General features: G+C 27.5%; 3 protein-coding genes, 1 long non-coding RNA gene and 3 pseudogenes across 5 annotated transcripts in view; 5 read left to right on the top strand and 2 right to left on the bottom strand.

Moving 5' to 3' along the window:
• Positions 1-4916, top strand: part of LOC107167173 (cathepsin B-like cysteine proteinase 4) — a 7127-nt gene extending 2211 nt beyond the window's left edge. Inside the window, exons 2-6 of the mRNA XM_015516101.2 lie at positions 229-459; positions 538-738; positions 824-971; positions 1058-1168; positions 4528-4916. Coding sequence (XP_015371587.2) covers positions 229-459; positions 538-738; positions 824-971; positions 1058-1168; positions 4528-4739 — 903 coding nt within the window. The 3' untranslated portion in view covers positions 4740-4916. The remainder of the gene's footprint in view (positions 1-228; positions 460-537; positions 739-823; positions 972-1057; positions 1169-4527) is intronic.
• An 18706-nt stretch (positions 4917-23622) lies between these two features.
• On the bottom strand, positions 23623-31741 carry LOC107167166 (cathepsin B-like cysteine proteinase 4). The gene is made up of 6 exons (XM_089219223.1): positions 31521-31741; positions 24922-25152; positions 24653-24853; positions 24301-24448; positions 24120-24230; positions 23623-24010 (listed from the first exon to the last, which is right to left on the bottom strand). Exons 1-6 carry the CDS (start codon positions 31638-31640, stop codon positions 23799-23801), a joined length of 1023 nt encoding a protein of 340 aa, XP_089075349.1. The 5' UTR covers positions 31641-31741; the 3' UTR covers positions 23623-23798.
• Positions 31742-39618: 7877 nt separating this feature from the next.
• On the top strand, positions 39619-41972 carry LOC149059400 (uncharacterized; annotated as a pseudogene).
• On the bottom strand, positions 40059-40784 carry LOC149059401 (uncharacterized). Its single transcript, XR_016189979.1, has 2 exons — positions 40665-40784; positions 40059-40579 (listed from the first exon to the last, which is right to left on the bottom strand). It is a non-coding gene; the product is annotated as an uncharacterized LOC149059401 (long non-coding RNA).
• Positions 41973-45576: 3604 nt separating the features above from the next.
• Positions 45577-47463, top strand: LOC149059399 (uncharacterized; annotated as a pseudogene).
• Positions 47464-47599: 136 nt separating this feature from the next.
• On the top strand, positions 47600-51379 carry LOC149059398 (uncharacterized; annotated as a pseudogene). Its single transcript, XR_016191043.1, has 11 exons — positions 47600-47959; positions 48126-48278; positions 48427-48558; positions 48680-48841; positions 49002-49136; positions 49230-49348; positions 49416-49580; positions 50154-50401; positions 50466-50625; positions 50913-51024; positions 51251-51379. The product of XR_016191043.1 is annotated as an uncharacterized LOC149059398 (transcript).
• A 5000-nt stretch (positions 51380-56379) lies between these two features.
• LOC107167177 (hsp70-binding protein 1) lies at positions 56380-62470 on the top strand. Its single transcript, XM_015516108.2, has 6 exons — positions 56380-57166; positions 58482-58647; positions 58726-58950; positions 59030-59185; positions 59251-59471; positions 62311-62470. Exons 1-6 carry the CDS (start codon positions 56738-56740, stop codon positions 62356-62358), a joined length of 1245 nt encoding a protein of 414 aa, XP_015371594.1. The 5' UTR covers positions 56380-56737; the 3' UTR covers positions 62359-62470.
• Positions 62471-72089: the final 9619 nt, after the last annotated feature.

Below are 72089 nucleotides of genomic sequence, written 5' to 3'. Positions count from 1 at the left end.
TGTACAATTTTAATTGCTATTATCCACTTATTGTATTAGTTTTTATTGATTGAAAAATAATATATTTCTTTTATAATTTTATGATTTTTAATTAGATTTTGAACATATTTATTATTTCAATTTATAATATCAATTTAATAAACTAGAAAATGTAAAATTTCAAGTAGAATTTATATTAATATAAGCAATGATAAATATACTAACCTTAAGATAAAATTATTTAATTAGGCGGGTATGAACTTTGATCCAATAACACCAAAGGAATACATAATTAAACTTTTGGGATCAAAAGGAGTACAAGCCTCACACAATCTAAACCTTAAAATGTACAAGTCAGATGATGAAGCTTATGTGAACCTGTTCGGCAGAATTCCAAAGAAGTTTGACGCGAGGAAAGAGTGGAGACGGTGTATTACGATTGGACTAGTTCGCGACCAAGGAAATTGTGGATCGTGTTGGGTACGTCTGAATGATGTTGATTTTGAGTCGAAACTTTAGCAATACATATTATGTTATATTTACGCACAATTTCATTAGGCGTTTGCCACGAGTTCAGCGTTTTCCGACCGGCTGTGTATAGCTACGAAACAGGAATTCAATGAACTTTTATCTCCTGAAGAGTTAACATTTTGCTGCCACTCGTGTGGTTTTGGATGTCACGGAGGCTACCCAATTAAAGCTTGGAGTTACTTCAGACGACATGGAATCGTGACAGGAGGAGATTATCTATCGAAAGATGTGAGTAAAAATGAGACTATTAAAAAAAAAGTGAACGAACGTGCATTATTAATTTTATTCTTCGAAATTATGTACCTACTAATAGGGTTGTCAACCATATCGAGTCCCACCTTGCATTCGTGACGAATATGGCAATAACTCGTGCAGGGGTAAGCCAATGGAAAAACATCACAGATGCACGAGAATGTGTTATGGAGATCAAGAAATCGATTTTAACGATGATCATAGATTCAGTATGATTTTTTTTTTATATTTGTATAGGTAAACTTACGTTCTAATACGTTTTGAGTTCAAATGTTCAATTAAATTATGATTACAGCGAGAGACTATTACTACCTCATGTATGAAACTATCCAAAAAGATGTTATGAGATATGGACCGGTCGAAGCGTCATTTGAGGTGTACGACGATTTTCCAAGTTACAAATCAGGTAAAAGTGGATGGATATGGACGACTTAAAATTTTATAATTTATTCTTATCAAGTTTTTTTTTGTAAAACGATTCGATGCCGATCATTACTTTCTAAGAAAACAAACCTATATTTTTTCATATAAATGAAAAAAACAAATAGTGTGACGATAACATTAAAAAAATAAAACATTATAATTTGGTATGATGTTTACATATTGAGATCACTAAATATTATATTTAAAATTTCTACTCTAATCTTCTCGTTTGTTTGAAAACGTAAAAAAAACTGGTAGGTAAGTGGCTGTCGCTTTGCTGCACTATAGGTTACAGGATTGTGAGTATAATGGATGGCAATATATTTGAATTCTATGATATTTAATTATATTATAGGAAAAACGATTCTGAGTGGAGATGGTTTGTCAGTCAAGGATATTTTTTTTTTTTGCTTATTAGCAATAAGCAATATACAAGCACAGGTTTTTTATAGTTATTTTAAGTACAAATTTATATGGAATTATATATTAAATAAACAAGAAAAACAATTTTATTTAAATTGTTGTAATTTAAAAATATTACTCTAGGATACTAAAAATGTCTATAGTATACTTTATATTCTAATGTTAATAGTTAATGCAGTTGAACTTTGACTAAATTTGAACTAATGAACTTTCTAAAGTATTTACAAAATTTTCGTAATATAATAATTAATTTAAATTAATCATCTTCGGCACTCCCTAGCTGGTGGAAGATTGTAAATTCCACTGGGGACTGGTAATATATTATCTGAACCTGCAAAATAAACATAAATTTCGTATATATCTTATTATTAATTGACCTATTTCATTTTTAAGTTATAATGACGCACATTTTCTTTTCCGCGTACGTTGCACCAGCACCGCCCATTAACAAATTTTAACTTTTTATTTCACCAATAATTAGCATTTAATTAGTACAAATTTGCATGACTAATTTTACAATATGCACGTCATCAGTGTTTCCGTAATTTCAAAAATCAACGGGCGGTGCTGGGATAACATTTTGCTAGCACCGCCCAGCCTCAAAAAAGGAATTTTAATATTTTTAGATCACCTTCATTTAGCACGCATTGAGCATATGAATTTGCACGACTATCACCGAAATCCGCACAACCGTAACTTCCGTGCAAAATCGACTGCAATAATTTATTTTAATTTGATTTATAAGGATCTATATTTTATTAAAAAAACAAATTTCAATAAAACAAAACCCAGGTAGAATAAAAAATCTATTTTTAATAAAAAATTCTACGATTGTCTATAAAAAAAATTACTCTTTTTTGTTTTAAACATTAGAGTTTCACATGGAACTATTTTACTTTCTTTGGTTGAAATGGGTTTCTTTTACAAATCATCAAATAGTTTCCCAATTTCCAGTACCCCTTTTAGCATATGCATTATTATAATCCAATTGTGTTTCTCAGTATCAATTTTTCAGGATGAAAACTTATAACTCCTCTTTGCTCATTGGTCACTGAGTTATAAATCAAAACTTGTGGAATATCACAGAGGCTCTTTTTCACTTATTCTGTTGTTTCTAAACTTCTATTGTTTGAAATATTTTCTTCCCCTATAAATATTTCTAAGTTTACCAGTATAAGAATAATTTAAGTTAAGTTTGAGTTTCGTCATTTATGAAACAGCACTATTGTTTTGAATTTTTTGTAATATTTACCTTTCCAGAAAAATATGTCAATAAATAAATTTAGTTCAGAAGTATATTTGTAATTATTTCTTTTATTCCTTCACATGTCGTGACAGAAAGCATGTAACCGCCTTTCGACTTTTCTGGTGTGATACAGTTATCTAAAAACTCTTGCAAATGCCATATTTATCCATCCGTCGTTTGTAAGATAAATTAACTTTTGATGTTAGAAATATCGGTGAACAATTGGATGAGCAGCATATTGTTGATAATTTTAATTTCGGAAAATCTTCTAACAATGAATTAATAACGGTACTAATTGTTGCATCACAAGCAGCTAATGTTGTATCGTATTCAATTGGTTTAAGATTCATATGATCAATTATAATATTAACCCATTCGGAATGTGTTGATGCTGTAATCCCGCTTTTCACAATTTTTATAATAAAATTTTAAAAAAACTATTGTGCCGTATGTCATTAATTAGATTTACATATAATTGACTATATCACAATATGCAACCTAGAAAATAAATAATTTAAACATTAAGATGATGTAACACTGTTATGTGATTTAGTCACTGTGTGACCTAAAATATTTTAGGTCCTTCAAGGTATTTTATATTTAACTCAAAAAGGAGTTTTTTTTATAGATAATTGGAGAATTTTTATTAAAAATAGATTTTTTATTCTACCTGGGTTTTGTTTTATTTAAATTTGTTTTTTAATAAAATATAGATTCTTATAAATCAAATCAAAATAAATTTTTGCAGACGAGATTGCACGGATTTACGGTCGTGTGGATTTCGGCGATAGTCGAGCAAATTCATGCTAAATGAAGGTGATCTAAAAATATAAAAAATTCCTTTTTTGAGGCTGGGCGGTGCTAACGAAATGTTTATTTGGTAATGTTCATCTAGCAGTATATTTTTATACATATAGATAGATAATGGCTAAAATATACTTAAAAATAATCTTTCAATGATATTCGATTTAGCATATCATAATGTAATTTTATTCGTTTTATCATGAAAAATCTGACAATTCAAATATTCAACTGAATGATATATTAAACAAAATATATTGATAAAAACAAGAGTCAGGCATTATCAATTTTCCAAAAGCTGACGATGTATCTTGTTCATGATTTTTTGACAATGAATATAACATTTCTTGAACACTTGTAGTGTCTTTTCTAAAATTAAGACAATTTTTACTATACAAATACATTTAGGTATAAATTTAAAATCCACAGACATAATCTAAGGGTTTTTTTCAGGTACATCGATTATTTTATAACTTGGGTCTAAGTACCTGATTGATTAAGTTAATTAAATTTAAATGTGACGTATGTTTTTATATAAATGCTTATGGTAAACTAGGTTCGTCTATCGGATAGACTCTATCCGCTGGAAAACAAGTTCAAACTTGTTACAAGAAAACATTATTCACTATAGAACTCGTTGGTTAAATAATGGTGTTACATTCGCTATTTCTTCTGACATTTTTGCCTATTTCATACAGAATAATAAATAATAATAATACCTACACTGTTATACGAAAAGTATATTCTTAGGAATCTTAAATTAAAATTGGTTTTATCGACCACTATCGAATCTCCTTTAGTAGAATATGGGGAGCACATGTGCGATGAATTGTCATTTTTAAACAGCTTAAATTAAATGTTATGAGTTTCAGGTGTATATGAGAAAACAGAAAATGCTACATATTTAGGAGGACATGCCGTGAAGTTGATCGGTTGGGGAGAAGAATACGGAGTTCCGTATTGGTTGATGGTTAACTCCTGGAGCGAAGATTGGGGAGACAACGGTCTTTTCAAAATCCGACGTGGGTCGAACGAATGTGGAATCGATAATTCGATGACTGGTGGTGTTCCAGTGGTTTACTAAGTGAAACGATTACAACTAATTAATATAGTTTAAAATTGAATTAAAAATTTTTTTATTATTTAAAAAGTGTTATTGTATTGCTCATTGTCAGTTCAAATCATGCTGTAGATTTTATTCTTGTTTTTTTATGAAATTATAATATTTGTACACTCCAATATTTTTGTTGGAAGGAAAATATTTTTTCTGTTTATTATCATAAATTCCACTTTTGAACACAAAAATATTTTGTCCAATAAATACGTTATGGTGGGTTCTGATACGAAACGTCGCGATCGGGTGGAACACTTTTCGGCCAAAATGAACCTTTACTCTTTCAGCCATTCTGTAATGATCGTTTTCGGCCAGCACACTATTTTTGTCACCAATGAAATATTCTCTTAACGTTTTATTTTTGTTAACCTACCAAAACACTACTTTTTTTAATAGACTGTATAAAATAATAATATAATGAAAAAAAAAAATTAATATCTTAATTATTTATACATTAAGATCCAATTATTTTGCATGTCTAAGTACTTTATTCATATATACGGCAGCCGACACAATGATACATATATGTACACGGATAAAAATACACTGAAATATAATTGAACAATGATATCGATCGACCAGATATAGACAAGAATAAGATACCTATAATACAATATAATAAAGATAAAAGTAATAATAATAATAATAATAATGACATCTAAAATTATTGTATACGAGTATGCGTCAACAATTGCCAGTTATTAATTTATAATATATTGAATTAAGTTAAAAAGTATACAAAATTAAAGTATAATATTCAATTGAGAATTTAGAATTTAAAAAATTTAGCTATAGAGTGTTATAAAATTTAAATGTGTGGTATATGTTAAAATAAATTAAATTATATAATTAAGTAATCACTTTTGTTTTTTAAAAAAATAATGCATAAAATGTATCTGCTCAGCTCAGAATCCCCTGAAAAAAGTTTAGTGCCAATGTGCCATGTATTAAAGTTAAGTACAGCATAGTGTAGGAATATTGCAAAAATTTGGATTTGTTTTTTAAATCAATGTATTATTTTGATTATTCTGTTTAATAAACACAAAAAAAATTCACTATAACAATTAATTATTTTATTATGATTGTAGCAAAAGAAAGGTAGGTAATGTATTTAGTGCTGTATATTAAGTATGTTTTCTAGCAAACTGTTTAATATAATAAATAAATAAATTTATTGTAGAAATAGTAAAAAATATAAAGGAGAGAATACATTTCCAATTTGTTCAGCACATGAGCCATTAGAGCTCTATATTTTAAAGCAATTATAATATTAATATAATAATATGCCTTATTATACCATTTATTTTGTATTTAGTGGGTATATTGATAACCATTAGTTATAATTGATAAGTGGTAGATAGGTTTTTAGATATTTTAAAGGCGAATAAAAAGGATTTTAGTATTTGTATGTTGGCAAAATTGGTCAGGTAAGAAAAAGCAATATCTCATGCGGGAATTTTATTTTTCCAAGGTTCTCCCGAAATTTGATTTTGATGATATCACAGATTATATAATTATAATATTATGTTATCTGTGATGATATCTTGCTGTTATCAAAATCGGGAAATCTGTACCAGCCTCACAATTCAGAATGGACGTTTTTAATTTCATTTGATTAGAGCGGCCACACAACATTTATTTTGTAAAAAATAATTTACCAGTAAAAAAAAATTGATAAAATTTACGATAAATTTAACACGTAGGTATAATTTATTATTATTTTTATTTGAAAAAGTGTAAATATCTCTAATATTTATTAATACATCGCATTTTAAGGTAGTACTTATATCAATGGTCAATATTATAATAATATGAATGTATTTGTGTTTAATTTATTAATTTAAGGCAAGAATTATATAACATCATACTTTTAATGAATAAAAGAACGGAAAACAAAATATTAAAATTAATTTTTATTTTAATAATTATTTTCTTCGAAATTTGTTTTAGACATTTTTATTTAATAGGTATGTTTTAATTGTGTATGAATATAATGAATATATAAAATTGTTAATAAATGTCAATGACTAATAGTAATCATATCTAATATTCGATCACTACAATAGACATTGTAAATGATGAGTAATCAATTATTTAATAATTCTGAAAAATTAATATGTATTTATGAATGATGATTATTAAAGTGTTAAGAATAACTTTATGAACAAATAATGGGCTTCCAAGTAAAGTATGATATTTATTATACCTATAACATGATTCTAACTATGTAAAAATACACTTCTTAGGTATATAAAACGTATTTAAGTACCTAGCTGTAATATAAAAATAAATAAAAGTAATTTAAATTTAAGATAGTAAATCGAAAATCAGCTCTTGTAACCTATCAAGACATTTAATTTAAATTTTATCTTATTTTAGCGAAAACACTTCAAACAAACCAGATAAGGCTATAAGTGTATGACAAAAATTGTTTAATTTATTTAACATAAATTAGAATGTAGGGATCTTTTCATACAAATTTCAGAGAAACGATTACTTATATATTGTTGATTTTAAAATTCGAGTGTTCAAACGTACCTATATAAAGGGCATCTAAACATGTAGTCCATAACCTGCTGTAGTCCATGCAGCAACAGTGAGATTTTAATTAAATTTTGTTGAATAAGAAATTTATTGCGACAAATTTGCAACCATGGCTATGGTTTTTATGTTATGGTCTGTGATATTCGTCAGCGTTTATGTGATGGAACAAGCATACTTTTTGCAAAACGATTACATTGAAAATATTAATAAAAAAGCGACTACCAACATGGAAGATTAGTCATTCATTATACATGTTGGGTACAAAAATGTCATGTAAAATAAAATGTTAATTCTATGAGATGAATTTAAATCGCTCAAAAACTGGCAATGCATAATTTATATTGATATATTTTCATACAAAGCATACTAGCCGATCCCCGTTCTCTTCGTTGCCTGTTAATAAAACCTACTCTATACTCTATCTCACGAAAGCACGGGACCTTGTCTCAACCAAAATCGGTCATTCTTGAGCATCCCCACGACGCACCGCACCGCAGATCTGCAATGACGATGACGGTCGTCGCTGGTGGTCGCCGCGGTCGGGTGAGAAGTAAACGGTATAGCTCATCCAACATTCGCGAAACGGTCCCATTCTTTCGTGAGACAGACTGATTCAAAACTTGTGTTCAATTTGTCATTTAATACCCTGTGTAATTGTAACCGCACAAACCACAGTAAAACGTCTTTTCTCAAAGCCAACATTGAATTCACTCTAAGTTTTGAACTAACAGAACTACACGTGTTTTGCTGACCGTAAAATTTGCTATGTTACGCTCTTATATGACGGAGACATTGGAGACAACACATGTGGGTAGGTATCACGTTCTTTTAATACTATTTTATCACCAACTTTTAGTTCTTTAAATAGTTTTTCACTATTTTATGTCATTGTTTGAAGTTTGAAGGTATATATTGTAAACATTATTATGTTCTGAATTTTCTTGTAATATATTTTCAAGGTCTTCTTCATTTGATAATTTTTGAATAATTTCGGTGGATAGGTTTGAAGAACTACGACCTAATTTTGGTTCAGTGTCAAAAAGGCTCGACATGGTGAATGACCATTTCTACCCCCCCCCCTCACTAGTAGCTATCTCATCGTTTCTGTTTCCTTATCAAGTTTTTTCAATCTTTCCTCCGATTTTTTCTGTACCCGTCCACTCTCATTTCTATCAGGATCAGGCAACTCCTATATGAACTTACTCTTTTAGAGTTTATAGTTGAATTTCTTTGAGTGCCCGGCCACTCTGGCATAAAAGGTAATGAAATAACGGACTCCATTGCAAAATCTACCTCCTCATGCTGCTGTACTTCTCTAACTCTAATTCCCTAGACTGATTTTTGTCCCTTATTAAAATACCATACTTCTAATTTATAGCTCAACCAATTGAACAAACTAGCCCTTAAATATGCATCTTTGTGCGGGACGTGAGCGTATAATTATAATACGCGCGCCCGATCACCGAAATACTTCGTGCGGTAATGTACTCACACACCGACCGACCTATGTTGCAGTGTGTATATGTGTATGGCACTATAGCGACTCAAAAGGAGGGGACGGGGTCGCCGAGCAAAACTTAAGAGTGCTAGTGTGCGGTGAGTGTGTAAGTGTGTGCGTAATTGTTGGTGTTTGGACTTAAGACTAATATAAATGGTAACACGTTTGATGAATAATAAGTTGATGTATAATACACAAATTAATAAATACAAATATTATAAATTTAAAATTTAAAATTTAAATTATTATAAATACATAAATTTTGATTGAAGTGTAGCTTTAATATAAGATAATGTATTTAAACTTACTGAGCTACAAGAAATAAATTGTGTATGCAAATTTGAATATGCCAAACAAAACTAATTACTAATTAGTAATTATCCATATTTATTAGAAAGGTATGTAATTTATTTTAATTTTTAAAAACATAATCTACTTTGGTAGTGTAATTAAGTTATTTTTAAAATATTATTAAATTCTTACAGGCTTAAATTATATAATATTATATATTTTGTTAGTTGAATAAAGGTAGAATAGTCAATTAGAAAAAATTTAGTAAAACAATATAGGTAATATTATAGTGTTCATACATCCAGTAACTGAATTTTCATGGAATACATTTTATTTGTTTATTAATTGTAACTTTATAATAACACATATTTTTGTGTGATAAACTATTCTATTCATTTATATATTTAATAGATATCAAACGTTAAAATATTTTTTTCTATATTAATAACTAACAATGCAATTAAGCAAAGTAATTGCTTATACGTTTAAAGTTTTTTAAGTATTTCGTAAACAATTATTTTTTGAGACAAGTAATTTAGTAAATAATTTGTATAATATAAATTTAATTATATTATAAACTAAACTTGTAATAGGTATTATTTATATTATATCAAAATGGTAGTTAACTAAGGAAATCCGAATTTTTTTGAGAATAAACAATTTACTACCAAGCCAGGTATTTATTTCGAAAATATATCCCCACTACACATAGCTATTTTTCAATGGAATTTTTTGACGTTTTATAATATTTCGAATTATGAAAATAGTTATGAGTTCATAAATATATATTTTAACAGATTTAAACTAATTTGCCAAAATTTTGAAAATAAATCAACAGAAATTAATGATATATGTATAAAATTAAAAATGTAGCGCAGTACTATTAGAAAAAATTAACGAGGAAAGAGACGTTCTACAACAATGTTTAAATATGGATAAAAAATATAATGTAAACCCTAAGGACTATAGAACGAAACGAAGCTCATTTTTCGGGGGTATTGGAAAATTACAACGAGTCCTATTTGGAGTTTTGACTAAGAAAGAGAGTGATGAATACCAAAATAAAATTAGACTTTTGGAAGAAAAACAATTAAAAACACCTTTAATTCAAAAATATCAAATTAAAATTTTAGATTCTGATCGAAGTGATGAATGTATTGATTTTACAGTGATATGTGTTTTTGTGTCTGTTTACAGCATAACTAGTCGAAATAATGCTTCAATTTCAAACTATGGAGGTGGTTTCCGATGTAATTGTGAATATCCTTGGTGCATTATAGAGGTCAAAAGTAAACATTTTCCAACAGTTTTCAAAAAAATCGAGATAAACAAAAAAAAAATGACAGAAAAACGGGTATTTTTACGCAAAATCAGTTTTCGGCCAAATCGAATTTTTTTTATGGTTGTAATTCAAAAACTAATCACTGTAAATACTTGAAATTTTCACCAAATGTTAATATTAGTAATATCTATATACAGTTCAATTTTAAAAAATTTCGACTTTTTTTGAGTTATTTATAGACCACTGAAATTTTCGATTTTTTTTTCGAAATGTCGGTAAAAAAATGTTGGACAACCACAAAACATGAACATTTAATACAAGGTTTCTTATGAGTGGTTCTAATTGTAGCTAAAAAAAATTAAAAATCGTTGGTCACAATTTTTTTTTATAAGCGTTTATTGTTCAAATTTTTACGAAATCTGTCGAAAATGCGAATATTTGCAAGTAATTTTGAAGTTGAAAAATCATAAAAAATTTTGTGTTAATAACTAAGAATTAAAAATACAACACTAAGTTTTCCTTCAAGTAGCTATAGAGAAAACTCGAAGCATCATTATAGGAAAAATTTTAAGTGCGTTTGAATTTTAAATTTTTACGAAATAGCGTAACGATAACGATTTATCCTCAAACGATTTTAAATATTTGTTATTATTCAAAAAGTATAAGTCGTAGATACTTGAAAATTTTAGCAGTTATTTAGATTGTCATTTTATTTACATGATTTAATTTTCAAAATATTTTGACTTTTTTTGAGGTATTTATAAACAACTCAAATTTTCAATTTTTCTGAAAATTTTTTTTTGAAGTGTCGATAGCATTTTTTTAGCCCTATCAAAATACTTGAAAATTTAATACAAAGTTCCTCATAAGTTATCCTTATCTTCTTCTTCTTCAGATTTTACTGTCCTTGGAGGACTTTCGCTGCCTCTACTACTTTTGTCCAACTATCTCTGTCAACACTATCCTCTAAAGTCAATCCCTGGGCGCACTTGTCTATATCCTCCTTAACCCTGTCTATCCAGCGCTGTCAGGGGCGACCCCTAGGTCTTTTTCCATTGATTTTTCCTTCCAGAGCTTTCTTTCGGATACCATTTGACCTCCATACATGTCCTGCCCACTCAATTCGTTTGCTCATAAGGTACGCGTTGATACCAGGTTTTTGATAAATTTGTTGTACTTCCCTATTGGTTCTTCTTCTGTACACTTCAGTTATCCTTATAGAGATTAAAAAATTATAAGAATACATAAGCACAAATTTTTTTTTTAAGCATTTGAAGTTCAAATATTGACTTAATACGTAAAAATTATCAAATTATCTTAGATAGAAATTCATAAATGTTTTTCTTTTTATATCTAAGATTTTAAAATTTAATACAAGGCTCCTAACATATTTTTACAATAGAAATTGAAAAATAAAAGAAATATACGGCAATGTTCAAATTATCTTAGATAGAAATTCATAAAAGTTTTTTTTTTTAATTCTAAGATTTGAAAATTTAATACAAGGCTTCTAACATATTTTTACAATAGCAGTTGCAAAATAAAAGGAATACATAGTCACAATTTTTTTTTATAAGTATTCAAAGTTTGAATTTTGACAACATATTATGTAAAAATCACGAAAATTCACAAATTATTTTAAACTAGAAATTCATAAAGTATTTTCCTTTTATATCTAAGATTTTAAAATTTAATACAAGGCTCCCAACATATTTTTACAATAGCAGTTGAAAAATAAGAGAAATATATAGTCACAAATTTTTTTTATAAGCATTTACAGTTCAAATATTGACTAAATACGTAAAAATTACGGCAATGTTCAAATTATCTTAGATAGAAATTCATAAAAGTTTTTCTTTTTAATTCTTAGATTTGAGAATTTAATACAAGGTTCATAATATATTTTTACAATAGCAGTTGAAAAATAAAAGAAATGTATAGTCACAATTTTTTTTTGCATGCATTCAAATTTTAATTTTGACAACATACGTAAAAATCACAAAAATTCGTAAAATATTTTATCCTAGAAATTCATAAAAAATTTTTCTTTTATATCTAAGATTTGAAAATTTAATACAAGGTTCCTAAAATATTTTTACAATATCAGTTGAAAAATAAAAGAAATGCATTGTCACATTTTTTTTTTACAAGTATTTAAATTTAAATTTTGACAACACACGTAAAAATCATGAAAATTCGCAAATTATTTTAAGCTAGAAATTCATAAAAAATTTTCTTTTTAAATCTAGGATTTGAAAATTTTTAATAATCTATAATATATCCTAGACAGATAAACCGTCTCCGTTCAGAATCGTTTTTCTTATACAATGATACCTATCATTGCATTCAAATTTAACCTACCTTAGTCAGAGGTCCATCCCACCCCCAATGTACAGCAGAGCGATACCCACTTACCCGCTTTTTTGAAAGTACTCTTGATTCAATGACAACAATTTCGTCAGATTTTGCTAAAATTAAAAATAATTTGAATGACTATATAAATAAAATTAACTTCGGAGTATAATATAGTCAAAAGGAATAATTAAAGATAGTAAATATAAAGGAATATATTATGTTATATAAATCAATATACAATGAGCTTATCAATCAGCTTTCAAAAGAAACTTCAATTTTATTAAGCACAGTAATAACAGCCCACAGAGAACAGATAAATCCACAGATATTAAAACCAACTGAGTTATTAGATCAATTTAAAGACGTAAAAATAAATTTATCTTCAAATTTAAACATGCCAATGGAAATAAACATTAAAAATTACTTTTATTTTATGAAAATTATAGAGTTAAATATATTTTATCAGAATAACTTAATTATTTATTCCATAAATGTACCACTAATAGAAAATCTTTAAGAGACAATGCTAAAGAAAAAACAACAAATATTCACTCTACCGGAATTACAGCATTAATAACAATAGTGGTAATGAGATATAAAATAATTAGATACGTAAAAATAGGGGTAAAAAAACTAATATTAAAACCAAGGATAAACTCAATGTAGTATACTAGTATATCACGTGGATAAGAATAAAATACAAAAAGATAACAATATAACAGTTGAAGAAATTGTCGAAACCTAAATCTATTACATTGTACTTGGTAGACAAAAAATAATAGTAAAAAGCGGAGCAACTTGGTACCGGTTTATAATTAACTAAATTATGTAATACTTATACATTTATATATATTTATTTATTTTTATCTTTATAATGTTAACTTAAAAGTCGAGTTTCAAAGATAGCAGATGTCAAACACCTATTTAGCTAGGGTTAATCAACCTATAATAACCAACAATATTCAAATTATTTATGGATTAAAGACTAAGGTTATTTTATACAAATTATAATATGATGGGATAAATGTTAATTTTTTTTTATATGTTATACTTTGAGTACTATATTTTCATATCATCAGATATTCTTATATTGTCGATTATTGCTATTAAATAGAAATATTATTAAATTATAAAAAAATAATAAAAATAAAACATAGGTAATCAAATTTATAACACGTAAAACCAACACTATTTGTATAAATAAAAAGTATAATTGGCCTCTGGTGGGGTAGAAATACTCGCAAGCAAGTACTTATATAACACAAATAGTCTACACTTGGTTAAAAAGAAATATGGTTCTAGAAAGTTTTGAAAAGCATCCTATTAAAATAAATGGTTAATGGTCATAATTGACAATATAAGAAAGTTAATTAAAGTTATAGATATTAGAAATTAAATAACCAATTAAATTTGATAATGTATACATATGTAGGTTAGGTTTATATATGTATAAAAATGTAAAAAGAAAAAACATGGAAAAATCACGAAAAACTTCAATTAACCCCTTCACCATATTTTTCATTTTTTTTTAAAGGGAGGGGGTAATGTAACAATTATAATATGTTACATGATACCTGAGTATATATATATGTTACGGTAAATGATGTTAAATGGAAATTAACGTTATTCGCCGGTTATTAACGTTATTTACCAAATACACAGGTAATTATCGTTATAAACCGGATAATCACGTTAATGACCAAATACGGCTGAGGGAGAGTTGTGGCCAGACCTTTCGATTCCGGTGTTGGAGACCGGTGAATTCCGGCCCGATAATATTTTAGGTATAGGTTAGTTGCGGCCCGACAATATTTTAGCGATAGGTGAGTTGCGGCCCAAGTAATTATCATTACATATTATGTACCTTACTTATGTAATATATATTATATTATATACCTATTACCTATGTACCGTATAAACGAATAACGATAAACGAAATGTTCAATACGTATGGGAAGTTATATTTTTGTAAATAATATGATAAAGATAATATAGATCGTTTTACCGTATTATCTGCCATATATGACTTACATTATGAATGCTTTGATTTTTTTTGGACATTATTATCATAATATATTACACCAATTATACTTTTATTACTTAATATAATGTCATAATATTAATATATTATATTATATTATATAATTTTATGAATACTTTTATTTTATTTACGACCAATATTAATATAAGTATGACTATTTATACTAGAAAGTACCTACATAATATTGTGATGTTTATATACTATATATAGACATATAGTATATAATATACGTACTTTATAAACCCGGGCCGCAATTCGTACGTTCCTTTCATAAACCCGGGCCGCAACTCGTACGTACCTCTCATAAACCCGGGCCGCAACTCGTACGTTATTTAGGGTTTGGGCCGCAACACTAACACTGTCTAACCTAACCGCAACACCAACACTGCCAAATACACAGGTATTTGGTAGACCAAATATGCACATGAATCTCAAATACCTACTACAATTTGAAAAATGATGTACCTAGGTATTTTTAAAAATAGAAAAAATGCATTACTATTTTTTATTTGTTTTTACAATTTGTACTCCCATGACATTTACTATTACATAATTTTTCAGCCCCACGGTGCACTGCTTTTTTCTGACATTGAACACATAATTTTAAATAAACCATAACTGTTTCGTTTGTTATATTGCAATATTTATTTTTCAGTTCTGCCATCATATGATTTCGTCCTCCATGGCCGATGGCAGAATGTGTTTCGTGAAGAATATCAAACAGTTCTTCAATTTTAACGTAATACAATACAACATTTTTTTCGTCAACTGGTCTAATAAGGCGTTCTTTTCCGTTTATTTTTAAAATATCGTACTTACGTACTACACGATAGTCCTTCATTGTTTTAGCTTCACCGACAGTTTTTAAACACATTTTTGATTTTTAGGCCTGTATAGGCCCAGTGTCCACTTTATCTGTGGCCGATAAAGTTTTATTGATTTACCCAATTAGTACCACAATTAGTTTAGCGATCACTTTATCATTGCTTGTTGGACATTATTTTAAAATAAAATCAACATTTTCCAAATCATACGGTTATTAACGTTATTCACTAGAAAATAACGATAATTCCCACATTCGTAGGTAAATAACGTTAATAACCGGCAAATAACGTTAATTTCCGATATAACATAATTTACCGTAACATATATATGTACTACACGTCTACACACTTAACATTATGTACGATTAACTGCTGACCAATACAATAATATTAACACACACTCATAATTGTAAGGACTATGGTCAATACACACCATGTATGAAGTAAGTTAGTTCACTGTGTACCTTAGACCTCAACACTCAATAAACATCAAACTCCGTACAACTACGATACACTCAAATAGTTGGATAGAATATAATTTATATAGCTTGTGAGTATTATTATTTGTAAGTGTTTAATCTATAATAAAACTTAATGATAACTGAAACAGAATCCTAGTTATTTAAATATATTTAAGATCCTGTTATATATATATATATATATATATCTACCCCTGGCTTCGGTAATTATATCTATAGAGTCCTACGACTCTCACTGGATATCTTATATTTAACTGGTCGTTCACCCGACCATATTACACTATCTTAAATTTAAATTACTTTTATTTATTTTTATATTAAATCTACTTAAATATGTTTCATGTACCTAAGATGTGTATTTTTACATAATATCTAGAATCATGTTATAGGCAGTGGCGTGCTCATGGGGGGGGGGGGGGGTCATGGGGTTTGACTCCCCCCCCATGGTAATATAATATAATATAATATATTATACTATATTATATAATATTAATATTAATATAATCAATAGTGGTCCGGGAAATATTCAAATTTTTTGTTCAATATAATAAAATCTGAAACTATTCTAATTTGGCAATACTGAATAATCGGCGTTCATGATGAATTGTATGATAAAACTGAAATAGAAGTATTGTTACAATAAATACGATATTTAATTTTATTATACCATGTGTTTGGTCCTCGTAATAATCGGCCACAGATATATATATTAAATATTTATTATATCTGTGTAATCGGAACTATCCACCTTGGTGTTTTCATACAAAATTATCCATCGTTATATATCCTGCTTACACTTTGTTCAGAGCACGTTGATATTATCTTATTTGCCAAAAACTTTGTAATTTGTATAATTATTTCAGTATTTACCGTGTTGTGACATTAAATAAAAAATGGTAAAGAAATCTCTCACTCTTTTACGGTTAGTGAGTTTGATTCAGGTTCACTAAAAAGGTTAAAGATATCGATGAGTCAAATAAAGTTGATGACAAGAAGGTAAGACATACACTCATACACAGGTAAAATATAAATGCTGATAACTTACACTTCTAAAATATACAATATAGAACTATGAAATACCTATATTACAAAAATATTACTGCTGTCTGTTTGGTTAATGTTAATGTGCATTGTGCATATTTTTTGTCTTTGGTTATGCTAGTAATGAAGTTGGAACCAGAATAGACTCCGTCTATTGTACCAAAAAATTATGTAAGCTTGTTTACTAATAACCTTATCTGACATCGAAAAGCATGCAGTGAGTGCATATTATACGAGTCGAGTACTAATTTTTTTACATCATTCATATTATAGCATATAATGTGTATTATCTATAATAAATATGTGATATGTATAGGTAGTACCTAAATTTTATATTATTAAATGATCTACTAAAAATATTAAGTGAACCCCCCTCCCCCCCCCATAGAAAAATCCAGAGCACGCCTCTGGTTATAGATAAAATAAATATCATACTTTACTTGGAATCTCTTTATTTGTTAATAAGGTTCTTCATATCACTTTAATATTCATCATCCATAAATATATATTTATTTTTCAGAATTCTTAAATAATTGATTACTTATCGTTTACAATGTCTGTTGTAGTTATCGAATATTAGATATGATTACTATTAGTCATTGACATTTATTAACAATTTTATATATTCATTACATTCATACACAATTGAAATATATTAAATAAAAATACCTAAGACAAATTTCGAAGAAAATAATTATTAAGATCAAAATAAATTTTAATGTTTTTTTCCCCGTTCTTTTATTCATTAAAAGTATGATGTGTAATTTTTGCCTTAAATTAATAAATTGAACGCAAACATTCATATTATAATATTGGCTATTGATGTACAACGTTAAAATGGGATATTTTAATTAATATTAGAGATATTTTCACTTTTTCAATTTTCTTTTTGATGTTTATTATACATACAGATAATACACCCGCCCAAGAAATTAAAATTACCTGGATCAAAATTAACACATTGTCGAGTAATATTACGTAAGTAGTGTATTACCGAGCACAAAACAATTTTTGAGAAGTTAAGGTCTCTTAAACTATTATTAAGTTATTTCCTTCAGACTTCAGTGATCCAAGAGCCAAAAATATTGGTACAATACAATATATGACAATTTAGAAGTATATTGATTTTTCATAGTGAATAGGCAATTAATTATATATATCCTCAATATGAATATATATCAATTGTAATCAATACGTGCACATATGACATTTATTAAATAACGAAACAAAATTTCGCAAGTTTTTTCGGGTAAATCGTCAACAGTTTGATTACCTATTTATTATTCTTAGTTAAGTCTTAAATTTGAATTGACTGAACTATCCAGCAACAGAGTGAAAAAACCGATTACAACAGCAGAAAAACTATCATTGACATTGAGGTAATTATAATTCATATACAATATAATCTTATAATAAAACTTTAAAACATAATGTACTTTAATACATTCTTAGTAATTTCACTTATTTACATTCTCATTATCGTTTAATTTGTTATCTTATATGCATAACAAATTTTGTTAAAAATAATTTTTTTAAAAGGTAGGTACGTGGTTACTAGTGAGTCATTTCGCTCGTTATGGTTTAGTTTTCGAATACGTCATACATACGAGTATATCAGTAGAATTGTCAAAGAAACGTTACTGATTTTGAATAAAATTTAAAACCATTACTTTTACCAGATCCAAGTGAAATTGACTTCAAAAAGAAATTGAATTTTGTTACAAGTGGAACTTTCCCAATTGCATTCTGGCCATTGATGGCAAGCATATTAGAGTTAGGAGTCCGGATAATTCAGGGTCATTATTTTTTAATTATAAAGATTTTTTTTCTGTCATTTTCGTGGTAATGGTCGATGCTAACTGTAAATTTGTGATGGTGAATATGTGGTAGTCGGGTATTTAACATAATATGTTGAGGGATGGTTATTTGGAAAATAACAAACGGCATACTACGAATATGACCACGATCAAGAATTACCTTCCAACAGCATGTTACCCATACGTAGAGGAGGTGGATTTTTACATGCGAACAGATTCGAGGTGAGAGAACGATTCAAAACATTTTTTAATGATGAAGGATCAGTATCTTGGCAGAGATAATTTATATACATGTTATACTTATAATTTTTCTTAATATACAAACTAATATTTGTAATTAGGAAGTTATATAATAAAATATTGTAGTAAACTGTTGTAATATTATGTCCATTTAATACTTTAAGAAAAACAAAAGAGTTAGATTTTTTTTAATAATTTGTTTTTATTATGAATTATGATGTAAAAAAATGAAAGAAATGTAAAAATTACTAAGTAACAACGAAACAGTATGTTTACTAAAATATTATTAAAACTTAAGTACCTTTTATAAAGATAGATTTAAATTTTATAAATTTAACCCGCAATCTATCCAGAATTTAACCAGAATTATTGTAGTATGTCGGTGAAGGTGTGTTTTCAAAGTCGTTTGTAGGCGAGAATGTCACGTGTGGTGGTGCGATGGTTTGTAAGTTGATCGATGTAGGGTATGCAATGGTAGACGATGTAGTTTGAGAACGGTCTCAGTCAGATTATGAAATCGGCGATATGCAATTTTGTGGGTTAGAAACTCTGTAGTAATGTTTGTTGTTGGTTTTGTTGGAAGTTTTGAACAGAAAAAAAGCCAGGCTTGGTACTTTGAGGAGGATCAGCATATTTTATAAATCAGTGTCATCCTTATTTTTATTTGCGTTTATAAGTCGTTCGTTTTGCTGTTGAATACTTTGAATAATCATGTTTCGATCTTGAGTTTTTTTTGCTAATATCGCGGTCAGCTTATCCATTTTTGATGTTTCACGATTACCTGAAAATGAGCACCCAGGTAAGTTAACATTACCATCTTTATTTGAAACGTCAACATCAATCTCATCATCAGTATCAACACTTCCATGGACACCGTACCATCACACTTCAATCTTACTCGCAAACATGTTGATAAGATTATTTTTGAAGAAATCGTTAAAGTAACAAAGCTCTAACATCCACAAAAATATCAATTAAGATGAAATGAAATGAAGAGATAAATAAGCAAATTATAAAAGTAATCAATGTAATTGCATACATAATTTAATTTGTTTTTAATATTCTTTAAAAAAAAGAGATTAATTTATGAAATGTATGTTTCTAACTATTGAAATTATTTGTATATGTACTGAATATATTAATGATCTTAACTGTAACTAACGATAACTACCTATTAAAAAAAAAAAAAAAAAAGAATGTGATAACAGTTATAAGTAATAATCGTAACATATTTAATTAAACAGGTTATTTAAACGACTTGATATAATTTTTGTTATTAAATAAAGAAGTTACATAAATATGATACAATATCCATCATTTTATCTAATTTATTTGGAATGGCTACGCTCTATTATGCCATTAATGCGTGCATTGCTGAGGTAATGATCAGCTATGTCCTGAAAGTTGAAATAACATTATTCGCGGCTCATGCAGTGGCTTTCAACATAAATACCTTCATTGGCCAAGGTTAAAAACTTATTTGTTATTACTGGTTTGTATAAAAATGTCAATTTCGTTTAAAACTACCTATCATCATGTCTCTTTAGATCTATTTTAAAGATTTCATCTGTTGTTTGGAATGATGAATAAAATAATTTAGTCAATAGGATTGACTTGAAATAGCTAAGAATAGATAAGAAATGCTTTGGATAAATTTGAAAAATTAATAAAGAATAATATGACTTTTTGTTGACCTTATAGCAAGTCTTAATAAGTGGTATTTGCTATTACGAATTATTGGTTTTAAGTAATTGAATTCTTGACTTTTATCAAATTATTTAGCTTTCTTTTTAAGTTGAATTACGATATATTAATAAATAATAAAAATAAACTATAAGTTTTAAAGTAACAGACAAATATAGAATAAATTATCATTGAGGTAATTCAAAACAATACAATATTAAGAAGTTCCCTCAAGTAATCAATAAGTACAAAACAGATATATGTATAATAGTAGTATAGTACGAATAGATTTTATTTAAACATAATTAATAACATGGTGGTATTTTTTATATTAAATAAACAAACATAATGTGATTATTAAACAACTGGTATACCAGCAGTTGTCGAATCATCGACACCACATTCGTTTGTGCCACGTAGAATTTTGAAAAAACCTTGGACACCCCAATCTTCATTTCATAAGTTGACCATCAGCCAGTATGGTATTCCATTTTCTTCACCCCATCCGATCAATTTAACGGCGTGTGATTCCAAGTATGTAGTATTTTCGGTTTTTGCATAAATCCCTTTAAAATGTAAAATTTTAGTAATAAATATGATTATGATTATTAATAAAAAGAAACACAAGTACACGTCATATTATAAAATATCCAATCGTAGGTGCTAATCGTATCCGTAGGAGTAGGTGGTAGTACGTGGTGGTGAAATCTGGCACAAGGCAGAATTTGAGTCTCCTGGTATAATTGGTTATTCTAGTCGATTCACATCCTTTCTTAGTAGCAGTGACTTTCCGAGAAGAGACGTGTGACAATGCTTTTGTAGTTTAATTATCTACGCTTTTTTTACGATGACCTCAGCATGTTATTTTATATTAATTGCCTACTTAGTTATATCACTACTCATAGTAGAAACTTACACTATGTTTTGAATATTGATAGGGTACGTAACAATATACATTGTAGGTACAATGTTTTAATAATGCTACCTATATGGTTAAAAGGCTGTTTTGTTTTATGTAAATACGGAAATTAATACAGACTTAAAATAACTACATTAAAAATGATGTACAAATTAAATTATTTAATTTTAGTTTTATAATATGATGATTCTTTTTGATTGAATTATTGAACTACTTTTTACTTTTGTTTGATCAATATAAATTAAAATTATTGTTTTTAGTAATTACTTAATAAACTAACTAATAAATAAATAAAGTACTTGTTAATTTTTAAAAATTAAAAAATATATTTTATAGGTATTTAAAAATAATTATTTATTTATTATAAAAGTAATATGTGAGGCTATGTTAGATTTTTTATATTTGGTTTATTTGGGTTGGACCATTTTTAGAGAGGGTTAAAGCCTTCCCTCGCCACCCCTTAGTATAGTACTTGAGAACTATAGAATGTAATCATAAGCTATTGAAAATTAAGTTCGATTAAAATGAACATTAGGTTTATGAGTAATGAAACATATACCTAAACACACAACAACATTTTAGAATAAACATTTATCATGTTTAATGAATTTTGACCATAATGTGTGATGAAAAGAACTTCTAATGCCAAATTCATAGGCGCAACTAGACCAATAATTTTGGGGGTGCACAAATAGTAAGAAGCTCACTGACCCGTAGGGGCAAAGCCCCCACACCCACACATCGTTCATCCCATTAGTTTTCATATTACATTTATAAAAAAAAATAACTGCCAATGTAAAATATATATAACATACATACTTTGTTTTTATAGTGGTACCTAATACAATTTATAGATTAACAAAATTAAATGATCAAAATCAGAACTAAATATTTTAACATGATTTTGCTTGAATGAAAATTATATTTATTTTAAATTTGTTCACCTCTCAATTTGCACCTCTCAATATTTAATATTTATGAATTGGTAAATCTTTGTTGTAGCCCTTGAAAGAATAGAGTGACACAAATCAAAATATAAAATATATTTTCATGAGTATTCGAATATTTATTTCAAATACTTTTCAAAAGTACCTATTTTACACAAGACTGAATGGATGTGTTAAACTGTGTGGCTATGTCTACAGTTATAATATTGTAGACAATGTTTTTATTAGGTGAATAAAATTGGTAAATATAATTATTTTTAATTTGTGTTGTGTAAATAAATAATACAATAAAACTTTAATTTTGTATACTTTTTAACTTAATTCAATATATTATAAATTAATAACTGGCAATTGTTGACGCATACTCGTATACAATAATTTTAGATGTCATTATTATTATTATTATTACTTTTATCTTTATTATATTGTATTATAGGTATCTTATTCTTGTCGATATCTGGTCGATCGATATCATTGTTCAATTATATTTCAGTGTATTTTTATCCGTGTACATATATGTATCATTGTGTCGGCTGCCGTATATATGAATAAAGTACTTAGACATGCAAAATAATTGGATCTTAATGTATAAATAATTAAGATATTAATTTTTTTTTTCATATATATTATTATTTTATACAGTCTATTAAAAAAAGTAGTGTTTTGGTAGGTTAACAAAAATAAAACGTAAAGAGAATATTTCATTGGTGACAAAAATAGTGAGCTGGCCGAAAACGATAATTACAGAATGGCTGAAAGAGTAAAGGTTCATTTTGGCCGAAAAGTGTTCCACCCGATCGCGACGTTTCGTATCAGAACCCACCATAACGTATTTATTGGAAAAAATATTTTTGTGTTCAAAAGTGGAATTTATGATAATAAACAGAAAAAATATTTTCCTTCCAACAAAAATATTGGAGTGTACAAATATTATAATTTCATAAAAAAACAAAAATAAAGTCTACAGCATGATTTGAACTGACAATGAGCAATACCTAACACTTTTTAAATAATACAAAAATTTTTATTTCAATTTTAAACTATATTAATTAGTTGTAATCGTTTCACTTAGTAAACCACTGGAACACCACCAGTCATCGAATTATCGATTCCACATTCGTTTGTGCCACGTAGAATTTTGAAAAAACCTTGGTCACCCCAATCTTCATTCCATGAGTTGACCATCAGCCAGTATGGAATTCCATTTTCTTCACCCCATCCGATCAATTTAACGGCGTGTGATCCCAAGTATGTAGTATTTTCGGTTTTTGCATAAATCCCTTTAGAATGTAAAATTTTAGTAATAAATATGATTATGATTATTAATAAAAAGAAACACAAGTACACGTCATATTATAAAATATCCAATCGTAGGTGCTAATCGTTTACCTGACTTGTAACTAGGGAAATCGTCGTATACATCAAATGATGCTTCAATTGGTCCGTAAGTCATAACGTCTTTTTGGATGCTGTTATAGTCCAGGTAGTAATAATCATTAGCTATAATCATAAGTAAATGCATTAAATATATTTACATACATGCAAAATTGTAAACTGTAAAAATAAATACTGTATCTGTGATCTTCTTTGAAATTAATATTTTCCTCTCCGTAGCACTGTCTTCTGCATTTGTGATTTGGCTCCATTGGTTGATTGTCGCATTTACTATGGCCGTCATCGTCAATAGGACACGGTGGGACTCTGTATGGTTGACAACCCTAAAAACATTATGTAAACTCAAAGGTTAAACTTAATATTCAATATGACATTTAACACTACAAGAAGGATAACTATTAATGATACACTTTCAATATTTTAAACTTAACTGAACTCAATTAAAATAATCATGGCTTCCTATAGGCTTGGACTTAAATTAAATACACGGTTATAAACTAATAAACTTTTTCAAACGAGTTGCAAACCTCTCCAGATTCGAAGTCTCCTCCGGTTACTAGACCGTGCTTACTAAATTGTTTCCACGCTCTTATTGGATAACCACCATGACATCCAAAGCCACATGTATGACAGCAGAAAGTAATTTCTTCAGCTGATAATAATTCATTAAAATCTCCATCTGTTGCTACACACAAACGGTCAGCAAAAGCTGAGCTCGTGGCCACTGCCTAAATAGATAATTTGTTTTAAATTATTGTCCTATTATTGACACAGAACAATCTATATTTGTACACACCCAACACGATCCACAATTTCCTTGGTCACGTACTGCTCCGATTGTCTGACAATGTCTCCATTTTCTCCTAGCGTCAAAATACGTTGGAATACTGTCCGAAACGTTGTTGTATTTTGGATCCCTGGTTTTGTACATTCCGATATTATTTTTGTTTCGGATTTGTACTCCTTTTGATCCCAAAAGTCTTTGGATTTGTTCCTTTGGAGTATTTGGGTGGAAGTTCCCACCTGCCTTATTTGTTAAATGTTATGATTACTATGTAAAATTATTAATTAAAATCAGTTCAATAATATGTAAGTTTAATATTTTAACCGAATGTATTGGTTAAATACCAAATGAAGGTATTGGAGTTTGATAGGTTTATTGTTCATTTCGATCTGTAATTTAATTTAAACGAATCGTATAATCACATTTTTGCTAAAATTATTTCTAAATTTGTTGGTTTAAGAATACATTATTAAATTTATAAAATATTTATACATTTGAATGTTACGCTGTTTCTAATATCTTACAAATTTATCATAAGGATACTTAGTTGTTCATACAGAAGATTCTTTTATCAAATAACTCTCATTATTTAAAAAAGTATTGACTTTTCAAAATTTTAGATTTACGCCGTTCTAGAATTGCATAATTTTTTTTATATTTTTCACCCTTATATTTATTAGGCAAACTACTAGCAAATTTTGATTTTCAAATGGTAACCTATACTTAAAATTTAATAAATGAATAAAGCTATATTTTTTTTTTATTTATTATCGCGTTCTAATTTTCATTTTTTGCTAATCCGTGTTGATGAGATAAACCTTAGATCATATGATCTAAAAAATAAACGGTTATAACTTTATAAGATAAGTCATATCCATAAAAACTCGTGAATCGGTAATAAAGTATTTTATTTTTTTAATACTTAAAAATTTTAAGTGTTTAAATTTGAATTATAATATTATTAATTCTTATATTTACTTATATTATACTATTTACCACATAGATATTGAATTTTATTTAATAATTTAATCAAACATTTAAGTACCTAAATCACGTGAATTGGATACTTGACGAGTTCATTTGTACAATGGAATGGTAAGTTTTACCTACTAGTTTTACCTAGTTGCAAAAAATAAAATTAATTATAGAATATCTCTCATTAACTTAAGATATTTTGATTTCAGTTTAATCATTTATACATATACGATATTTGTTCAAATGTATACCTAACCAATGGAACACTGCGGGTACTTACTGGATAATACGATAATACATGGCTAAATGGCTTGTTATACAATCAATTAGAATATCACAACACAAGCTACAACCATTACATACACTTTGTGTAATAACGTATTTAGCAATATTATAGCATAGCTTTATATGGATCAGAGACTTGGAATCTGAGAAAGCCAAAATAGAAGCTTTTGAAGTATGGTGTTGGAAAAGAACATTAAAAATTCATTGGACAGAAAAGATAAAAAATGTTGAGGTTTTTAGGAGAATGAATACCTACCCAAAAATCAATATGGAATACGCTAAGATCGAAAAGAAAACATTGATCGGATACGTAATAAGGATTAGTCCTTAGATAACTACAGTAATTAATAAAGGGAAAAATTGAAGAAAAACCTGAAAGAGATGACCTAGATCAATCCATTTTCGTAGCAAGTGATGAAAGATACCGGAATAGGAACATACTCTAAAGTGGGAGCTGAAGAAGATTGTAAGTGACAAAGACGAGTAATGAGAGACATAAATAATCATTTAACCAATCTTAGAATTGGAAAAAAAATGTATCAAAAACTAAAAATTGTGCTAATGTTAATGTTTTATAATTTGTATGATATTTTATAAATAATTTAAATGAGGTGACAACATCAATCATTGCAATTGAAAAGATAATATTCATAGATATAGATATGAATGTTGTGTTTAATACACACAATATAATATGTAGATTGTGTAAATCTAATTAAGAAAAAAAAAAATAGAAACATATGTGTTTAATAATTATACTTAAATTAATGCTAAGTTAGTAACTAGTTAACTTAAAATTATACTGTATTACATTGTAATGATAAATACTAAATTACTGTTGTCATCAAATAATAATTAGTACTAAATTGAATTTGAATTTGAATATTATTAACACCACATTTAAATTTAAATTTTTAAGTCTGGGGTGATTGGAAACTTTGTTTTAATTTTTTGAATACATGTTTAACTTTACTCATATTTTACATAATTGCAAAATGAACATTTTGATTAAACTGTATTATCATTTTGAAAAAGATTTTTCATAGTCCTTGGCTTATTAAAGTAAAATTGTTTAATGGTTCATAATAATATCAGTATAAAATCTGAGAAATTCTGTCATAAACAGGGTTCAAGGCCAAACAGAAGCAGAATCATTGAATCAAACGATTAAAAATACATTTAAATAATTAAAAAATAAGTAATTTAATAAATGGTTATTCTCTCCCCAGTTTTTGTTAATGGTTATCAGTTGCATCACATTAAAGTAGAAAATATACATTAAAAAACTTAAAATACGTTAAAAAGAACCCACCTAAAAAACAATGTGTCTATTGTTTGATTCTTTGTACTTATAAGTATTATAAAATGCTAATAAAATCAGTAAAAAAATCAAAAAAAATCAGCAAATTTCTGTCTCAAACCCTGTTCATGACATTTAAAATATGATTTTTTATACATAAAATATAATTACTTAAGTTTATCAGTGCCTTATATGTATTTGAACGTACCTATATCATTGTTATTTAAATACCTAGGTACCTATTGATTAAATTTATGTGATTGGTCAAAAATACCTAGTCCTACCATGTACTTATATATTACAACTATTCAACTATTGAAGCGACTTATAGTAAATTATTTATATTATACTAATATTTGATTTGGAATTGTAAATGCATTAAATTGAAATTGTAAAAATCAAAAAAAAAAGTTGTTTATACCTAATATTAAATTAGTTTGGAGCTAATATTACATTATATTATTATTATTATATTAGCTATGTGATATTAACCTGTTAAAAATATTATTTAAATGTATGTCGGTATTGTAATTCCAGATTTGTAATAAATTGTAATTTTAATACCACTTACAATTAGTGTTATTAGTAAAATTAATTTTTATACATTTTGATGTACTTGTATAACTTACTTTATTCAATGTGCATGTGCTTATATATTTTGTATATGAAGAGGTACAATATTTGATTTGTTCAAAAAATATAATAACTAAAACTAATTTAGCCACTAGTACAGGCATGTCAAACTCAAAGTATCAAGAAGGCCAAATATATTGAATGGTTTACTACTAGGACCGGGCAACACATAAAAATTTAACGAAAAATAAATATTCTATACAAAAATTTTCTATTTTATTTTTTATGTTTACGAAACATAAATCGTGTAAAAAATGTCATATTTATAAAACTGTCAATCATTATACCAATGTGGAAAAACTAATACTTTATGCTTACATTTTTATATTTAAAATGTGTTGTAGAATGTTGTACATGAATGTGATACATAGTATTTGTCAAAAAGTATAATTTGTTAATTTATTATACATATAATAAATATCAGTATTACATTTAGAAGTGGTTTTTAAATTATGTCTTATTCAAATAAAGGAAAAAATTATATGATTAGTTGCTATATTAAAATGACAAAAAGTACCAGAGGTGCAGCAAGGTTTGAAATTATTTATTAAATTGAAATATCCAGGGTTGAGATGTTCAACACTATTAATTAAAATCATTATGTCTTCTAATTTTAATCATTGTTTCTATGATTTATAAAATAAAATTTTCAAGTCTAGTTCACAAAATCGCAATTACAATTTTAAAATGTGAGTTTAATGAACGGATACTTTAGTATCTAAATAAACATGTTGTTTATCAACACTGCATATTTGTGACATAAATTAACAGTAAGTTACTGCTACTATTTATTTTGTAAATACACATATTGGTAACACTATATTTTCTTGATGATAGATAGTAATGATAAACCATGGGCAACGGAATGAGATAATTATGTATTTCCGTATGTTCTTTGTGTTACTCTATGGCGCGTAGTCGGCATAGAAAAGAGATTAATTGCAATCTAAGCTACAAACAGCACAGAACAAACAGAAGGGAATCTTAAGGCTCATCGAAAAACCGTCCGACATTTCTATATTTTAAACGTGCTGCCACGTACCGAGAAATTCCCTTTATTTTAAGTTTTCTGTGGTTTGTGGCTACACTGTTAATCTGCAATTCCACTCATAACAACAACAACTTACACAGTACAACACGTCATGGCTAACACGTTCTGTCGATTTTCGAATAAACAGTGTTGCACGGTATATAGAAAAAAGGGAAATTCCCGGTACGTGGCAGCACGTTTAAATTCTAGAAATGTCGGACTTAGTTTTATCATCTCCCATAAGAGCCTATGTTAAATGAAATATGATTCCCTTCTGTTTGTTCTGTGCAAACAGTAACAGTCCAATTAATAATATGGTGGCGTGTTATTGTAGGTGCCTAGGTATTATCAGCCATCAGGTACAAAGATAATCGTTGCTATACATTGGATCGAACGATATCGAATTTATTAGATACTTATAAGTTATAACTTTTGATCTTTATAATTTATAATAATTATTACGACCAGTACCGCAATCACCTTCGAGGGGTGAACTTCGTGACTCCCAAAAAATGGGCTTAATCCCATTCCTTTGCTGCGAATGACTGCGAATCATTCCACAGAAGATTCAACACCGAATTGAATTCTGCTCATCCTAACATTTTCAAGGTTATCGACATACTTACCAAAATACAATACGAAACTCAAATTAAAACTCGAAGTAATGTAAACACACCAAAACTGACTAAAAAACAAGAAGCTCATTGAAAACAGTATTCAAGAATTTTCATCAAATAAAATAGCAAGCATAGATTATATGAAAAAAATTGTACGCCAAAAATTTACCTATTTTATATTTTTTTAAATATTTTTAAACGTACATTTTTTTATGATTTTTATCAATTTTTTAAAACTTTTTTAACATTTAATTCACAAATTATAATTTTTATAATTTTCTTAGAATATAACCTAAAAAAAAATGTTCAACGGGAGCCGTTTGGGAATCCACCTTTTTGAAAAACGGGAGCCAAATGGGCTACACCCATAAAATACATTTAGGGGCTTTAAGCACTTTATGAACTGATTTGAAAAGTGTAATGTCTTTTGCCCTGAGATATAAAAATCCTGATAGCTGCGGTATCTACAACTGACGAGGTATAACAGCATTGGCGTAGCCAGGGGGGTTTAGTGTGTTAACCCCCCCCCTCATCATCCGTATTTATATCAAAAATATAATGTTTTTAATATAGGTTAGGAATACAATCATTTGGACGTGGTAAAATGTATTTGGTTTTTCCATATTCACACACTACCACAGTACCACGGACTTAAAGTATGACTCAAATGTCTGGAGTTGTGGGATCTAACTGTTACCAGCGCGCATTATAGTATTTAAAATATTGCAATGTTGTTATTATTTTGTGTTATGCATTGTAAATTGTCATCGTTAAAACTTTACTAACGTATTGTATAATTTATTTAAACATTTTATGACTACATTTCAGGGAGTGTGAAATTATTCACAAGTTACATTTTATCAACCCCCCCCCCCCCCCAAAAAAAAAAAGTCCTGGCTATGCCACTGTATAACAGTATAACACATTTACACACAATAACTATCTACCAAAACCACCCAACTTTGAGGAGCAATATCTCATCAACGGATTAACGAAAAATGAAAATTTGAACGCGATAATTAATAAAAAAATAGCTCTTTTCACTTATTAAATTTTAAGTATAGGTTACCATTTGAAAATCAAAAGTTGCTAGTTGTTTGCTTAATAAATATATGGGTGAAAAATATAAAAAAAATTATACAATTCTAGAACAGCATAAATCTACAATTTTGAAAAAAAAATTTTTGAAAAAAGTTAATACTTTTTTTAAAAATAATGAGTGATATTTGATAAAATAATCACCCTGTATAACAATAGAATAATATAGAAAATAAATTTTATCAATATATTCTCGAGGCTTTTAACGAATTAGTTGTAATTCAAAAACGATTATACCCGAAGATAGTTGATATTTTCGAAAAGGTTTAAATGTAAATCATCCAAACATTGATATAATCTTTTATATAAAATATTCGTGTCAAACAATTTTTAAAACCAAATTCCTCCGTAATTAACCATTATAGGATCGAATTGGATGAAATTTTTTTTTAATACTTAATAGGTAAATACGGCTGTAAAGTATTTTTTACCCTCCTACTAACCTACTAGCCGGGTATTAACGACCAATTGAACACAAATTTTGAATTATATAGAGTTGGCATTATTAATGGGCAACGAAGGGAATGGGAATTAGCTAGTATGCTTTGTATAATAATATATCAATATATTTATCCGTTGACAGTTTTTGAGCGATTACACTCATTTCATAGAATTTACATTTATTTTACATGACATTTTTCGTACCCAACATATTATATAATAAACGACTTACCTTCCATGTAGTCGCTTGCCTATTGATATTTTCAATGAAATCTTTTTTCAAAAAGTATGCTTGTTCAGTCACATAAACGCTGACGAATATCACAAACAATAACATAAAAACCCTAGCCATGGTTATAACTTTGTAGCAATAAATTTCTTATTTAACAAAATTTAATTAAAATCACACTGTTGCTGCATGGACTACAGCAGTAATAAAATACAATTCGAATAATAATGTTTAGGTAGGTAGCCTTTATATAGGTACGTATGAACACTCGAATTTTAAAATCAACAATATATAAGTAATCGTTTCTCTGAAATTTGTATGAAAAGATCCCTATATTTTAATGTAGGATAAATAAAAAAAAAAAACAATTTTTTTCATACACTTATAGCCTTATCTGGTTTGTTTGAAGTGTTTTCGCTAAAATAAGATAAAATTTAAATAAAATGTATTGATAGGTTAAAAAGAGTTGATTTTACAAGAGCTGATTTTTGATTTACTATCTTAAATTTAAATTACTTTTATTTATTTTTATATTACAGCTACTTAAATACGTTTCATATACCTAAGTGGTGTATTTTTACATAGTTAGAATCATGTTATAGGTATAATAAATATCATACTTTACTCGGAAGCCCATTATTTGTTCATAATCATATTAATTTTTCAGAATTATTAAATAATTGATTATTCATCATTTACAATGTCTATGTAGTGATCGAATGTTGGATATGATTACTATTAGTCATTGACATTTATTAACAATTTTATATATTCATTATATTCATACACATTTGAAACATATTAAATAAAAATACCTAAAACAAATTTCGAAGAAAATAATTATTAAAATCAAAATAAATTTTAGGTAATGTTTTTTTCCCGTTCTTTTATTCACTAAAAGTATGATGATGACGTATCCTTCTTTCCTTAAGACATATGTTCACTTTTCAATTTATTTTCATAAATCTAAATAACAAAAATTGGGGACATTACCCTCCCCCCCCCCCAATCATAAATTGCAATTTTTTGCACCAATTATTAGTAACTACTCAATTACAGTGAATTCCTAATGAGCGTTTTATAATTCTTGCTCTGATAGATTTCCCGGAAAATCTTTTTTCCCCGTGTAGGACTGAGATAACGTTACACTGGCACTACTCACCATCCAAATTTAACTTTTTCTAATTTTTTCGCACCAATAATTAGTAACTACTCAATTCAAGTGAATTCCTGACCTGCAGCTTTTTATAATTCCAGCTCGGAAATTTTCCTCGAAAATTGATTATTCCCGGGTAAAAATTTAACAATTTTACGTCAGCGTAGTATATAAAAAAAATAGAAGTAGTGAAGTATGACTTATAATTCCAATGATATAATTGGTTTTTTTTTATTTTATATTTAATACAATTAATATCTGTGATATTTGATGATTTATGATTTAAAATGATGTTGTTTTATTATATAAATACATATAAATGATAAAATTTTGTAGGTACTTTTTGTATTTTATAAATCTGGTCACTATTTCTTAATATGCACTTATAATTACAAATTTTAGTGACAAAGTAGGTTATTTACTATCCGAAATTCGCACGTGTCTAGTACGCTACCAAATCCTGATCAACTATTTTGCGCGTCTCATTAGCACCATCAGCAATAGAAATTGTATAATTATTATTTTATAATATGTGGTAATAAATACATGTTTTGTTGTATTATGTGATTTAATTGTAGGTTGATTAATTATTAAATCGATCTAATAAATTATCAGTGGTAATTTACATTGATCATAATTCAATATTTATGGTCTAAAATTTCACTTTTAAAAAAAGATTTGTGACTAGGTAAGTAGTGATCATATTTTATTTCTGTAAGAAAAACTTATGAGGAACCTTGCATAGCACTTTCAAGCTATTTTACCCATAAAAAGTCTGCATCAAAACTAACCCACATTCAAACAAATTTGAGTTTGTTAAATGTTGTTAAAAATATCTAAAATTAAAAATATAATATGAATAAATCTGAATTGATAAGAAAAAAACATGATGAATAAAAAAATAATAAATAAAAAATTTAAATTGATAATACAAAAACATATTGAATTAAAATTCTAAAATGATGAACAATAGAAATGTTGAAAAATTAAAAATTAAAAATTTCTTTTTTTTAAAATATTTATCCAAAAACAAAATATATAATATGAACAAAATCTAAATTATTAGGAAAAACCGTGTTGAATTAAAAATCTAAAATTAAAAAATATATTTAAAAAATCTAAATTGATAAAAAATATTTTTTTAATAAATATAGATAATGAATAGATAAAAATGTTTAATACAATAAAAAAATAAATCTCATGTGAATAAATAATCTAAATGATAAAAATCAAAATTTAAATATAATATGAAAAAACTAAATGATAATAAACAAAATATTGATTAAAAAATCAATAATGAAAAACTAAAGCTATAAAAATCTAGTTTTAATAAAAATATCTAATATTAATGAAAATCTAAATTGATAATCCGAAGAGTTTAGATACATTTAATTTTGTTAAAACTAGTCTTTTTATTCAACATGGTTTTGTTTTATCAAAATAAATTTTTATTCATATTAAATTATTTTAGATAATTTTTATTAAAACCATACATTTTTATAAATTTAGTTTTTTTATCATTTAGATTTTTATTTACACGAGATTAATATATTTGTTCAACGCCTTAATTTTATTAATTCAGTTTTTTATCAATTCAATGATATATATATATATAAAAAGAATGATTTTATTTTAGATTTTTAATCTAGATTATTAATCTTACATGTTCCAGTATCATCAATACAAATTACCTATTTAATTTTAGATTTTTATTCAACATGATTTTTCTTCTCAATTGTTTTCATATTATATTTCAATTTTTTTGATATTCACAGAAAGTGAGTTTTAATCATTTGTGCGAAAAAATTGCATAAAGTTTAATTTGGATGGGTGTTGGGGCTGGGGTAACCATCCAGACTAAAGTTTTCCGGGAAATCTATCAGAGCAGGAATTATAAAAAGCTGGTCAGGAATTCACAGGAATTGATTACTAATTATTGGTGCAAAGATTGTTGCAAAATTCAGATTGGGGGAGAGGGGTAATGTACGTGGGATGTAGATGTCGCTCTACTGTGAATTATTTTACAAGTGGGTTACTGTAATGGATGGTATTAAATTTGAATTCAATGATATAATATCAATGTATACGAAAAACGAGCGGAGATGGTTTATCTGTCTAGGATATTTTATAGTTTTATACTAAATTAATTATATTGCTACACAACCTTGTATTAAATTTTCAAGTTTTTTAGCACAACGAAAAATATTGCTAATAATATTGCTATTATTTCAACCATAGATAATAAATGAATGGATAGGACATAAATCAAAATAGTTGGTTCTCAAATGATAAAAGACTGGAGCGATTTTTTTTCCTTTCCATGACACAAATATTTTTTTTCTATTCTTTAAAATTTAAATTAACTGAGGTGATTGGAAATTAATGAAGATGAATGAATAAACCATTTGGATAACATTTTATTCGCAATTTAGTTATAACATTATAAATTTAAAATTAATTTCAACAAAATTTTTAAAAAAAGTTGTAGTTTATTCATGCCTAAAATGTATAAGTTTTGTAAATTTTGAACGCATTGTGATGTTATCATTCACTTTCCTGATATATAATAATAATAATAATAATAATACAATTTACAAATTAATACTTTAAAGTAAACTGTCCCTTCTAATACTTAAGTCACAGATTCACAAACAATAAACTCAGTACTTAAGTAGACAGTAAATTATAAAACCGAACGGGCAACGGCAGTCGGCAAATGCATAATGTAAATAATTGATAACATAAATATTGATAATTCTCCTCAGTTGGCCGCCATTCTGGGAACCTTGCCTCACATGAGATTAGTATGGGCATGTCCTATCCATTAATTTATTATCTATGATTTCAACAAAAAAATGTAGGAGAAACACAATTGGACTATAATAACGCATATGCTAAAAGAGGTACTGGAAATCGGAAACTATTTGATGAATTGTAAAAGAAACCCATTTCAACCAAAGAAAGTAAAATAGTTCCATGTGAAACTCTAATGTATACAATTTAATTTAAGTGTGCATTAAACTTGCATTATAAAATATATTAGGTCCTTCAAGGTATTTTACATTTAAAACAAAAAAAAGTAAATTTTTTTTATAGACAATCGTAGAATTTTTTATTAAAAATTGATTTTTTATTCTACCTGGGTTTTGTTTTATTGAAATTTGTTTTTTTAATAAAATATAGATCCTTATAAATCAAATTAAAATAAATTATTGCAGACGATTTTGCACGGAAGTTACGGTTGTGCGGATATGAGTGATAGTCGTGCAAATTCATATGCTCAATGCGTGCTAAATGAAGGTGATCTAAAAATATTAAAATTCCTTTTTTGAGGCTGGGCGGTGCTAGCAAAATGTTATCCCAGCACCGCCCGTTGATTTTTGAAATTACGGAAACACTGATGACGTGCATATTGTAAAATTAGTCATGCAAATTTGTACTAATTAAATGCTAATTATTGGTGAAATAAAAAGTTAAAATTTGTTAATGGGCGGTGCTGGTGCAACGTACGCGGAAAAGAAAATGTGCGTCATTATAACTTAAAAATGAAATAGGTCAATTAATAATAAGATATATACGAAATTTATGTTTATTTTGCAGGTTCAGATAATATATTACCAGTCCCCAGTGGAATTTACAATCTTCCACCAGCTAGGGAGTGCCGAAGATGATTAATTTAAATTAATTATTATATTACGAAAATTTTGTAAATACTTTAGAAAGTTCATTAGTTCAAATTTAGTCAAAGTTCAACTGCATTAACTATTAACATTAGAATATAAAGTATACTATAGACATTTTTAGTATCCTAGAGTAATATTTTTAAATTACAACAATTTAAATAAAATTGTTTTTCTTGTTTATTTAATATATAATTCCATATAAATTTGTACTTAAAATAACTATAAAAAACCTGTGCTTGTATAGGTTTTAGATTATGTTATTACAGAATTAATAACTTAAGTGAAATCTCAATTTAAATTTTCAACCCTTTGCTATGAACATTTTATATATTTGTAACAACTAAATAATTTGTAAATTTTCAATTGAACAAATTTTGTCAAGAGTTGATCTTTAAATGGTTATTAAAAAAAAACGTGCCTATGTATTTTTAAAATTTTTCCAACTGCTCTTATATCAACTTATGGACAACCTTGTATTAAATTTTCAAGTTTTTTAACAAAATGAGAAATTTTTTTTAATGATATTCATAAAATAACAAAACTAAAAAAAAGAGAAAATTTCAAATGATCATAAACAATTAAAAAATGATGAAATATTTTGAAAATTTTATCAATTATAGGTATTGATAAAATGAACATACCTATGATGTACATTTCAAGTATCCACAATTATTTGTTTTTAAAATAAAAACATCATTAAAAGAGAAACTAGACAGTGAATTTCGTATTAAATTTTCAAATCTTAGATTTAAAAAGAATAATTTTTGTGAATTTCTAACTAAAAAAAATTTTCAAATGCTCATGATGTTTACATATTTTGTCGAAATTCAAACTTTTAAGGCTTATAAAAAAATTTTGACCATGTATTTTTTATACATTTGAACTACTCTTGTAACAATATTTGGAGATTTTCATTTCATTATGAAGCTTTTTTACCCAATGAATAAAATTATATTGACATTGATATGGAAAAAAAAAATAGATTGAACATTTCAAACGTCTAAATTTTAGTCCTGTATTTTAAATGACTGTTAAAAATCTTCAATGGAAATTAAGCTATTTAAAGAAATTTATAACGCAATATTTTTATAATCACAAGGTACACCGTTTATTATACATGAATTAAACATACATTTTAAATCATATAAATTTGTATTTTTAATGGGCGACGAAGTGCACGAGTATCAGCTAATAAGCAAAAAAAAAAAATATCCTTGACTGACAAACCATCTCCACTCAGAATCGTTTTTCCTATAATATAATGAAATATCATAGAATTCAAATATATTGCCATCCATTATACTCCCTATCCTGTAACCTATAGTGCAGCAGAGCGACAGCCACTTACCTACTAGTTTTTTTTACGTTTTCAAACAAACGAGAAGATTAGAGTAGAAATTTTAAATATAATATTTAGTGATCTCAATATGTAAACATCATACCAAATTATAATGTTTTATTTTTTTAATGTTATCGTCACACTATTTGTTTTTTCATTTATATGAAAAAATATAGGTTTGTTTTCTTAGAAAGTAATGATCGGCATCGAATCGTTTTACAAAAAAAAAACTTGATAAGAATAAATTATAAAGTTTTAAGTCATCCATATCCATCCACTTTTACCTGACTTGTAACTTGGAAAATCGTCGTACACCTCAAATGGGCGCTGAACGTTTGGCCACATTGACCCAAAAGCCATCACGTTTGGGTACAAATAGACACAACGTTTGGACACATAAAATAAAAGGTATTTTATAATTTTACCTGTTAAATCAGAGAACGTTTGGGTACATGATATACATACTATACAAGACACGTTTGGGTACACTTTATAAACACGTGATCTACAATAGTGGTATACTAATATACTTTATCTCCAAACCAATTAATATCAATTACTTACATTATTTCGATTATTTTCGTAATATATGCGACTACGAATTTATACGTAATACATGTACTTGCAGTTATCGACTATACTGATTATATACTAGAGACTTACGTTGAGGAAAATAGTTGTTTTCCGCCATATCTGATCCTAGGAAAACAAATTGGCCCGGAGCATTTCATCGATACTTTAATAGTTAGTTTTATACAAGCCATCCATAATTGGATGGTGCCATAATATAATCAATACATTGATGGAAATTCAAGAAGTCTTCTGGGTAACAATTCAAAATTTGGTTTTGTCTAAGGAATACAAGTCTGATTCTGATAATGGTAGATATCTTAAGTATTTTTTCGGTTCACCATTTTTAAACGAAAATGAGGTAGTCGAATGTTTCGTGGAAGATTTAATGGCAATGAAACCATGTAATGACGAAAAATTGATAGGTTTACAGATTATATTTTAAATAATTACGTTTACGACGACGTTGCACAGTTTCTCCCAAAAATTTGGAGTGATTTTTTAGCAAGCACTAATCGGACTACTAACAGCTGTGAAAGTTTTCATTCAAAAGTAAATGTATTTTTTCGTTCAGGACATCCAAATATTTTTATTCTTGTTGACACTATTCTGGGTATGCAGACAGATACTTACATAAAATTACGAAGCTGGCAACGACACCATATAAAATTACATGGGAAAAGGCACAATTTTTACGAGAACAGGTAAAAATATACACTAGTAAACAAATTTACAGATTTGAGTTTTTAAAGTTTGTATTTTTAAAATTTTTACCGTCACCTATTTAAATGATATTAAATTTATATTGCCTACACATAATTACAGTCAAGACGAAAACGACCGTTATAATTGTTTGTTGAACATAAATTGGGATTTGGACATGGAAATAAGTTTATTGAATTGTATAACGACGAATATCATATTATGTTAAAAGAAAACGTAGAATCGCGCGACAGTAATGTAGATTTTGACATGAAAATTATTTTAAAGCATGAACAACCCATTTCTTTTCGCCCTAGACGCCTATCATACGGTGAACAAAATAAGTTGCACGTTATTTTAGACAAGCTGTTGTCTGAAGCATGATAAAATTATTTTATCATGGTCTGAAGGAGTGTTAAGACCAAGTAAAGGTCTATTCACACACATCAGTGACGTGACAGTACCGGAATTCCCCCGTGAGTTTAATAATATTCTTAAAAGAAAGATAAGCATGTTGTTCTCACTCGTCCGGGCGTCCGGCACGACCGTAACGATGCAGTGTTGTCGCCGTAATCGCACCGTGCGCATTCGATAACTTATGTCCGATATTTTTCATATTTCACGGTCATCGTTTTCTATCGCAGCATAAAAATGAATGACGAAAAACTCATTGAGTTAGTGCGAAGATATTCTGTACTATATAATTTATCACATCCAAATTATATGGATACGGAGTTCAAGAATACCATGTGGGCAAAAATATCAGAGGAAATGGAAACAACTGGTAAGAAATAAAATAATTAGTTATTATTATTTTACTTAATTATTAATTTTAATATTACAATATTAGGTAAATTACATTATGAATAACAATTTAATGATGAATTGAGGTTATAACGCATAATATATGTTGTATATTATATTATATTTGTTACGACGACGATATAATATCATATTACATTATTGTAATTATAAAATAAGTAGTCACTTTTTACATATTTTTATGATTGTTTATTATTTTATACTATGTAGTATTGTAGTATGTAACCATATAGGCACTATAAAAATTATCTTATATACTAGTATTTCATATCCAAGTAAGAGAACCAGCTTCAGAATTGAAGTATTCAGTGAATATTTCCCTTGTACGAAATGCATCTTTAGTAATTTTACGTAGTTTTACGTACATGAATCGTATTTGTTTATAAAATTATGTAGTAAGCAAGTAGCCGAAATTCTGTAATCCACGTGTTTTGGGCACGCTTGAATCCGCCTATTGTTAAGTCTAAACTTTTGTCTCAAAATACCGAATATGTTTTATGATGTCCTCCTGGCACAGCTCAAATGGTAATTGAAGTTACGCTTCCGATCATCCAAATTATCTCCTGGATAAGGTCTCATTAAGTAATTCTTTAGAGGAAATGCCTCGTCAGCTACAATAACATAGGGCACTTTCGCACTTCAATATCTGTGTTAGGTATGGTAGAATTTTCTGGAACATTCAATGAACCATGTTGAAGTGCTTTTCCTAAACTTGAATTAGCCAAAACTCCCCCATCAATACTCTTTCCGTACGCTCCTACATGGACAGCAATAAAGTTACAGTGAGCGTCTACAAGAGCCAACAAAACAATAGAGAACGTCTTTTTGTAATTAATGAAAATAGATCCAGTATTCGGAGGGGCCTGGATAGTAACCTGTTTCCCATCCATAGCTCATATACAGTTAGGAAAATTCCACATACGAAAAAATTCATTAGCGATGTTCTCCCACATTTCTTCTGTCGGGGTAGGCATCAATTCGTTCATAAGATTTGCAGAAATAATCTTACAGGTTTCTCGTACGATCTGGTAAACAGTACTATGCCTCATGCGATAGCTAAACGAAATCCTCTTTAGCGAATCACCAGTGACAAAATACCTGAAAGTAATTAATTTAATATAAAACGGGACTCTTTTTCAAAAATGTAAATAGTCTTAAAACAATCCAAGTTACACCTATTTCTCCTCGGTATTAATATTTTTTGAGCTCTTTGTAGAAAATCATCTTACTTAATATTAAGAAAAAACAATAGTAGAGAAAATAAACTGTTGTTAATTAATATGTAAAATAATTTGATTTAGATGTGCCGATATAAAATATATGTTTATAATTATATTTAAGTTACATTTGTTACAGTTTAGTAAAAAATACAAGTTAAGTTTTTTATAAAACGCTGGGATTATTTCTATTCATTGTCAACTTGACTAATGTTTAATAAAAATGAAATAAATAAAATAAATTAAGTATATAATATATTATATTCCATATTTTAATCAAATAAAAACAATAAATAGAAAAAATTGATACATGATTTGTAAACATAATTATTTAACGTAGCAATTTAATATAATATCATCTTTTTGATCATGCCCATTTTTCGTTATTGTAAGTATTTTGTAACATACTCGTATATATTTTGGTCTATGTCACAGGACCTTCTTTTAAAACAAGGTGAGGTAATATTAGAGATAACTTTCGAAAATCTCCGAAGAAATCTAAAACTATAATAGTGGACAAAAAGCAAAAAATATAAAGCAGTAAAAATATTTACTGCAGTTAGGCTTTCTAAGTTCTTTCAGGAGAGGGATACAATGACTAATATAGATTACGATGCAACAACCGGGGATAATGCAGGTAATGATGACGTTGATCATGAATCAGGACAATTTGAAAATGAAGAAAACTCCCTAGGCTGCAGTACAAAAGAATTTGTTAATCCTGAGGTTGTAGAATCCCAAAGTCGTACTTCGTCCAATTTAAAAACGCATTCACAAAATGCATTAAATTATATCCCTAGCTGTCATAGTACAAAAACGGAAGAAGTAATAAAACATCTTCGTAATTATTTTCAAACATATTCGAAACCGCGGAGAATAATTAGTGATCGCGGTACGTCTTTTATGTCCACAACATCTAAACAATTTTTGAAGGACGAATCTGTAAGTTGCTGCTGGAACACCTAGGGCCAACCGCCAGGTGGAAATTGTCAATAAATCTGTTGTACCCATGTTAGCAAAATTATTTGAGTCTACGAATAAATGGGTAGTAGTACTGTAATATAATCTTACTTACTTGTCTTAATTAGGCACATCAATATTTTATCATACTTCTCCATTTTAATGATGAGTAGTTATTATTAGTATATTGAAAGTCTTAATTCATACTTAATATTATTATATAGATTCTAGGTTAATAACTTTTTAATAATGTCATTACATCCTAGTAAACATAGACAAGTATACTAATAGATAGGCATTAGGCAACCGCAATGTTATTAATCAGGACATTGAACACAGCGCTCCCGGGAGCTGGTGAATGAAACTTCGACCCCTCCTCACTACCAACCCATAGCTCGGTGGGCCGCCGCTTGTGTATAGATTGCCAACAATATTATCACCGGGCGCCTCAATCACTGTTATTTTATTATTTTTTTAAGTACTCAATTGAAATTAATAAAACATCAAAAATAAATTAAATTTCATTTTATTACAATATACTTTCTTAACATTCATATACAATCCAAATAATAAAAATATATTTAACATAGATTTTAAATATACAATACAAATAAATGTAACTTTTGAAAAACTAGTTAATACAATTAGATAATGGGAATATTATCACATATTTTAAAATTAAAATTAACAAAATAATAAATATAATACTTATACTAAATAATATAATATACATGAACATAAAATTGTATTTATAATTTATTTTGAAAATTTAATTTTCTTTTAGAGAACAGTTTGTACCTTGCAAATGCATTTATTTTAATTTGATCAGATTCATTTTTATTTAAATATAATTTTCCTGATATGATTCTATTTATTTGAGTGCACCAATTATGTACGTACCATTAATTTTACTAAAAAATCAATGAACTTTTGTGGAAACAATGATTTATGTTCAGGACATGTTATGTATTTTAAATCTATTGTTTTCTCAATAATATTAATTAAACCTAATTTTAAATATTTATGATGGCATATTGAAGGTAAATTACGTGAAATAATATTAATAGTATTTTGGACCAACAAACAAAAACTAGTATTAGGATATTTTAGTAAATGCTTACCAATAGGCTGATAATCTCTAGCTTGAATTAATTGATGGCTCTTATTGATATTAGTACAAATTTGCTTTAGGCATAAATTACGGTTTTTAAAGAATATGGTATTTAGTTTTTTTATAATGTATCCTGCAATATAATTTTTAGTCTGGGATTCTAACAATGTTAGGTCGGAATTAGAGTTTGAATTTAGTTCATTGGGTAAACCATCAGCAACGCGTTGAGTATCAAATCCTGGTTCATCTGTTTCCAGCTGGTCATTGAATGTGGCAAACAACGTTTGATATGAAATCAAACAGGCTTCCGAGAAATCATCCTCACAGTTGCTGCCAGGGGAATGTGTCTTCATCATGTTATTCAACAGCAAGGTTTTATAAGCTGATGAAAACATTTCACATGTGGGATTATTATTGCGATACCCTAAAGCTCGCAACGCACCAAAAAAGTTCTCCAACGAATCTTGATTGAAATGTCTCAGTAGCAAAACCTTTATACCCTTTTCATTCAACGATTGAAATATATTTTGGAAACCTAAAAAAAAATAGTTAGTTATTAATGCTGCTTTGAAATAATATTTTAACTGTTTACTTTTGATTGTTTTAATCCAATTCTTCAAAGTTGGTGGCTGTGGAGTGGAAGGATTCCCAGTAGAAGGATTTAAAAACCGCATAGTACTTAAAATTTTTAAAGAATCTTCCCACAGTTGGTGATGAGGAGAATTCCTTTTTACTCCTGTTCGATAAATTTTGCCATCAACCACTTTATCAAAGTTACCATTTACGGAATCAAACAATTTGTCAAACAAAAGACAAAATTTAGCTGTGTCACTAGCTGTTTCTCCGATAAGATTTTTTGCTAAAAAATAATTTTATAAAATAAATATTTTGTAATAGGTAAATAAATACGTTTTCATTTTACTTACATGCCAGAAATGCCATAATGGATGAAACTCTTTGACTCAATACTTGAGCAGCATTTCTTACACGCATTTTTCTGATTTCATTAGGTACAACATGTTCTTTTGTTAATCTAGGAAGCATTTTCACATCTGGTATACCACTGTCCAATTCATAAAGGTTTATGATATCGCGCCAACTAGCTATTTTTTCACCATCCATATCAAATGAAACATTTTTGGTCAGTAAATTATTCCGAATTCCTTTTAGCAGATGAGGTGGATCAAACAAATGATAAATTTTAATTCGTTCATTTCTGTTGTTAAAATTGTATTCCACTTCATAGAAATCGCCTTTGAATTCTTTATTATTCTTCCAATAATATGCCTTTGTATCATTGATTAAGATGTCTATAGCCGCTGAGTTAGTTGCACCTTGATCACAAACTGTTGATATAACTTTTAGGCCGGTTGATTGTACAGCTTTGATACCTTCACGTATTTGATGTGCCAAATCATGTCTGTTTGTTGTACTTTTGCAAAATGAGTAACATATAGGCTGTTTAAAATTTTTAACAATTCCTCGAACCATAAAAACAAGGCTGTGATCAGCAAATTGTTGAGTACGACCTGAGCTATTTTCTTCAAAACCATATATTTTCCCCTCGCTACTGGTGTACTGCAAACTGGCATTAAGACTTATTTCGTCAAATAGTATACTGCAAAATCTATGTTTAGGTTTCAAATTTTTGACATTTTCTTTAAGCACTTTAATTAATGTAGGGTCTACACTAGTGTTGATAGGTATTGATGCCAACATATTACTTAAAATCTTTCTACATGGAAGTACAAACATTTTTGCCAACAGTCTATATGATTTAGGGCTTTGTTTATACAATGATAAAGACATTAATTTTTCATTGAGGGTGAAACGTCATCCTTTAGGTTTCATTTTTGTTTCACGAAGTTGTAATTGCGTAAAAATTTTTGCTGCTGTAGTCATTTGTGGGGATGTTTGAAAATTAAGATGATTTCTAGCAGCTTTAAGTCTTTGCTTGAAAGTATTACATTTTTTATGTTCGCGTCGTAATTGTTTCTGTAGAAGCAAAGCATTAGCATACAGAGATTTACACTTCGGTGTTAGCTTATTTGCACGATTTAGTCCCATTTTATGTAATATACCTAACATATAAATAAAAATAAAATAATCAGATATGAACAAAATGGTAAGCAGTGAAGTTATAAAAATACGATCAGCGCTTTAGGGTTCAAATTAAGCAATAATATAATATTAACCAGAGCTTCGTGCTTTTCTGTTACTGCGTGCAATATTGGCATCAATGGAAGGTCTACTTTCAAGCGTATCAACTACATATAATTACAATCGAAAATTCAATCATAATTTATAAGCAAATAATTCATAGATAAAAGCTTTATGAAAAAAACGAGCACTTACAAATTAACTTATAAGAATGAGATTTACTGATGACATGATATGGACTTGATATATTATGATCTATCAAAAAACAACAACATTTAAGTACAAACTGTACAAACTATTCTACATTATAGCCTATTATTATAACACTTACCCAAATTTTGTGTTTCTGAATCACTCAAACACTCTGATTCTAACGATGGAGATGAAACTATCTTTGCAGAATCTTTTACTGATGATAGAGATCCTATTTTAAAAATGTTATGTCAATGGACAGTTTCTTACAACATAACTAATGTAGAACTTTCTGTTTTGTTAAAAACTTTGAAAAACCATAAATGTTTTAATTTTTCCCCTGATGATGCAGATAAGATAAGAATCATTCTTAAAACCAACAAACATATTGACACTAAGCAAGTCCAAGTTATTACATCAGGTATATATTATCATTTTGGTACAAAAATTGGTTTAAAAAGTTTAGGTGATGGGTTTCAATTTCATGATGAAAAATTAAAAATTGTTATTGGTATAGATGGCTTACCATTGACAAAAAGTTCTCAAAGTAGTTTTTGGCCTATTTTAGGATATGTACGTAACTTTCCTGGAAAATCTAAAATATTTTTAATTGGCTTATATTGGGGTAAAGAAAAAGCAAAAGATAGTAATTTATTTTTAAAAGACATGGTTGATGAATTTAAGGATCTACTCGTATATAATATAGGTTTTAAAACCCCCCATGGTATTAAAAAAGTAGTGGTTGAACTTTTTTGCTGCGATGCCCCAGCAAAAAGTTACATTTTAAAAACTAAAGGGCACAATGGTTTCTATTCGTGTAATAGGTGTAATGTTGAAGGAATCTATTCAGATAATAGGGTATGTTTTTCAGATAGAGAATTCATTAAAAAAAACTCATTTAGATTTCATCAATCGTACACATGAAGAATATCATATGACTGTAAGTGTATCTATTTTGACAGAGCTCCCAGAAATTGATATGGTATATAGTTTAAGTTTAGATTATATGCACCTAACTTGCTTAGGGGTAGTTAAGAAATTAATTATGCTGTGGTTAGGAAATATAAAAGGATCACCTATTTCTGTTCGTTTACAATACCGAAAAGCACAAGAAATATCTAGTAATATGTTGTTTCTAAAATCTTCCATGACTTCTGATTTTTCGAGATTTCCCAGAGGGTTAAACGAAGTTCCTAGATGGAAAGCCAATGAGTTTAGACTATTTCTTCTTTATACTGGTCCTATAGTCTTAAAAGGTATTCTGAACAATAAATGCTATTTACATTTCATGTGTTTACATATTTGCTTTAGGATTCTTTTAGTTAAAAATAGCAGTGATGAACTTGTTGGATTTGTAGAAAAATTATTGTCGTATTTTGTTCAAAAATTTGGTATAATTTATGGACAGAAGTTTATGTCTCACAACGTACATGGGCTTCTTCATATTGTTGATGACTACAAAAAATTTGGTCCTTTAGATGAATCGTCTTGTTTTCCTTTTAAAAACTATATGAAGTCCCTAAAAAAAATGGTCCGTAAACATCAAAAACCTCTGGAACAAGTCACTAAGCGTTGAAGTAATTTATTGAGTTTAGTAATAAGCCTACTATATCTAATTTATCACCTTATTCTATTGAGTATAAGAAACCTCATAATAATGGGCCGATATTGGGTAATATTACATCACAGTTCCAAATTGTCTCTGTTAATGATGTTAAAATTAAAATTAACACAATTACAGATTGTTTTATTGGCTTTTCAAAAGAAGGGAAATTACATATTTTAAAAGTCTTAAATATTTGCTGTGATCATGAAACAGGTATACATTTTTTTGTCGCTCAGTTATTCAATAATATTGATCCTTTATATGACAAACCAATAAATAGTTTAAAACTTTGAGTAGCATGTGTTTCGAATTTGTCAGAAAATATTGTACCCATTACTATAGATCACTTGTTTCAAAAATATGTAGTATTCAATTTTCACAATAATAAACAAATTGCATTACCAATACTACATTCATTCTATAATTAATATGTTTATATATATAAAAAAAAAATTATTTAAATGTTATTTGTACAGTAAATTATTTAATATAACTTTAAAAATATATAATGATAGTAATATGATACTCATAATTAGTCATTTGGTATTAAACATACGTTTAAAAAAAAAAAAAAAAAAAACAGTTTTATTTATGTATTTATTTTAATAATACTTTGTTCTGTTCCAGTATACATTTATTATTTATATTAAAAATTGTTATATATATTTTAGGACTCCTAATTTTTGTAGTTTTGTCGTTGTGCTATCTGTTTTATTATTATATTTCACATGCCATACTCAATTGTTCATTTTTTGGATGACAACACGATTGAAACGGTCCCAGGACATTGGGTGGACAAAAAACACGGTACTTGTGCTTGGCCTAAAAAGTATAAAACAGCTTCAAGGCTTATTGAAAAAAAATGTATGCCTAATGAAATTGAATATATTTATTTAAAAAGCAGAGAATTATACAAAGGCATTGGTAAATATATATTATAATTTATAATATTCCTATTAATTAATAATTTCTCATGTTAGGTTGATATTAAATAGGTATAGGTATTTATTATTTTTTGTATTTGTATAAATTAGTGTGGATAATAATTGTATAAAATTTGTTATTTAAGGATTAAACTTTGTTATTGTAGATTCATTAGTTGAAGCTAAAAATAAAACTAAAAAAGCCATGATCATGTCTGATTTATCATCTGCAGAAGAAACAGTTTGTGTTGGTAGAAACCACCAAAAAGAAATTATGCTTACTCCTACGTCATCTACGAATTATTGCCCATTGTTTTTAGGTAAAAAATTCACAATAAATTGTACCTTACTTTTAAATACGATTGATTTAAATTAATTTTAATCCATGTAAATTAAACAATTATAATGTATACTATTTAATGATAAACTGGTTTATACTTTTAATATAATCATTTGATTTTAATTTAGATTCTGATAATGATGATTTTTTTACATATAACAAATCTAAGTTAAGTACAACTGCTATGATTAACTCTGAACATTTAAGTGATCGTTCTTCGTCGCCAACAGTCTTAAATGTACTTGTAGCTGTTATTAATGGTGACACGATATTATAATATTTTACTATTGTTTTGTCATCTTTGAAAAATATCAATTATTTATAAATGTATTTGTTATAATTAATTATTGGTATTATTTTTAACTATTGTATTATAAATAGGTATAGAATCTGAAAATATGTTGATGTATAATAAGGAACCTAAATGTTCACCACCTGTAATCAGCACGCTTCCATCAGATAAAACCATAAAATTGAACAATAGAAAAAAGCAAAATTGCTGGTCGCCATTAAAGTTGGATAATCTACCCAACAATTCTGAAGGTATAATATTATTTTGGTGAATAATTAAAATTTAACGTCAATAATAATTTGATACTGAATGTATTACTGCACTAGGTGTAAATATTAGCATGTTCATATTCATTAATATAATTTACCACCCATCTAATAAATAATGGTATAATTTTTTTTTAAATTATAGATATTAATAGAGAGCCTCACTTAATGAAGCAGCCGTGGTCATCCAAACAAAATTCTTCTAATGAAACTTTGAAACCATTTAGTGAAAAACAATTCAGTTGCATCAAACCTTTATCCTCAAAAAGAAAAATTGAATGTAATATGCTTTTGTTATTACTTGCATTTTTATTTATACTATAGTAAATAGTAATTTTATTAAACTGTTGTACCTATAATATGTTTAATTTAGATAATAGTGAGCCGCTATTTAAAAAAAGTCACCATCCAAAGATACACCAACAAATTTTAATTCATTTGGTAGTAAACAACAATGTGCAGGTTCATCATTTTCAAAAATAAATGCCAAAAGTAATGTGTTTATTATATATTTATAGATTTAATTTTTTTAAATATGATTTATTTAAATATTTTTCAGACAACAAACAAGCTGTAGTGCGAGAATTGTTTTATAGGTCTAATAAGCCAGATGAGTTATCAGTCTCAAATTCTCATTCTTCAAAAAAAGGAAAAACTTATGTTGTGGAACACCCTGGTTCAACCTGCAGCGTAGTAGAAGATACTCCTCAACACTATTCAAATAGTATGATTAATCACAATATATAATTTTATCAATACTTGAATAAAAATTTTAAAACACTGCAACAACTATTTCTAAAAATTAAATCTACAAACAGTGGCGTGCTCAGTGGGGTTATATCCCCCCCCCCATGGTATTTTTTTACCAACACACAGAAAACAATTTATTGGCTATTAGAAAAAAGTTATAGTAAAATGTATATTATTATAATATTTATAACATCCCCCTCCCCATTGAATATTTTTTGGCATGTCACTGTCCACAAAATAGGTATACAAACTGTTTAATATTTTAGTTTTTTTATTTTAATTTTATTATGACTTGACCACATTAAAAACTCATGAATTTAATATTTAATATTTAAATAACCTGTTAAAAAACAAAATTCAAAAATATTGTATTGCGTTTGTTAAATTTTCCTAATATACACTGTATTTATGCATTTCTTAATATCTCGTATGTACATTAACATTGTTAAATTTATTCTCGTATAAACTGCTATTTTTTATTTTATTTAAAACATTTATTTGATTAAAAGCTGTATTTAGATAATTATATATAATTTAATATTTTTAGATTTTCAAAAGCAGGTGTTACGTATGCTTACATACTTAACAAGTGAGGTAAGGTATTTGGAATCTGGACAAGCAGAAATACTCAAAAAAATTGAAAATGCAGCTGATAACAACTACAGCAATTCTGAAACGTTAACCGAAAGTCTGTTCAATGACTTAACAGATTGCCCATTACCTATTGACAATATAATAGATCTCAATACACTTGATGATAAGATCTCTGGGGACAAATGTTTCCGTAATAAACTGGTAATTAAATATTTAATAATAAAGTTAAAAATAATTTAATATTAATTGTTAAATTTTTGATAAGGTAAATGAACTATCTTGTACGGGAAGAAAAAATTTAAAATTAATGGTAAAAAGAATTATGAACAAATTATTTACTGACAAACTTATGTCTTAATATTCATTTACCGGAAAAAAAGGAAAAAACAAATTCAACAATTTGTTTGTATGCGCTGTTATTTTTGGTAAGTTGTGTATATACATATTTATTGAATGTTTTATATATATGTTGATTATATTCTCCTATAATTTGATCTGTAATTTGACATCTATTTGTTAATTATTAACAAATAATAATATTCTCAAAATTATAATTAATATTGAAAATGTATAACATTATATTATGAAAACTAATTATTTTTAAAAATCACCTGTATAATTTTGTCTTGGATTATAAATTTAATAAAATTAGATGATATGAGATTTAAAATTTGATAGTGTATAATAATTATTTAATATAATTATTTTTCAGATTCTATTAAAAAAAGTAGCAAATTATGCAAGAATGCATCAGTAGATGAAATAGAAGAGAGAATTAAATATAACTTGGCACAAGCACCTTTCAACAAGAAAAATAAATTATAGTAAGTTATAGAATATACTTGAAATATTCAAATGTTATAAATTAATGACCAACAAAAACAAATTAAAAGCAGAATTTGTTGATCACATAAGAGCTTAAAAAAATTGTAGTTTTATCAACCAACTTAAAATGATTTGACTTTTCTGAAAAGTTGCATTATATCTAAGAAACTCTAATTTTTGATATTAGAATGTGATAAACTTAATATTATGATATTTTATTTTCAGATCATTGACCAATCATATTGGATATATTGTTATAACAATGCAGTTTAATATTCAATAATGAAGGATTTTATTAATTGTATAATCTGGCTCAGACTAATAGTATTTGTATTGTTTTCATTTTAATTAGTGTTTTTTTTTTTTTTTTTTTTTTTTAATAAATCAATTAATAAAGAGTATGTATTACATTAAAAAAATTATATATTCTAACTTATTTCTACCCATATATTACATATGTATATAAAACATAAGTATATAATACGGCCCAATAAAAAAAACTGTATAATTTATGTGTGATGTGTATAAAATTCAGCTCTAAATTTTGATTGAAAAATTATAATATATATGAAATAATAATAATTTCCATATAATAATAATAATATCACACTTTTCTTTTTATTATTGGATATTTATTGAATTTACATCTTAAATTATCAAACTTGTATCCAAATAAAATAAACTTTGTTTCCTACTGCATATTAATTATTTTTTATCCTTTTAAAAAGCTAAACACTAATAGCAGTATTTATAAATTTAAAATAAATATAAATACATTTATTAAATGTTAGTATTCAAATATTTAATAAGTTCTTAACAAATTTTTAATTAATATTCAACAAATATTTTGAAATTTTAATAAAATATTTATTAAGTTAAATTGCTAAAATAATAATTAAATTGCTGCCTTTTTGGTAATTTAATATTACAAATTTACAATTTGCTGCCTCAATTTCTTTAAAATGTTATGCCGCCCTAAAGCAACGCATGACTTGCTTGTACCCTAGCTACGAGCCTGTGTACATCCATGTGACTTCAACCGTAAACCGTAATATATATTTTTACCAGATGTGCCACATTTATTTAAAAATATAAAACAAGTATTATTTAACAATAAGTTCATTACATTACTTGAAGAAATAGTAAAAAAACATAACTTAACATATACCTAATATTGCAGATAGCAAATTTATTGAACAACTAGCAAACCATCAAAATAATCTTGAACTGAAATTAGTTCGGAATCTTGATGCAGAATATTTACAAAAGACTAATCATTTTGACAAAATGAAAGTTTCAAAAGCTGCTAACATTTTGAGTACTGATGTAAGTGCAAGCTTACAATTTTTGGTTGACTATGAAAATGATCACTCTTCTTTCAAAACCACAGCATGGTTTAAACAACAATTTGCTAAGTGGTTTACATTAATGAATTCTAGAAATCCTGCTGTTGCTTTAAGTAAGTTCAATCTAGAGAAGTATAATGAAACCATACAATTTTTGTATCATTTTATGGATATGTTCAAAAATATAAAAATCGGGTCAAAGGGAACATGGAAACCATGCCAAGCTGGCGTTTTATCAGCAACAAAAAGTATTATTGATTTACAAAATATTTTTCTCAATGAAAAGTCTTATAAGTTTCTCCTTACTGGAAGATTTTCTCAATATTGTCTTCAAAATTTATTTTAATGTATTAGAAGTGTTCAACCTATTCCAAATCCTTTACAATATAATAGTAATTTAAAACTTATTTGTGTAGCTGAATTTCTGAAAAATGTATCCAACAGTAGGTATGATCAAGATGACAGAGAGTTTCTTGGTGATATATTAGATTTTTCGAAAGTTAAGCCTATATTATCGGAACCATCAGATGAAGAACCTGAACTATGTGATGGCTTTAATGATTCTTATATTATTGTTCTACAAAATACTGAACAAAACTATTTGTATAATATAGCAGGTAATAACCTTTGTGACACATTATTTAATTTTTTTAAAGAACAATTTAACTCAAAGTATAACAAATCTTAATTTAAGATTTTCCACTCATTCACCTTTCTTAATATTTTTCACTATTTTTATAACCTATGGGCTATGGCTCACTTTTTATTGCTATTTAAGCAAATTACTCATATTTAATCAATGCAATGATTAAAATAATTGGTAAAAATATAAAACTTTGTTAGAATTTTTTCAATAGAAATTATTCTAAAATACTAGGTACCTAGTTAAAAATAATTATTTATTGCACTAACATAAATTGTTTATTTTTATACCTTATCCTTAAATAATAAATCGTTTGACATAAAATATTTTCATTTTGTTGGTTATTTTAAACATTTCTATAGTTATAGTTGATTAATAAATTTAAGACATTACTAGTTAATAAATAAAATGTTTAAAATAATTACCTATCAAGATGAGCTTATTTTATTGACAAAAGTTTTATTATTTAAGAATTTTTAGTATCGTAATTACTGCAATAATATTATGATGTTATATTGTTTTGGATAAGTTGTTCTTAATATAATTAAATATAATAATAATATATTCATTATAATACAATTTATAAGACTTGCAAAGAATATTCAATTTATAAAATTATTAATGTCTAACTCTAGGTACCTACCTACTATATTTAATTTAATTAGGTAGGTATATAAAAATATGTATTTTAAATATTCTTGAATTGTTTAACTATAGGTTGTATAATATGAAGAATAGGAAATAATGACAAAGTTTGTGATGGTTGTATTAAATCTGTATGTTCTTCCAAACCTTTAAAAACTGATTACTCTACTTTTTTTAAATTAAAGATTACAAAACTGGTTTCTTAAAACATTACTGAAGAATGTTTTCAATTTTTTCTCAGTATGGAAATAATGTTTAGAAAATATAGAAGCTTAATTTTAAACAACAAAAGGGAAATTTTCATGAAGAAATTATCACTTGAATTAAGTGCTTTTTCATTTTCAAACTGTCATCCAATTAAGACAAAGATGATAAACCGATTTATTGAATTCAGGTGTAAAAATTTAGGAACACTTCATACAAAAAATTTGAAAAAAAAGTGCAGCTTGTCTAAAAGCTAGCAAGAGTATTGCAATGAGAGAAGCTGTTAAGAATAAAACAAAACTTTAAAGGCAATAGTTACATTTAATTATTATTTATACAATTTATTATTATTATTCTATTTTACTAAAAATATTTTTATATTTTACTAGGTAGATAACCTAAATTATATTATTATGTGGAAAATTTAAACATTTTTTGTTTTTGCTGTATTAATTGTTTTTATTAAAATTTATAAATTTATAATTATCAACACATAGTAGGTACACTCGAAAACTATTTTTATAAAATAAAGTTCAAGACTGAATTTGTTTTAATTATATTATCCTATATAGCAAGTTGCAACAAGCATTTTATAGTGTACTTAAATGTGTATTTTTTTCTTTATATTATAATATATATTAAATAGCTTGTATCTTCACTGTCTAGCAATTTTGACATCACGAGACTAATAAATATGCATATCGCATATTCAATTTTAAATGTATACCTATACATTTTTTTAATTTATCAATTATATTTATATGTTAGAGTTAAAATTCAACACTTGATGGTAATTTTATTTAAAATGTGAATCATAAGTGTTATAGAATAATACTGAATATGAATAAATTTGATATATACAGATTTCTAACTTAGTCGATCATCATCTATCAAGCAAAAATAATAAAATAAAAAATTACAATATTTTCCAGTATAAATTATATAATTATTTAAATATTTAAAGCTAAATAATATATTTTTTTAATTGTAGTGAATGTATTTATGTAATTATGTACATAATATTGTTATTGTATATTATAAAATATAATCATTTTATAAAAAATAGAATTTCAAAAACTGTAGTGATCACGTCGCCTACAGGTATCAGTAGTCAAGGATGATGTTTGGAAGGTGACTCTTGAGTTAATTACACAACGTAGAATTCTTCTTAATAGATTAATTGTTTATTTATTGTGGTAAAACATATATTTATTGATAACATGAAAGCTAAGTTAAGTATTCTGAATGATTAGAATAAATTCGGTTTGACTCGAATATTTTCTAAGCTCAAAATATTGTTTATAGGAAATTTTCTAAGTCCAATAAATTAAATTAAACAACAGACTGGCGTGAAGGTGGTCTGGCTAGTCTGGTCAAGTCGCGTCTGAATACAGGCCGTTTCGGGGTCCCTTATATAGTGCTACCCTCTACTCCCCATAGTCTACTTTCTCTTGTCGCTGTTCTCACGGATGTGGTGTAGTTATCTAGACTGACGGGAAATGTTACTCGCCCACATACAAGTCAAAAGGTGCATCCAGTGCAGCTGCAGACCTCGATAATTTATATTATTATTATGTAAAACTATATATTATGATAATACATTATAACATTGGTTCTTGGAACTTTTGTATTGATGTATAATCCCACACCTTGTGTGCCCCTATCAATGATCTTTTACAGTCGTATGACCACATGATTTCGTGTTTCCCTAATATTAATGATTTCCACAAAATACTGTCTCTCCTACATTTACAAAGTTCGTCGCACCCTTCCCTAGATTGGTGCGGCTGGTACCTAGTTGACTGTGAATTATACAATACGGGACGCTAGTCCATAGCAAAACAAAAAAGGCGAGAAAAGTTTGGACTAAACATGGCCGTTATCTACTCAGTTGGCCACTCTTTTATGTTTTATTATCTAGGCTCTCTAGTAATTACTAATTATAAGTACCGTTAATCGCGAACTCAGAAGTCAGAAGTAGTAGATAAGAAAACGCATCGATATTGTTATTATTTTATGCAGTCATGTGTGACGGACGACGGTAAACGAAAGCCGAGCTAGTGGCAAGGACGACGTGCAAACATCTTTTATCTATGCGTGAAAAGAATACATCGATATAAAGACATTATTATTGTGATACTCCACGACCACAATGAAAACGAAAAAGTGTCGCCGCCACGGTTGATAACAGGAGTTACAACAAAAACGGCGGCAACAACAACGACAACAATCACAATGACACTACGATATTATTATTATTAAAATCGTCATCGATCGACCGAATTTAATATTATTGTCGTGGATTTTGTTGCGGACAACAAACCAAATTAAAAAATTAAAATTCATTAATTTATCAAATAAGTATACGTTAGAAGTTAGCTGCTGTTGTTGTTGTTGATAACGGCGGCAGAGAGTGCGCGTGCGTGGCCCGGCCTGTTGATTGCGGCAGCGCTCGATAACACGAGTCACACGCATTGTTAATAATTGTTATTCATTGTTAGGTGTGTTCAAATACTGTAAACCATTTACAGTATTTGGTGTGTTTTAGTTTCGTCGACGGCCGCCGCATCGAGTCGAACCGAACTGACGACGATCTGCGCGCTCACACGCTGCATGCTGTCCGCGCTCCCTCCCCTCTTCTCAGTCGCAGCGCTCACAGCTTCATCCGCCGCCGTCGCCGACTCTCGTTCGGTATCGATTTTCCATCCGATACTCCGCGTCGGCAAATCGCAATAGATTTCGGCGCGACCGCACACTGCACAGTCCACAGAGGCACAGAGTATCGCCGGACGCCAGAGCCGTATAGTAGTCGTCACTAGACGCTCGTCACGCACTTTGCCGTCAAGTCTAACCGCAACCACGTTTCACCGCCACATGGAAGACCATATCGGTGGTTCGTCGTCGTCCAGCGACGACGACTCGGCGCCTCCCGTCATTATGCCGCCGCCGCCTAGCCGGTACATCATCAACGAGGACGAGATAATCGATCTGGACGGGATTGCGGAACATCACCAACGCCGCCGACGCAACAATCGCCATCGCCGTCAGATGCGTCACACCGGTCACGCGGCCCTCATCGAAGCGGAACACGGTGTAGGCGGCATCATCGACTTGGTGAACCGTGAAGCGATGGCCATCTCTATCGACCATGCGGCCGAAGAGGACGCGGCCGCCGCTTCCGGCAACTGCGACCTGAACAAGGTGCGCAGCTACAAAGACATGTTAAAGTACACTACCAACCTGTCTGACGGGATGCCGATGACCATTAACCAAGACAGAGACGCTTTTACATTCACCGAGGAAGTGAGTTTAATACTGAGTGTGCATATTGACTTTTCTAGCATTACGACCACAACGGTTGCTGTTGAACTTTGCACGGCTGGGTATTAGAAAACATGAATATGTTTTCGTTCTCATTTTATTCGGCATTTAAATTAAAAAGATTGACTGACGCACAATTGTTTTGATAGCAGTTACGTGTAAAGCTGTGTGATTTGGGCGTCAATTCTATCGTGTAGGTCCATAGAGACAAGAAAAAAAATACAGTTATAAAAATCATGTTTTTTTTAAATATTTGATTACTAGTGATTGGCTTGACATGTTAGTAAGTCACAACTGGACGTTGATCACACATCTGCTGTGAGAAACGATACTGTTCTTTTTTCACTTCTAAATATTAAATGTCATTGTTATGGCAGTCATTCTCTTGTTATGACTGCTATTTTTAGGAATTTGTTAACCAACTTGGAACTGAGTTTGTTATTTCTTAGGTACCTACACAATTATTTTTTATTATTAGTTGTTAATAGCTGCAGAAATTTATATCTAACTAACAGATTGAAAAAAATTGACATGAAGAACCTAGGTACTTAATATTTTTTTGATTATGAAGTTTTCTTTGGTTATCTGACTCGAATATTTTCTAAGTTCAGATTATTATTTTATGAGAATTTTTCTAAGTCCAATTTAATAAATTAAAGAACAGACTGGCGTGAAGGTGCTCTGGCTAGTCTGGTTAAGTCGCGTCTGAATACAGGCTGTTTCGGGGTCTGTTATATAGTGCTACCCTCTACTCCCAATAGTCTACTTGTTCTTGTCGATGCTCTCACGGATGTGGTATAATCATCTAAACTGACGGAAATGCCACTCGCCCACATACTATGAAAATGCGCATCCCGTGCCGCTGTAAACTTCGATAATTATATTATTATTATTAAATATATTTTATGATATTATATTCGTTTGTTGGTTCTCGGAACCCCTGCATCGATGCATAACTCTACGTCCTATTGATAATCTTTTTATAGTCGTATGCCCACCTGATGATGTATTTCCCTAATGTTAATGATTTCCGTGAAATGCTTTCTTTACTATAATTACCAAGTTGGTCGCATCCTACCCAAGCTTGGTTTGGCTGGTACCTAGTTGACCGTGAACTAGACAATGCGGGACGCTAGTCCATAGCATACCTAATGTTTCTGTTGGTATAACTTGTTTTCAATTCGGTATTTATGCAACCTGAGTAACTACCTATTTATAAGTTAGATATATTATGATTTTTAATGTGGCTTATGCTACTGCTATTAATATCTTACTCTTTAATTTATTATGTTTCTAGAGAAAGAAATTTTTGTCTAATGTTTTGTCAACCATGACAGTCAATGTGCACGAGGAAATGAACAATTCTATTAACATTTTATTTGACAGTAACAAACAAGTGGATGAACATGAATTTGCGTTTGATGTTATTGCGGAATATGTTGACAATATTGATTATGCTAATGGTTAAAAAAGTTTTATTTTTGTTTTTTACACATTGTTTTGATTTTGAGTATATGAATGTAACTAATAATTATTTTTAGATTTTGAAAAGCTTGGCGGTTTTCATATATTTTTACCGTGTATTCGTTCAGAGCATCCATCTGTGCGCATAAAGACAGCAGAATTGATAAGTACACTGGTTCAACATAATCCATACTGTCAAGAAAAGTTTATGGAAAATCCTAATTACTTGAAAGCATTGATTTCTATGGTAGAAAATGATCTTAACGATGAAGTGCGGGTAAAAGCACTAGCTGCAATTTCCAGTGAGTCACAAATATGTTGTAACCTATTTACTCATGGTATTTTGACAAATTTTAATTGTTTAATATTGAAAAATTAAAGGTTTGGTTCGTCATAACATAACCGTGTTTTGGCAATTCATTGAACTCGGAGGTAAAGATTTGATTATCAATTCATTGAAAACACCCATTGATAAATTGAAGATTAAAGCAGTATTCATAATTTGCTCAACTTGCCATATGGGTAATGATATAGCGGGTAAGTTAATATTCTTATTTCATTGCTATGAACAAGTAATTTTTTAATATAAATAACATTTACAGAAATGTATATTGATAATGGTGTTGTTGAAATCATAAGTTCGATAATCATGGGCATGGAAAAAAATTTCGAACCTTTTCATCATGAGTTGTTTTTATCTACGTTGAATCAACTGCTTCGTATGTCACCAGCCAGAGTCAAAGAAATATGCTCTTCGATGGAGGATCTCAAGCCAGCATTGACATCATTGCAAGATTCTTATTCAGATGAATCAAGATATCAGGCAAGATATTATGTTAATGGGTTTTAGACCCATAATAAATAATAATCAATATTTGATTTTCAAATTATATTTACTATTTAGGTACAAATTTACCATCCCATACTGTAGCATACTTTAATAACAATAATAATAAATAATAATGCATAATATTGCATATTTATCAAATAGATTAATATGATATAGGTAGTAATGTACAATTATCAAGAACATATTTAATAATATTTTTGTTATAATAGTTTAAAATCACGTAAATAAGTTATTATTAATTAAAGTTAAAACCAACTGAGTTATGATAATATCCCGGTACTTAAAGCACTAAATTATGTGTTTATATATAGCTCTGTAAACCTAAAAATATGCACTAATAATAAAAAAGCTCTTAAAATTCTTTTTGATAAAAATATATTTAAAAAAAATTATTGTTCACTCAATAAGTTAGATTTTTGTTCAATTGCTTAAGTATGCATATCCGACATCTGTCATTAAACCAATTAGGATAATACATTGTATTTGATCGTTTTGAATTGTTTTTGTTGAGTATTTATAAATTACTTATAAATCTTTGCGACTGATAGTTACACAAACGCTATGATCAATACAAACAAATGTTTATAGTTAATCATTCAACATTTTGTACAGTTATATTATCCATAAATTGTTAAATATGTGTCAGTACAGCAAAAAAATTTAAAATATGCAAAAAAAAAAGTACTAAATCTACCTATTTAAGATGTTTTTACTATGAATAGCCAATATTTTCAATCATTTCAATGATTTATGATTTTTATGATTTAAAATCATTTACTGGTAACTATAGGTATATAATATAATAATATATATATTTACAAAACAAAAAAATAATAATTATAATAAAGGATAACTATTAACTTAAAAAATTACCATTCATTTGTCCAGGTTTTATTTTGAAGATAATTCTTTTAAATTGTATTTATATTTTGATTATATAGTGAATTATTAGATTCTTATAAATTTAAATATGATTCTAATTTCCTATAAAATAAACCTTAAAATATTATCTTAATTATGATTTTTTCTTTAAATAATTTAAAAATCCATGTATATCAGTTACGATAGAAACATTATGTGAACTATACAGAATATAACAGAAAGACCTAAAAAAATAAAAAATTATGCTAGTTAATCGTATGACAAAAATTGTCAATAATATATGATAAGTAAATAATTTAAGATATATTATACTCCTGTCAGCAATTTCTCAAAAATCATATTTAAAAAAAATGTATTTCGCTCCAATTTATTTTAATCAAAAAAATATTGAATTAAAAAAAAAATAATAAGCTGCTTGACTTAGATAAATTTTTTTACCAACAAAATCGTTCTTATGATCAGATTCACAAATAGGTTATCTTGAATTTATCCAAAAATTTTCGTCCACATTTTTGCTCTTAACATATTATAGACTGCTAAGTGACTGCTGGATTATCTGTATTTATCTATTTTTATATGCATGTGACCGCCAGTGTCTATACTTGATCATTAATAACACGCCACTTAATCGCCTGCAGCTATAAATTAATATGGTTTTTTATTACAATAATGAACTTATAAAGTGTTGAAGTGGTGTGCAGGAATTATTAAAACTTTTTTTTAATTTTTATATTTTTAAATGTTTTCAAATATAAGAGTAAATACAAATTTGTAATGAAATTGAAAAATACACCTGGCTTACCGATAATACATAAAAAATGACTGTCAGCAGTCAGCGTGTTAAAACTGCAGTTACTCAATAATGATAATATTTAAAAACATAGAAATCTGCACTTTTGTTATGTATATTAAATTTAAATGCATTATCATAGAAAATACTTAAATTACTAACTAATATTGAAACTAATGTTTTATTGAATAATTAAATAGTTTTTTTTTGAATTTATAACATTGTTTTCTTATGGTGTTTATGGCGAATACTTACGTATATATTATATACTTCGTATATTTTTTTTCTCTAAAACAGTTATAATTTAGTGTGCCTTTGTTGTTTATATATAATATCATACCAAATGACTTCTATGTAAACCTAAACACTTCAATATATTGAAATATAGAATAGATATTAAATTCATTAATTAAACTGCCTACTACGTGGACTGCTAAAAAATGCAGTTTAAACATTTAATAATGATACTACATAGGTTATTTCAATATTAAAAAATGATTAGTCTTGTTATGGAATGAAACACATATTTGAAAAAAAGCTCGAGAGTAAAATTTAAAATTAATAAATAATTTAATGGAATATTGTAAAGTTTTGTTGTGTATATGCACCGGAAGTTGGTAAACTTTATAAACTTATGTATTACCTTATAAAATTAGTTTTTCTTATAAGATTGTCAAATACTTATTTAAAAATTTGTAAGTTGTTAATCTTAAAAAAATTTACTAAGATACAAGATGCAATAGTGCTTGCTTTAAACCATTAATAGTATTAACCTAAAACTCCATAATTCCTAATTACATAAAAATTTTAAATTATTAACACTGAAACATTAACTGTAATATGTATAACATTCATTCATCGTACATGTTATTAAGTATTGATAAAAAGTAAATTATTTGAAGAAAAATATTATGCAAATTGAATTAATATTCTTTACATAATTTTGTTAGTTATGTAATTATTTTCTTTTTAATAAAAAATCCACAAAATAATACATTTTAAATTATGTATGCTACTCGGGTTAGAAGTTCACTAATCTAAACTTGAATGTATATATTAAATTGAATTGATTTGTTTTTAGTTCAAACTTCAATGTTTAATATATTTAATTTGTAATGATGTATTTTAATTATTTTACAGGATGAAAAGGATCAAATTTTGTGGTTAATGGAAACTCTAACATTGTGAAGAGATTTAGCGGCACATTGCATATTACTTACTTTATTTAAATTTATAATGTTTTCATATCTGTAATTGCTTTCAAAAGAAATTAAATCTATGGTTCATCACGCTATTAGAATTACTTTGTTTAATTTTTTTTTAGAATAATATGTAATAATATAATATTATTCTGCTATTTAAGTTAAATACTGCATTCCTAATATTGAGATGAATGTAATGGGTGTATATTGATAAAATGTTTATTATTTGTGTGAAATTGTTGTATTTGTTACGGGTATTGAAAAAAGTAACAATCTAAAACAAGGAATTGAGCTTAAATTGAACTTTATCCCACAAAAAGATGTTTTGTTACAAAAATTTAAATGTTTTATCAACCTAAGAACATAATGAAAATATGTTCATATATTCTACATTATTACTGAAGAGTTCACATTGCCTGTGATTAGTCTGGCATTATATTCATTAGGAATCCAACACTTTTTTTTAAATGTCCTGTCAACATAGAACATTTTCTTACAAATTCTTGGCGTTAAACAAAGTGCTCTAAGATTTTACATTGATGATAGTTATACTTGAATTGTCTGTTGAACAATGATTGTTATGAATTTCAAAATGTCTCCACATGAATATTTAATGTGTATGCTTGGTGATTTTTTTTTTAATTTTAGGATAAAATTTCCTGTATTTAATAAATGTTGTTAATCTGTTTTTTTTAACTTTCAATAAGCTTTAAATAATAAAAATATACACAACTAAAAGTTCTGTTTCCGACTAAAATAATTCACTCGAACACACCAGTTTATTAACAAAATATCAAAAAATATATAAATTAGAATTATATTAAAGATCAATTTCTGTTAAAATGGTTCAATGTTGAAATTTAAATATATCTTTTCGTAAATAAATTTAGTTTGAATAATTATCTAAGGACTTTTATTTATAAATACAAATTTTAACATTATACTTGTATTAAAAAAAAAAACACTTTCTAGTATTTAAGTCATAAGGAATAAGGAAATATTGTTGTCTGAGTTTGGATAGCATGGCAATTTTTAAATTAAAAAGTATACAGAATAATAGAAAAAAAATCCTTAAAATAATTTTATTAGTTTGTTGTTTGTTTTATTTCTATTCACATCTAAAATATTGTAGAAATAAAGGAGAATAATTAAACGTTGAAATTCAGTGTATAATTTAAAAGAATTTATTTTAAATAAAAAAATAATAATTTACGTAAGTAGAAGCACTTTGCTTGAAAACTGTTTATTAATAAACAAAAAAATTGTTTTGCACATAATGGTTAAAAATAATCTACCTATACAGTTTTGTAGTAATCTTTATATTTAAAAATATGGATTTTTAACCATAACTCAAATTTGTAATATTATATTATACACATGGTGATTTTAATTATATATTAATAATATTTTAATATTCAAATATTTCTAATTTACTACATATTTGATATTTTGAATGGCAGAAGCTCTCTGTGCCTAATTTGTACTTAATGTACAATAAATATAACATCCAAACTCTAATTATTAATGTTATTGTAACAATTGTAATTTATTGATATTATTATAGTCCTTGACAAATTCCATTTTTAAGTTTTAACAGTAATTGTTAAGAAATTATTTTTATTTTTGTTTATAGATCACTTTCCAGTTTCCACTGCCGTGTACTATTACGGTAAATTTAATTTTAAAAATGTATTTTGATATTGTTTTTATGAATTTAATATTGTTATTATTGACCACCAGTTTGTAAACTAAAGCACTGTTTATATTATAATTACACATTTAAATTTGGTGTACAATAGTATGAGATTTTATTAAACTTAGTAATTATAATCAAAAATCATGAAAATTAGCTATTCTGACTTGTCTGAATAAAATTTTATACTTTAACATGGGTGTTTGTTAAAATATATTGATATTGCAGGTTGGCATATTTGAATACATTTTTTTTTATGTCCATTCCTAATTAATAATTTACAAATATAATTAGAAATCTTGTTTATGAAACTAAATCACCTAATAATGCATATTACACATTACACAGTAATCCAATACATTCTAAAACAAAACAAAATATTTACCCAATAACATAATTAATTGATTACTGAGTCACTCCTAATTTGTAATTTACTTGTATTAAAAAAAAAAAAATGTTCATTGTTAAATGGATGCTTACTTTTTCATAATAAATGTGTGAACATTTTTTTTTAAATTTAATGTACCAGGAAGTAATCATCTAAAATACAATTCCATGCTTAAATTTTAAAATACTATTTTCTATTCAATGCATTTTTATTTTATTTTAATTTTACATAATATGTACATTGTAAATTGAATAACATCAAAAAAATGAATTACCTAATGTTATAAAATATGCTGTACTTTAAAAAATATACTAACATTTGATGTGTAAACTAAATCATAATTTATGTTTTTTAATTGAATTAAGACTAAACAATATAATACTAATTTCAATTTAATATTTTAAAAAATAACTTTATTTTCATATTTTTTTTAAAAAGAATTATTAAAATATTTAATTATATTATTATACATTTTATCATTAAATAATATTTATATATAGGTATATAGGTTAGGTTTTATACTAAGGTTGTATGTATCCATTTCAATACCTCCCGATATATTTATTTTTTGTATAACTGATTATTGACCGAACAATATTATATATTAATTTTTTAAATTTTATTTGACTACAAGATTATTACATATTTATCAACATGTTTAATAAAATAAATTACACTTAAAGTACTTGAAATTTTTTTAGTTTTATCTTTAGACTGTATAATCATAAATAAACAGCTGAGTTGTGGTGTAAAATATCAGAAACATACATATTTCTAAAATTTAAAATTTAAATTAAATTTTTAACAGGTTGACTGCCACGAGACCCTTATGTGGGTCACATGATGTTTGTCAAAATGTTTTTGAGATAATTAATGACTTTGTTAATTCTGTTTTTGTCATAACTTGTTAAATAATTTTTTGATAATTTTTTGTAAAATAGGTATTATACATATAGTTTATGGTGTTCTAATATAGAATTTAACCATTTTTTGGTGTGACCCACAGGTGTGTCACACAAACTTTTTGGCAAGACTTTAATGATCCCTCAATGAAAAAAGTAGATAATATAATAAAATAAAACCAAAACACATTTTACAAATTCACTTTATTTGTATAGTAATTGATAACTTGTTTCATAATATAAGTAACATAGTGTAATAACAATATAAAAATCAATTTAAAATTTAAACAAATAATATTAACTCTTTGTTAACCCTTAAATGCATGATTTTTTTAAATTAAAAAAAAAAAAAATGTTTTTAAACTAAATTTGAGGTGTGGAATCTGGAAAAAATAATTAAAAAAATGTACAACAATTTTTTTTCATAAAAAAATCATAATTTTAATATGTTGCATAATTACAACAATATGCATTAAAAGAAAATCAATTTGAAATCTGCAACATAACAAAAACTTAGAACTGAATATAAATAAAGAATATGATTGAACTGAAACTATTTCTTTATTAGGTACTTGTTAACAAAATAAAAACTTAACACTTATCACATAACTTTTTGATATTTGTCATTATACATATGCATATAATTTTTTTTAATTATTGATTTATGTACAATGGAATTTTTTAAAACAATTTTGTCTTATTATAACACAAAAAAACTTGACACTTTTCACATTGTGTATTTGTGAACCCTTTACAACCTGGAAATTTACATCTCCCTCGTTTGTCTACCAACTCGTTTGCCAATGCGATATCATATCTGTCCTTATGTCTTTTGTTGGTCGAAATGATTGTGGACGAGTACTTTTAATTTTTACTTCCAGTGAGCTTGATCGCCTTCCTTTTGTTGGTCTAATTTCTCCAAATTTAGAAAATGTATAGGCCAAGTCTTTTCTCCATCCAGCAAGTGTGTATTGAGAAACCTGACCTTTAACTTCACATACTCTTTTATACAATATCCACGAATTGACAACGGTCATATCCAATAAATGATAAAAAAGTCGTATGTACCATTTACGTGATTTAATTTTTATTTTGTATCTACCAATGTGGCTGTCGAGGAGGTCTACACCTCCCATGTGACGGTTATATTCTTTTATCGAATGTGGGCAATCAACTTCAACTTGTTTTTTTAGTTTTTTATCAAACCGTTTTTTTGTTACTTTTGGAAGTTCTCCACAATACGTAGATAAAAGAGTCACTGTCTTGTTGTCTTTCCACAACACTACTGATATAGGTGCAGATTCATAGGAGGTTACCTGTTCAATTGATGAGCCTCTTGATAATTTTTTGATTTGTTTATCATTTGGTAGTTGACAATTTGGCAGTCTATTTCGCCGTACTGTTCCCAAAGCATATATTCCTTTTTGATAAAGATATTCCATAAGAGGAATACTAGAATAGTAGTTATCACAGTATATTTTATAATTTTTGTACTGTGGCACATCTCTTGTAAGTCTTATAACTACATTACCACTAGCACCCAAATCTGGTTCGTTTTGACGAAGAAACCTTGCCTCATTCTCTTGACCAGTGTAAATTTCAAATTTGTACGAAAAGCCTTCGTCATCACACAACACAAATAACTTATAACCCCATTTGTGGGGCTTTGCTGGAAGATATTGTTTGAGATAGCTTCGAGCCTTTATAGCACAAAGTTGCTCATCTACAGATAGATATTCCCTGCATTGAATACTTGAATATTTAGAGTTTAAATGGTCTACTAGTGGCCTAATTTTATGTAGACGATCAAAATTTGGGTCACCCCTATCAAGCATTGTATTATTATTATTAAAATGTAAAAAACGACGTATTGTTTCAAATCTGTTTAAGGACATTGCTTAGTATATTTGTGGGAAATCAAGTTCAGTACTCCAATAATCACGAATATTTGGTACGTGTATTACAGATGCATACAAAAGAATTCCTATGTATCTATTTAATTCTGTTTTAGTTATATTTACTGGTTTATTCACATCAACTTGAAGAATAAAGTTGTGTTTCATTTAATATAGTTTCAATTAATTTGTCATCAAAAAAATATGAAAAAAACTGTAATGAAGTGTCCAATTGTAATATAGAATCTGATAAAATAGTTTTTTCATGTAACAAACATTGGTCAGGGGTTATTAAATTTCCAACTTTCCATTTAATATTTTGTAAATTTTTAGACTTCGGGGGAGGCACATATGTGGTCTGAGGAACTGTTGGGTACTGTTTTATATTCTTCCTAGTGGGTATTACTCTAACAGATGGTGATAAAACTATATTTTCATCATTGTCTTGGGAAATTTCAATAGGCAAGCTCTCAATATCAATATCTAAATAAATTACATAAAATGTTTTTGTTTAGTAAATTATGAAAATTTAATTTAGATAAATTATTATGAAATAATATTTATAAGAATAATTTGTAAAATGAAATATACCTCCTATTTGATCATCTACATTATTCCCAATTACACTTTCAACAGGTAAATTATAAATGTCCATGTAAACATCTAGATAAGTACAAATATCCAAACACATTATGTTGAAATAATAATATAATAATAAAATGTAGATATAAAATCATGATATTTTATACCTTCTAATTCTTCATCTTCAGAGTCATTTTTCTCTTCTACAAAATCTTCTACATCACTAAAATCTAATTCATCATCACTCAAATGCCAATCAACAGCCAATAAATTACTTATTGTATCATCATCTAATTTCTCCATGTTACTGCACACTGTTGCAATTTTGCAACACGTTTTAAGTCCAGTGTAGCGTATACGTATACAACGTAAAGAGCAATATTTAATTTGAATTTGCTATATAATAAATAGACTTATGGTTTGAAAGTACGCTAAAAGTTATACTTAAACCCACAATGTTTTCAAAATAATATAAAATATTTCGAATAAAAATAAAATGTTCGAAATAAAAAACTAAAGAATTCAATACAAACAAGTACTTAATACAATAATACCTACTTTTAAAAGTATTTAAAATACCATTCAAAATACTTATCATGCTGAAAGTATTTAAAAAGTTATTCAATACTTAAAAAAGTATTTGAATACATTTACTCAAATACTTTACAGGACTGCCTATATTGTACATTTTTACCTATTCAATAAGTAGTTATTAATACAGAATTTTAACACTCACCGTCACCAATTTGATTGTGTGCTTCTTCACTGGCTGTACAATCTTTTTGATTATTTTAAGAATATCAAAAGGAATTCTCAAACATTTTTTCAAGTGATTTGACATACGCGTCACATTTTTTTAATAAGACGTTTGGCAAAAGATACACAAATAAGAATTTGTGTTTTCATTAAACTTAAAATACTCCCATATTTTTAGTTTGGGTTTGGTAACTTTAGGCATGTTGAAAAAATTAAATACAATGTTAAAATACGATGTAAACACAATATAACAACGTCAACAACACAATATAACAAGGTCAACAACACAAGAAAATAAATCTTTTAATTTGATAGTCATATCGTAACATTCGTAACGTTATATTAATCTCGATATTCATTAAATTATAGTATACATATCATTTTATAAGTGATACGTATTGGCAATGACAGTTTGGTTTTACCAGTTCTACTTCTATCGTGATACCAATAATAATGTTAATAATTGTTATGAGTTTATGACTTATGAGTGTATTTATAGACGTAAAATACGTACGTCAACCTCGCCGTTATTATCAGATATCAGTAATTCAATAACCACTATAGGGTACAACTGTCGATGGTATAATACTAAATATTATCTAGTGACTAGTACAGTATTTCCACGTTCCACTATAGTAATAATTACCCGGTAATAATTTGATAAAGAATATTCTCTTATCGCATCACTACGTGCAATTTATGTAAAAAAGTTTTTGGGTACCATCGGAATTTAGTAGCACACAGAAAGAAGTGCGGCAGTGGAATCTTTGTAGAAAATATCAATAAAATGCCCAGACAATAAATGTGGACAGTTATTCAGCGGATATGCATTGCTACCAAAACATGTTGAAGAGTACCACAAAATCGTTTTAACAAAAGAACATGTTTATTTTAAATCTCTAAATGGTAGGTAAAATAGGTAGTAATAATATCTTATTTTAGGGGGTAGAGTGGCCGAGCGGACTAAGGCGTCTGTTGCCATGCACGCAGTCACCGGTTCGAACCTCGGTCATGGGCGGCATCGCTCTTTGGGCATTTCGCGGTGTCTGGAGGGAAAGTTGCCCCCCAACCGGGCATGGCATAAACCTACGGGTGCCCATTCAAAAATTCTGCCAAAATACCCACGCGTTTAAAACCTACAGTACCTTCCCCTACAGTTCCCCCAGGCTAATGACCTCGGTTGTCGAAGCCTTAACCCTAAAAAAAAAAAAAAATATCTTATTTATCGAATAGATCTTTTAGAGTCATGATTATATCACCTTTTATTTTTATTATTCATTAATGATGTTGGTCTTATATTTAAATATTGCATGTATCTATTAATTTCAGAACATTTAAAAATGTATATACCACTAAGGGATATGAATGAATCAATTCTTTATTTAAAATCATTAGAAGATATATTAAACAATAAATCTTTTAAATAAAAGTTCTCTCTTTTATTATAATATTGATAATGGTTAATGGAGATTTTATATTATACCTAGTACCTACTAATAATGTATACTGTTTAGTGTGAAAACCATTATTTAATTAAGCTGCTGTTTAATTGTCTAGGTAGGTAGTGTAAATATAGTCTCTAAGATACATTGACAGGTGGCCGTAACACGTTTGGGCACAAATCGATATTTTTACCTGAGATTCGAGAAAACGATTGGGAACACACGTTTAGGTACACTTTTTTTCAGACCTCAAAAAGCAATACAACATTTGGGTAACATAATATTTTTAAAATAATACTACGTTTGGGTACCAACAATTAGGTTCACATTTTATTTTTTAGAGCCTATTAGCGTTACCAGAAGACACCACGAGGAGGTTGGCTCTTAATAGTCTCCCAAAAATGTTTAATATTTATTTTTTACTATTAATATTTTAATTATTTTATTAAAATTAAATATTTAGTTATTCATTCTATTAAAATCTTATGTTATTTATCTACTACTTATCTATAGGTATTTATTTTTTTTCCCCAACAAAAAGTGGACCGATGTCATATAGATAATTTTTATATCGTTGTCAACTTTGAATTTATTGTATTTTTTAAAAATATACTCAACATTATCTGAATCCTCTTTTCTTGTACAATTTTTTATGTTTTTCTTAATACTGCATAACTTTAAATAAGTTTCTTCTTGAATTTCCATCAATGTATTGATTATATTAAAACAATTTGGATGGCTTGTATAAAACTAACTATTAAAATCTCGATGAAATGCTCCGGGCCCATTTGTTTTCCTAGGATCAGATATGGCGGAAAACAACTATTTTCCTCAACGTAAGTCTCTAGAATATAATCAGTATAGTCGATAACTGCAAGTACATGTATTACGTATAAATTCGTAGTCGCATATATTACGAAAATAATCGAAATAATGTAAGTAATTTATATTAATTGGTTTGGAGATAAAGTATATTAGTATACCACTATTGTAGATCACGTGTTTATAAAGTGTACCCAAACGTGTCTTGTATAGTATGTATATCATGTACCCAAACGTTCTCTGATTTAACAGGTAAAATTATAAAATACCTTTTATTTTATGTGTCCAATTATTGGACATATTATTTGGTATCGAATTTATTACTTGTAACTTCTGGTCTTTATAAGCCTTAAGTATATCAATAATATCATGACCAGTCGTACTATTAGCGTGGGGGAGAACTTGTGCAACATGATGGGGTATTTTGGGGCACAACTTAGGCTTAATTATCGTACTTACTGAATTGATTCGAATAGTTTATTATTTTTTACGCTGGGGCACAAAAATCCTAATAACTGCAGTCTGCAGTGCTGACTAGGTATAACGCATTTACACACAAACACCTCCCAATACACCCCAACTTTGAGGAGTTGTATCTCGTCAACGGATAAACGAAAAATGAAAATTTAAACGTGATAATTCATAAGAAAAAAAGCCTTACTAAATTATGAAATTTTCAGTATGGATTGCCGTTTGAAAATCAAAAGTTGATGGTGGTTTACCTAATAAATATAAGGGTGAAAAATATTAAATAATTATATAATTATAGAACAGCGTAAATCTAAAATTTTGAAAAAAAAAAATTTGAAAAAAGTGCATACTTAAGATACGCGTTATTTTGGTTTTTCTATTGCCTACGATCGACACCAACGTTAGTGTGTAATACACGTGACACCACAACCTAGGACCGGTGATCAGCAGACATCATCATCATTGAGCTACCTCAGTCACCGCGTCACAACCTCACAACTATGGTAAATATTTGGTTCTTACCAAACATAATATAGAAAAATTTGTTTATCTATAGGTTTGTTTGTGTATCTAAAATAGGTATTTATATAATATTTATGATAGTAAAATTTAAAGTGATGCTGTATGCTTATATAATATATCTGAATATCTGACAACAGGCAACCGAAAGGTTAGGTTGTAATATTATTTGATCTTAATCGCAGACTTAGAATACTATTTAGGGAATAGGTAATAATATTCTTGATAAAATGTCAAAAATAAATTA

This window comes from Diuraphis noxia, unplaced genomic scaffold, assembly GCF_037042655.1.
Source record: "Diuraphis noxia isolate RWA-SAM2 unplaced genomic scaffold, SU_Dnox_SAM2 contig0001, whole genome shotgun sequence".
NCBI classification, from domain to species: Eukaryota; Metazoa; Arthropoda; class Insecta; order Hemiptera; family Aphididae; genus Diuraphis; species Diuraphis noxia.
Note: the sequence above shows the minus strand (reverse complement) of the source record. Positions and strands in the feature narration are given on the sequence as shown.

What these genes read in the sequence shown, in the direction of transcription:
- LOC107167166 (XM_089219223.1), bottom strand. Translation starts at nt 31,640, where the DNA reads ATGGCTAGGGTTTTTATGTTATTGTTTGTGATATTCGTCAGCGTTTAT. An exon ending in GAGACTTCGAATCTGGAGAG is followed by an intron (nt 24,449 to 24,652) that starts GTTTGCAACTCG and finishes TAATGTTTTTAG; the next exon opens with GGTTGTCAACCATACAGAGT. An exon ending in TTTCCCTAGTTACAAGTCAG is followed by an intron (nt 24,011 to 24,119) that starts GTAAACGATTAG and finishes TACATTCTAAAG; the next exon opens with GGATTTATGCAAAAACCGAA.
- LOC107167177 (XM_015516108.2), top strand. Translation starts at nt 56,738, where the DNA reads ATGGAAGACCATATCGGTGGTTCGTCGTCGTCCAGCGACGACGACTCG. An exon ending in CTTTTACATTCACCGAGGAA is followed by an intron (nt 57,167 to 58,481) that starts GTGAGTTTAATA and finishes TTATGTTTCTAG; the next exon opens with AGAAAGAAATTTTTGTCTAA. An exon ending in TATGGGTAATGATATAGCGG is followed by an intron (nt 59,186 to 59,250) that starts GTAAGTTAATAT and finishes TAACATTTACAG; the next exon opens with AAATGTATATTGATAATGGT.